The 72,089-nt window shown below is 27.4% G+C and overlaps 1 protein-coding gene across 1 annotated transcript; it reads right to left on the bottom strand.

Moving 5' to 3' along the window:
- Positions 1-30,128: 30,128 nt before the first annotated feature.
- Positions 30,129-32,034, bottom strand: LOC111296800 (basic helix-loop-helix (bHLH) DNA-binding superfamily protein). The gene is made up of 2 exons (XM_022891270.2): positions 31,622-32,034; positions 30,129-30,774 (listed from the first exon to the last, which is right to left on the bottom strand). Exons 1-2 carry the CDS (start codon positions 31,895-31,897, stop codon positions 30,349-30,351), a joined length of 702 nt encoding a protein of 233 aa, XP_022747005.2. The 5' UTR covers positions 31,898-32,034; the 3' UTR covers positions 30,129-30,348.
- Positions 32,035-72,089: the final 40,055 nt, after the last annotated feature.

The raw sequence follows: 72,089 nt of genomic DNA, 5'->3' as shown, positions 1-72,089 counted from the left end.
AATATCTTAAACTAAATTTTTTTCCTTACTGGCCAAAAATCATATGATCTCTATTATTCCTACAAGACCCATAAAGCCTCTTTACCCAAAGTGGTATGATCCTAATACAAAGTGTGAATTTCATGATGGGGTCAAGAGGCATTCCATTGGAAATTGTATTGCCTTTAAGGATACAATTCAGGCTTTCATTGATGTAAATCCTACAAAATTTAAAAAATTGGTTAGTGGTTTGATGATTGATAGTGATAAAATCAAGGGTCAATAATGCTAAGGGAAGCATCAAGTGGGGAACTTTTGTTTCTATAAGTTTAAGTGTCATCTAAAAAGTACTATTGGGAATGTAAATTTTAGGTCAAGTCTGAATGTTTGCATTGCATGAATGGACATTGTGCATTATAATATTTCATGGATGTTTTTTTATATTTTTAATTTTTTTTAAATTTTGGACTTATAGGTTTTCTTTGAAAAAATGATAAAAAAGGAGAAAATGTTAGATTTGAATAAAACCCTACATAGTTAAGTCTTAAGGTTATAAAAAAAAATACCTTAAAAAAAAGAAGAAAAAAGAACAAGGGAAAGTTTTGAGTCTCAAAAGAGTTGGTGATCATTATTAGAAATTTCTCAAATATCTAAACCTATTTTTTAAATCATTCGATTGATTCCATCCATCAGTCATCACCCTTTAAAAGCCATAAAGTTGAATTTGTGAACCTTACCCTCACTTGATAATGTTATGATATCTAGTGGTGATATTCTTTTCCAAGATAATGAACAATGAAACAACTATTTTTTTTTAAAAAAAAATGGGATTCCTAAAAAATCAGGCATGTATGACATTTATTTAAAGAATTCAAATATGGTAATTTGATATGTCAATGTTACGCTATATCTTTAAAAATTTTTAAAAATCAAAGCCAACCCAAGTTAGATAAAATGACATTAGATTTACCAACCTTGTAGTTCTTTACCTAGAATTACCCTAGTCTAGTGTCTTGGGGGCATGTTAATTAGAGAAGAAAGATCTCATTGTCTTTAAGACAACTTGAGTTATGAATAGCCCATTTGTTATATTTTGTGGAGTAACATGAACCATTTGACACCCTAAATGGGTCTATTCCACATGACATTTTTCTCTTTCATTTCATATGACCCTTTTTTCGTAATAAATTAAGGGTGATTTGTTAAAATGGGGTAGTTTTCATGAATCACATTATTGGTAAAGTGAACTTATGTATGAGTTATGGAAATGTTGGTTAAAAAAAATAAAAAGATAAGAAAAAAAGAGAGAAAAAAAGACAAAAGAAAAATGGTTGACATCATGCACTTAGAAAATTTGAATAAATCTAAATAAATTTCTAACAAATTCAAAGTTTTGGAAAAGGGATAAGGAAAAAGCACAAAAATAGAAAATACCAATAATTTAAAAGAAAAAAACAACAAACAAAAAAACTTTAATAAAAACCTTTCTTCAAAGTAAACCCTAACTAAGGATCACACTTCACATTGGAGGGCAAAAAAATAAAAAAAACACATTTAGGGTTTAAGAATGGGTTGTCCAAATGGAATCTTGTGTGTTGGGGTGAAGGCCCAATATAAAAGTTCATAAAAGTTTTGAATCCACTAAGTTAAAAATGCAAAAAGGGGGAAAAATAAAAGGAAATGAAGAATAAAAAAAGGAAAAAAAAAAAGAAATGAATGGGTGGAAAGCATAAGAAAATAAAAAGAAATATACCTCAGAGTGTATCCTTCAAATGGAAAAAAAAAACCTTAGTTTTAAATACCTTTAAATACTTGTTTTAGGCTTTTCTATCATTTACTTTAACAACCCCAAACCTTAACCTATGTTACATCCTACGAAAGTCCATGTTGGATTAAGTATGGACTTAAAATTAAATAGTTTCTTTTAGAAAAATGACCATGAATCTTTTGGTTCTCTCTTTATTATCTAATTTCTTATTTAGATCATTAACCTTTTTCGAAAAAATTCTTTTCCTCTTACAAATAAGGTCAAATTCTTAAGTGCATGGTGTAATAATAAAAAAGGTCAAAAAAGAAAAAAAAAGAAAAAAAAAGAAATAGAAATAAAAAAATAAATGTGGATTTAGGATGAAAATCCAAAAAAGGTAGTTTAGAGCAAACCTTAAAGACCATTCTTAATGCTAAATGTGGTGGATACTGAACAAAGGTAAGCCAAACTTCTTTTAAATATCCAAAATATCAAAGTCTTAGATGCCTAAAATGGGTTGATATTGAAAATCTCAACTTTTGTCCATTCTCAAATGACCTTTCAAAATCTCAAGCCTTATACCGCTAACTATGACATATATCAAAATGTATCATTTAGAGACTAAGAAAAATGTTGAATATGTTTGGTTTTCAAGGAATTTATATTTTTAGAAAAATTAATGTTTCATTTGTGAGATTGCATGGAAAATTATATCTTTTTTATTCCCTTCAAGTGTTGAAACCCTTTTGAATAAACATAAATCTTCGTATATAGAACCATTCAATCCATTTGGAAAGAAAATTTTTACTTTTTTCATTTCCTATAAGGATCACTGATTTCCAAGTTTTAAGCCTAGATTATCTAGCATAATGAAGTCTTAAGCCCGATTTAGTTGGCATCAATGAGATTTAAGCCCAGTATAATTGGCACGTAAGCCTAGTATAGCTGGCACCAATGAGATTTAAATCCAATTTATCTGGCACCAAAGAAAGGTTTAAACATGGATTATCTGGCACACCATAAGATTTTAAGCCCAACTTAGGTGCCCCCCAAATTTAAGCTAGTTTATCTTGCACTAATGAAGTTTTAAGCCCACTGTAGTTGGCACTCAATGAAAATCTAAGCTCAAATTATCTAGTATCTAAATTTAAGCGTAGTTTAGCTAGCATGAAAGCCTAGAATTAGCTAGCACACAAGCTCAGATTGGAAGTCACCTTATTCAACTTGTAGTTTACTTTCGGTCATCCTTTATTTCCTAACTTATGGCTCAGTCCCTTTTATTTTTATTCTGTGACTTGCGGCTTAGTCCTAATCATCTTTATTCTTTGACTTATGATTTAGTCTTGGTCATTTTTATTTTTTAACTTGTAGTTCAGTCCTTGTCATTTTCATTATTCGACTCATAATTCAATCTTGGTCATCTTTATTTTTTGACTTATGGTTCAGTCCTAACCATTTTCATTTTTTGACTTGCAGTTCAATCTTGGTTATTTTTATTTCTCGACTTGTAGTTCAGTCCTGGTCATTTTCATTTTTGATTTACGGTTCAGTCCCAATCATTTTTTATTCTTTAACTCATGGTTTAATCCCAGTCATTTTTCATTTTTTGACTTACAGTTCAATCCTGGTCATCTTTATTCTTTGACTCGCGATTCAGTCTTAATTATTTTTATTTTCTGATTTATGGTTCAATCTCAGTTGTTTTCATTTCTCAACTCATGGTTCAATCCTTGTCATATTTATTTTTGGACTTGCCATTTGATCCTGATTATTTTCATTTCTTGACTCGCAGTTCAATCTTAGTCATATTTATTCTTTAACTCATGATTCAAACCTGGTCATCTTTATTTTTTGACTTGTAGCTTAATCTTAGCCATATTTTCAACTCGCGTTCAATCTCAGTCATTTTTATTTCTCGACTTGTGGCTCAATCCTAGTCAAATTTTTTACTTGCAATTCAATTCCAATTAGTTTATTTCTTGACTTGCGATTTAATCTTGATTATCTTTATTTCTCGACTTATGACTCAATCCTAGTTATTTTTGACTCATAGTTCAATCCCAATCATTTTCATTTATTAACTTGTGCTCAATTCTAGTAATATTTTTGGCTTATGGTTCAAATTCGATCATTTTCATTTCTTAACTTGCAGTTCAATCCCGATCATAATTTTTGACTCATGGTTTAAACCCAGTCATTTTCATTTCGTAACTTGCGATTTAGTCCTGGTAATTATTCATTCTTTGACTCGTGGTTCAATCTCGATTATTTTCATTCTTCAACTCACAGTTCAAGCCTAGTCATTTTCATTTTTTGACTTGCGATTCAATCCCGGCCATATTTTTTTTTTTACTCATGGTTCAATCCTGATCATTTTTCATTTCTTGACATGCGATTCAATCTCAGTTATATTTATTTTTTTGACTCGTGATTTAATCTCGATCATTTTCATTTCCTGACTTGCGGTTATATCCCAATCTTATTTATTCTTTGACTCGCAATCCAAATCCAATCATTTTTATGTTTTGACTCGTAGTTCAATCATTGTCATATTTATTTATTGACTCATAGTTCAATCTAGGTCATTTTCATTTTTGGCTTGCATCTCAGTTTTGGTCATATTTATTCTTCAACTCAGGGCTCATTCCTGGCCATTTTTATTTTTTGACTAACGGTTTTATCCTAGTCATCTTTTATTTTTGGTTTGCGACTCAGTCCTGAACATTATTATTCACTAAGTTGTGTACCAATCCTAATTGTTTTTCACAATTTATGAACTTATCTCTCTCTCATTTGGAAGCATCATCTGGATAAAATTATTGTCTATATCTTGCATTATTTTTTATTTTTAGAAATATGTAAAGAAAAGCAGTTATAGATATTGAATTTTATTTAGAACATTTCTTTTTAACATGACTGACCTTGCAAATGGTTGTACCCATTAATTTAGGAACATTACATAGACCATTTAAAGACCCAATTAAAGCCTAAACAAAACCCATTTGAAGCCTATAAGAAAGCCCACTTTAAAAGCTCATAAAATGCATGATATTTAAGCCTCTAATAAACAAAGGAAAAAGATATCCATAGGGTTGCTGTCAAACTCTTTTGCAGAGGATTTATATGGAGAGTACCTTTTCACATGGATGCATGAGAAATAAAAAATAAATGAAGTGATTAAGCCCCAAAGTCAACTTGGGTCCAATCCAATCAAACTTGGTCAATAAAGTTAAAATCAGTCAAATAAAGTCAAAATTATATAAAACTTAGTCAAAATAAATAGAACCTGGGAAAATTATCAAAATTCACAACCTAATTGGAATCAATGTGATTTAAAGTTAAAATTAATGATTTTTAAAATACTAAAAGTTTTCACTGCGCTTGGGAAAGTACAAAATTACAAAAATGCCTTTTAAGGAGATTTTCGTAATTTGACTTTCCTAGGGTCTTTTTTTCATGAAACTTTCTACATCTTAATTTTATAGTATTTTATGATTTTTGGTGCATTTGAAATTACAGCAATATCCCGGGAGGTGTGAAATTATCAAAATATCCATTTATTGGTATTTTCATAATTTGGCCTTCTTGAGCTTTGATTTTCATGAAACTTTCTAGATCTTAATTTTATAATATTTCATGATTTTTGGTGCTTTAAAATCTTAAAAATGAGCATAGAACATTGATTTCTAAGAAAATGGCTTAAATACCAAAAACTTTGTACTAAAGGTAAAATGGCCTTTTCATTTGATTTAAGGGCTATAGAAATCCAACATTTGCAGTGAATAATGTGGACCAATAGATCTCATATTGAATCTTGATCGAATGACTAAAGTTTGCTCCTTGAAAAAAAAAAGGGAAGAACTTTGGCCCTTGGATGAGATTTGATTCAATGACTTATATTCAATCTTTTAAAAATATTTTAGTGGATTTCTTCTTTACAAGAAAGGAGGCTGAAAGTAAAAAAAAGGGGGGGCTGGTTTGTAGAGTTTAGGATGAGAAAAAGCCAAAGGGAGAAGCTGTTTAAAATAACAAAAAGGCTGAAAAAAAAAAAAAAGAAAAAGTTACCAGAAAGCTTAGAGATTTACCATATTCGGGTTTGTTAGATCTTTATTGGTATGAGTTTTTGTCTGCTAGCTTTGTTGTCCATAGAGCTTTGAAACTTCACTACCACAAAGCTTTCACACTTTTTCCTACATGCTAAAGAAAGCTTGAAAATGACATGAGCTTAATAATAAAAAAAAAGTTTCCATCATGAAGAAAGCTCAAAGCTTTTATTCTTTTTTCCTACATGGTAAAGAAAGCTTAAATTGACATGATTTCAAGGTTCCATTATTCATGTTTCATAGCTTAGGCTTTGAGGTTAATAAATGTTATAGTACATTTATCTTTTATATACTATATGGTGTTTTCATTCTTCATGTTGTTAAGTATAATTTAAGCTTAAATCTTATATATTATGATATTTTTATGGTTTGAATCTATATGTTAAATTTAATTCCATGCAATTTATCTTGTAAATTATTTTTGATTCAATTTATTTTCTATGCATACTAGTTTCATGCAAAAATAGTAATAATAATAATAATAATATTATTATTATTAATATTAATAATAATAATAAGAATAATAATATTATTATCATTATTAAATTTTATGCAAAAAAATAAATATATGAAAATTTTTTAATTAATTTCCAAAAGAATTATAAAAATGAGCTTGCTTTGAAAGTCTGCCTAGTGTTGGAGATTTTTAGAAACGCTCGTAAATTCTTAAATTTTAAACCCAAACCTACCCAGAACCTTAAAGTTGTTTTAAATTTTTAAGGATTTGCATGAAAACCTTTTATGAAGTAATCTATTTTTGAATGCTGCCTAGATGTTAAGGTATTTAGAAAATTTTATTTCATTAAGAATTTTCATAAATTTGTGCAACTCAAAATAAATTTGTTTTGTTAAAATAACAAATATAAAAAAAAACCAAAAAATAATAAAAATAACAGGATGGAACTTTAAATATAAAAAATCATACCTAAACTCTGCCTAAATATTGGAGAGTCCAAATAATCTCTTTATATTTAAAAACCTAATTTTAAAATTTGTATTTTATCATCATCTGAATATAACTCATTTTTAGATTAACGTGCTCATTTATAATTCATATATATATATATATGTTTGCTCTAGTTATAGATGTTCAATATTAATTTTATTATTTTTCATTTGTACTACATAAAAAGTGCTAAAAAATTAGTTTTAAACAAATAAAATTAAAATACTATGCTTAGATGTTGGAGAGTTACCAATAATTATCTTTTATGAAAAATGTTATTTTATTATTTTAAAAGGAATGTTGTGATAAATTTTTGATGAAAAGATTATATTTTAATTTTGCCTTTATGTGGGAGAATTTAAAAGTATTTCTTTAATCTAAAATTTTCATAATATTCCTAAACAAAGTTTTTTTTTTTTGTGAATTGATTTTATTTATTAAAGATAAAGGGAATTATAATTAAATTTCATATAAAAAACCATTTTTATCCAAAATTATAAATAACACATACTTAATTAGTACTAATTTTGTAGGTGCTGTAAAGGGTACTAATATTCTCTCACACAAAACCGACTTTCGAACCTAATCTATTTTTGTCAAACAAAATTATTTTTTTAATAAAACTTTAACTTGTTTTATTGTTTTATTAAAAGATAAAATTTTTGGTTGGACAATTATACCCTAAAATAGATTGGTGGCGACTCCTCGTATTTTTCATGATTTTAAATTTTTACGTCTAGCAATTGAATCTCCAGACCGATATATTACAACACAAATCTGATTCTAACTTGATCTCTAATCTTCATAATTTAGCTCATAAATTCTCCCATAATTCAACTCATTTAAGCCACTAAAAAAATAAATTTTGGCATACTAAAAATCACCCAATATCAACTTAAGTAAGTCTCGACATGGATTGGCCTAATTGAACAAAAATATGGCAGCTTTAGGATGCCAGAACTGGACACTGGTTGTGAAAACCGCAGCTTCTTTCTTACATTGTTTCCAATTTTAATTCTTCAAAACAACTAAGCAGCTCATTTATCTAGCTAATGCATCCTTGAAATTGTGCTAATGAATATCCAGCAGCTTTCTTTTTACCAAACCCAACTTGAATGTTTTAAAGACCAAAACAGCAGCTTACAAAATCTCTTGCTTGGCGTTAGTTCCAGACTAAATCTAACTAAGCAACTTAAATAAAAAAACTTCAAAGCAGGGCAGCTTGTTTTTTTTTGTTTTTTGTTTTTTTCTAATCCTCCTAATGTAGCTTGAAGTTAGCACACATTTAGTTCAATTATCAGCCTAAAAAGTTTGCAAAATTTGCCCCAATGCAACCTACAGGTGCTGCCATAATCAGCCTTTCAAATCTGCCCAGTGAATAATGCCAAACCAGTCTTAAATTTTATCGAGTTGTAACATTCAATTCCTCAACTTCTAGCCATGCATTGACCTGTAATAAATTTCTACTTATTTACCAAGTCATCCCATGAACTTTCATGCATGTGCACTTAAATAAAACATCCTGGAATTTGCATGAAAATTTTCACAATGCAAGCTGCCAGAATTTAGAAACTTTACCTTAAGTCATAGTTGAAGTTGGCATATTACTTGTGTTGACATATTCATTTTTTTTATGCTAAAACTTTCTTGAATATGTTTGGATGATAAATATGTCTTCCTTGAGCTTTCAATTTTTATATGGCCTAAATTTTGTTTTGACATATTCACTTGTGTTAAAAATTTCTTGAATATTGAATATGTCTTCTTTGTGTTTATTATTTTCATAAGTGGTCTAGAAGGATTGATTATTTTTACACATTGCTTGAAAACTTTAACTTTAGTGCTACAATTGTGTTATTTGATGTTCAATGTTGATTTACAGCCTGTAGCTTAAATAAATATTGAATGATTTGCTTCAATTGAATGTATCTCCCTTACAATTGGCAAATTGTGCTTAATGAACAAATTTTCTTTTACCTATAATGACTTAGAATATGAAAATCATTTTCTAACAATTGGTATAATCTTTATCAATTGGTATTCTTGATGCTACTAATGAATATTTCTTTAACAATAATTTTTTTGAGTCTATACAAAGAAAACTTGAAATTAGCATAAATGGGCTTATAATTTGAAATTTCAAGTATAGCAAGCAAAGCATGTCATCTTTATCAATCAAGCCCAAGAACCTTAAACTTTTGCTTAAATGAAGTGGATTAAAGAATTCAAAATCAAATGAGAACAACAACAAAACTTGAAATGTATGGAGGTAATTTTGTTGAATCTAAACTTTATAGGCCTACAATTGGTTCATTGTTTTATCTTATTACAAGTAGACTGTATATAATGTTTAATACTCGATTTGATAAATGCTTGCTTTGATATGTGCTTAAGAGACTTATTTGTTTTGGATGCTTATATCAAGATATTTTTTTTAATTATGTGCAAAAATGGGAGGTTGTGATTGAATGTGTTAACACTTTGCACAAATTAGTTACCAAGCTATTTAATAAAGACTGTCTTAATATTCTTGAAAGCTTGGATTGATTAATGCTCTTTGATTGATATTCATGCCTAGTTCTAAATTGCTTAGATGAGACTAATGATTTTCAATGCATGAATATTTGCTTAAGATAAAATCTTTGAAAATGGCTATGAGTTCACTATGTTGATTTCTTGATCTTTAAATTGCTTTGACTCATAGATTATGAACTATTAATTTTAAAATTTATATACATGTTCATTGATTGAGACTATTGAGATAGCATGTACTAAAATGTGCCTAATTGCTTCCTTATCTTCTTCAATTAGGTATATTACTATATACTATTTGAAATGATTTTGCATATCTTTTTATGATTTGGATTGAAATATATGTTTGAATACTTGCATATGTTTAGATTAAGTACATTGCTATACAATGAAATAATTCAAAAGATACTTGAACAACTATGCTTTCATTATTTCTTTACTATAGCATATGTGTTTATCAAATTAAAAAAATCATGCTTGCATAATCTTTGTTATAACAGATGGTTGAACTTCATTGCTCATTAATGCTCATGCTTCATTACATTTATATAAGCTATAGTTCTTGTTTGGATAAGATATGCTTATGAAACGTTGGTTTTATCATTCTAGAATTATTGATTGAATCATTCACATGCATGAAACATTTTTTGCTTCTTGAAAGTTAGTGAACAAAATTGCTAATGAATTCTCAAACTTTCATAAATGCTCATGCTTTTCATGTTTGCTGTAAAGTATGCCATTCTTAACTTAGTTGGTATCTTTCATGCAAAATTATGTGTGCTTTAAATTTATTACTCTTTGTTTTAAAAAAGGATAGAAATCTTATAATACAATTTTGCTTGGATAAAATGTTTATTTGATAATGTATCTTTAACATTTGGTATAAACTTGAATATATTTGCTTAAATCTATGCTCAAATGATATTGATGTTTTAAATTCTAAGTACATTTTATAAACACATGATTTTATGAGTGGCATGCATGTTACTTTTTTATCTTTTTGCTCGTAAGTTTCATGTAGTAAATTTGAAGGCTTGTGCTAAAATTATTCAAATTGGATACATTGATACATTTATGCTCTTGTAATTGAATACATGAATATGAACTTCATTGTGCATATTACACTTAAATACATGCATTCATTATTCTCTTAATATTACATGCTTTTGCATTTTGTCTCATGCCTTGAATTGATCTATTTCCTTTGCTATGACAATATGAGGAGGAGTTTATAGAAATTCTATTATATGTATACTATTAGCAAAAAGGGAAGAACTTTAACAAAAAGAGGGAGAAATGAATTTATGAATTTTTGCTATGACAAAAAGGGAAGAAATATTTTTGTGGATAAATTTACTCGTGTATGTGTGTGCGTGTGTGCTTAATTGTTATATATGCTTTAACATATGTGCATGTTGAGTTGTGTTGGATTAAATAAGACACATTTGGTGAGGCGGAAAATTTGTTAAGTTTTGGCACACATTGTTTAAGGAGGAGTTTTTCAAAATTCTTTTTGAAAATGGATTTCAAAACCTTAAAATGATTTTTATCAAGCAAATTTCTCTTTAAGTTTTGTCATATAAAAAAGGAGAAGATTGCTAGTCTTGAATTGATCCTTATTTTGAAATGACAAAATATTAGGCTAAATAAGTTTGATTATGATTTTGTAAAAAATTTATTTAGTACATGTTCTTATGTTTTTATTATTTTTGTACTAAATAAGTAATATGTTTTTGAAAATAATATTTGATTTGCTAAAATAGGAAAACGTGAAAAAATGTTTTGAGCTAAGAATGAAAATTTTGACTAGCTATTTTTCAAGTATAAAATGATTTAAGATTGAAAACTAACTTCTTTCCTTGTTTGAAAATGTTTTTATACAAGTTTGGAAAGAAGGGATCAACCCCCTAGCAAAATGAATTGATCTTTCTTTAACAAGATCAATCGATTTTTTTTATCCAAAATGGTTCCAAGTTTGAATTTTTCAAAAATCAATCGATCTCTTATGATACAAGATCAATTGGGTCTGGGGTTTGAAAAAAATGGATCAATCTTTTAAGGGAATGGATCGATTGATGATTTTTTTGTTTAGAAAGCCATGAAAATGAAAAATAGCCAAAAGAGATCGATCCCCTATAAAGAAGAAATCAATTGGGTAAAGTAAAGGATCAATTGTGTCCAAGATAGGATCGATCAATTCTTGTTGTTTTAGGTTTAAACGGCTAGTGTTTTAAAAGTTCAACAAGTTATTTTCATCACCAATCAATCCCTAATGGCTACAAACTTATTTTTTTTCTATAAATAGGGCATTCCAACACACCACAGAGCAAGATGAAATAAGAAAACAAATACCAACAAGCCATACATTCATTTTTTCAAGAAATCAAGAGTATTTAGAGCTTTAATTCTATATCTTTTAAATTTGATGTATCCAATTTATTCTTGTCTTTCATTCATCATTCTTTGTACTTAAATTATACAAGCATTAACCTTAAAGATGTATTTCATTGTTTGTAAAAGCCTTTGACATACAAAGGGGTTAGAAAGCAAAAGTGTGGTATCCTCTTAAGAACTTTATTGAGAGATTAGGTAAAATCCTACAAATGTTGAGATTGCTATCTTGACCTTGATAAGATAGGGATTGTATCTTGTAAGAAATTTCTCGATTAGTGGATTGAACTCTTTGGCAAAAGAGGCTAAGAAAAAGACATAAGTGCCTTAAGGAAAGAGTAAACCTCTATAAATTATTACATTTGATTTCTAGATCCCTACACTATTTATTTTCATTATTATTTATATTTGTTTTAAGTTCATTAATTATTATTTATTGCATCATATTTTCATAAAAAATTATATTGATTTTAACTTTCCATTCAATTTTATTGAAAAGTTATTTTTGGGAAAATAATCCAATTCACCCTCTTTTTGGATTGCTATCTACACTTAAGCTAATAAAGTCTGAGAACTTAATCTTGAGACATAAAAAAAAGAAGTTGCCACCAATCTTTTTTATTTAAGTGTGATTGGCCACCAAAATAAATTTATTCTTTTTAAGATTATCCTAAACTTGACGAAAGGATCCTAAAAAGAATGAGTTTTGGTCTACATCTTCAAAATAAAAGTTTGAGAGATGGTTACATATAAAGAAGGTTTTAGCATCCCACAATGGCCAAAATAGGTACCAAATTAATCTTATGTTATCTTGTCTAAGCCTTAATTTTAATGGTCATTATTACTTATTTTTATTAATTTCGATATTTAACTATCGAATCCTTTCAAGCCAAAAAATTTCTTCTTTTCTTTGCCTTTAGTGCCTCTCTCTTCTCTTTAAAGGCCATTAGATTTTTCAAGAACACCTAAACAAATCCAAAATCCGACACTTGACTGTTGCATCCATCATTGAACACCGTTGTTCATCGATGACCATAAAGCCAAGCGAAACCCTTTTTCCATAAATTCTCTTTTTTTCTTTTCAATATGGTGGACTTTGATTTTCAAGAACCTTTCTAAAGCCACTTAGATTTAAACCAAAATCAAATCTTCCACCACTAAAAACTCCTTTCACTATTGAATCAAAACCACTAAAAACTCTCCTAGCTTCTTTCTTACCTTTTAACCAAAGAAACCTAAAAAATCCTTAAAAATAAAACCCAAATCGAAACCTCAAGGAACAATTCTTGGCCTAAAAATTCCTTTATAATTTTCCTCAAATTTGTTGTTAAACTTCCTAGAAAATTCATCGAAGGCTTCCATTTCCTTAAATCTAGCATATGGATTGAAACCTAAAAAAATTCCAAAAATGTGATAGACCTAAAACCGAACTCTCCATTTTTGTTGTTCGTTTGTCTCCTTTATTGCTTAATGTAATGGTTGTTGGTGATTTTTGTACATGTGTGTTGCTTGCTATTTCTGTTTTAATTTTTTACTTATTAGCTTTTTTTCGATTCTAGGTTTTGTGTTTCTATTGATCTAGCATTTGTGTTTGTGTTTGATTTTTTATAGGTTTTTGTACTTGGTTTTGTCTGTTGCTATTGAATTGCTTGAATGTTTATAGCCAAATTGATTCCTCCTATATATTCCCAATTGCTCTCTGCCTCTTTCTATATGAATCTTTAATTGCTTCTTATGCTTGAGTTACTACTACTATATTTCTAATCTTTGAGATTTAGAGTTGAGTTCTTTATATAGGGATTGAATCCTATTTCAATTTGGAAAACTTTAAATGTCAATTGAATCTGTCAAGATTGAGTTTTAACACCTTTAGGGGGTGTTCGGTCACCAAATAGTAAATTTCGAGGGAAAGTGTAATCCCAAAAAAATGCAATACCCAAAGTTTTCTTTCATTTTCAGGGTATCCCATGTTTAGATTCACTCATTTGGTTGAAAAAAAATTCACATATATTAAATCTTGAATAATTACTATAATTTTCTTAGCATATATAATGGTAACTTAAATAATCTAATTTTTAATTCAAATGGATTAGTCAAGGCATTTTTGACAAAAAAATGCCTTGAATAATGCTTACAAAAAATTGAATGGGGTTATTCAAGATGTTTGTGACCAAAAACACCTTGAATAATCCCCTCTAATTTTTTAGAGGGGATTATTCATGGTATTTTTTGCTAAAAATACCTTCAATAATCCCCTGTCATTTGTTTATATTATTGAAGGCATTTTTTGCCATAAAACACATTGAATAATCCTTTACAAAAAATCAGATGGGGTTATTCAATGCATTTCTAGCTAAAAAAAGCCTTGAATAATCTCAAAAAAATTGGAGAGGATTATTCAAAGCATTTTTTGCCAAAAATGTCTACAATAATCCCCTCCAATTTATTTTAGGATTTCATTCTCATTTTTTTTTTAAATGCCTTTAATAATCCCCTTCAAATTTTCTGAGTGGATTATTCAAAACATTTTTTACCAAAACGACCTTGATAATCCCTTCTCATTTTTTGAGGGATTATTCAAGGTATTTTTTAGCCTGACAAAAAATTGAATGAGGTTATTCAAGATATTTTTGGTCAAAATCGTTTTGAATAATCTAAAAAAAAAATGGTAGGAGATTATTAAAAGTATTTTTGGCCAAAAATACCTTAAATAATCTCTTAAAAAAATTAAATAAAGGTTATTTAAGACGTTTCTAATAAAAAACGCTTTCAATAATCCTCTTATAAAAATTTTTGGAGATTATTCAAGGCATTTTTAGCCAGAAATGCCTTGAATAACCCTATTCAATTTTTTGTAAAGGATTATTGAAGATGTTTTTCATGCCAAATGTCATATATGAATCAAATTTTTTACCAGCAAAAGCCTACAATTGACTTGCATTTATTTTCAAACATACTTTTCAAAATGATAACAGCTATTTTATAATTTCTCAATCTAATCAAATTTAGAAATAACACTACTTTCTCTTATGGAATTCTAAAATATTATAGGGAAATATGAGTTTTTAATTCTGAAATTTTAAGTATTGTTGAGAATCTATCAATTTTCTCTAGAATCAAATTATCCTGAACCAAACGTTGGAATCAAATACCCAACAGTAAAATTTTTTAAAAAAAAATGTGGATTTCTTCAAACCAAACACTCTCCTTAAGATTTTTTTTTCTTTTTTCACAAATTGGATTACCAAAATTACCAAAATCAATTTACTAATCAATTTATAAATCTAACCACAATCTAAAAAAATCAATTTTAAAAAATTTTCTACATTTTTTTATTTTCTTTTTTTGACTTTTGATCAAGTAAAATAAAAATAAATAAATAACTTTTGGCCCTTTGATTTGGGCTCAAAATCTACTTTCATGATTGGAGCTCAATAAAACAATTTTGAAGTTCAATACTAAAATAATATTCGAAGCTTTTTTAATCTTAAAAAAAAATTTTTTTAATAAAATAGAATGTTTATAGTGTCACATAACATTTTTTTTTGTTTTTTTTTCATATTTTTATATTTTTTAATTAGATCAATCTTACAATAAAATAAATTGATTGATAGAGATTATAAAATAATAAATATAAAATAAGCTTTTGTCCATCTTGATTTTATATAAATGTTTTTGTAAAAAATCAATATCAAATTAATTCGAGATAAAATACCAATTTAAGCATGCATATGTATCATCATTTATTTTTTTGTATCTTTTATCATTTTTTTATAAAATTAGATAAATTTATCAAAAAAATAAATAAATATGGATAGTTAAACAAAAAAAGTTTGATGCACCGTAACATGCGAGCACACACCTTTTATATATATATATATATATATGTAGTTGAGTTATTTATATAACTATATTTAATAAATCTTACCATATTTATCTTATATAAAAACAATTTACCATAGTAGGATTTGAAAATTTGATAAACTCGTTTTTAAAGTAAAATTGAATAATGATGAGCTGTTGCAATGAAAAGGATTAGTGTGGGAGCAATGATTCCTTAGGAGAAGAAAAAAAATTACGATTGCAGAGGGTAGACGGCAGTGTAGAGAGATTTATTAAGGACGCAGAAAAAAGCACGCCCAACCCCTCAGGCCCAGACAAAGACAGCACGTCCTCCCGACATAATTCACTTTGTTGTTCTTTGTCTCTCCGCTTTTTCTTTTCTCTCGAAAAATGTAAACGGAGATAAACAAAGTCATATTTCCATTGTCTTTGTTTCCCACGCTCATCATTTGTTCCTTTTTTTTGTCAGCCCCCCTTTATTCACGCCTCCTTCTCTGTCACTTACAGGTATAAAATATATCTGAATTATTTATTTTCTTATAAATGTTCATTTTCTTTTATCTTTCACACTTTACATGTACGGAGCTCATTTGTTTGATAGTAAAGATGTCTGTGGTAAATCATTAAAATTTTTTATTAAAGATATTATTTTTAATAATTACAAATTCTGACATATTATTTCTTTTATTTTTATTAAATATTTATCTGATAAATTATTAAAACTTTTAATAATTTAATATGTTTCATAATTTATTTTTACCGGTAAGATTTTGGTTTAATGACAAGAAAAATGTTTTAAATTCAAATTTTATCGATTGCGAGTTTGATTATTTATTTATATTTTAATTTATTAATTAATTATTTAGTGAGTATAATTTAATTATGATATAATAATTGATTATTTAATTAATTATATAAATATAATATTTAATTATAATTATAATTTAAAAAATAATTTATTTTTAAAAATTATTTTAAAAAATGTTTAATAAAAATATTAAATTTCTTAAGTAACATTCAAGTATATCTCAAGTTATGAGAACTAGACAGTATAAAATATGTAAGAATAAAAGAAATACAGCACTTGTAATCATTGTAATATAATTAACTAATTATAAATAAAAATTATATAAAATTTATCAAAATTTTATTTAAAATATATTTTTATAAGTAATGAATTCCGATATAAATTTTTTGGCGTGATTATGTAATCTTTAAATTATACTGAAAAATTATAAATAAGATATTTCCAAAGATAAAAGGGTTTTGTGTATATATATATATATATAAAAGAAAGAGTAAGTAAAAAAGCACTGACATTGGCTAGAGATACTTTGCTGTCGGGCTTAAAGGGTTTTCAAACTTGCATTTTATGTTAGTCAAATAATTGAAACTACGATGCTACAAAAAATGTAAGGATCGAGGAAGTATATCATTTATAATCATTATAATATAATTAATTAACTATAAATAAAAATTATATGAAATTTATTAAAATTTTATATGAAATATATTTTTGAAAGGGATAAATCTTTATATAATTTTTTGTTAAATTATGTAATTTTTAAATTATATTTAAAAAGTTGTAGATAAAATATTTTCAAAGTTAGGAGGGTTATATATGTATATATATATATATATATATAAAAGAAAGAAATAAGTTAAAAAAAACACTGATGCTATCGGGTTTAAAGGGTTTTCAAACTTGCATTTTATGTTAGTCAAATAATTATCTACTATGCTTGTGCAATATTTATAGTAATGATCCACTTATATTAATATAATTTTTATATATTTTTAGATTTTGGATTAAAATTAAATTTATAATTTATTTGAATTAAAATAATATTTTTAAATTAAATAATTTTGATTCAATAATAAAAAAATATAAAAATTACACTAATATAAATAAATCCATTTATAATAATATAATTCTCACATTTTTTTAACACTTATGTCAAAATTATTAATTTTAAAAATATTATTTAATTTAAATAAAATTATGAATTTAATTTTAATATAAAAATTACATTTGTGCAGCTGAATCGACACTTAAAATATCTATTAGATTCTTAAGAATTTCTCTCAAAAGGCGTGGTCTAAGTCCATGCAATCTCTTGACTAATTTTTATTAAAAATTTCTTTTAATCTAATTCTTATTTTAATTTCTTAAATTAATAAGAAAGCTTATTTGCCAACTAACTGTAATAGTAGTATTTATCAACACATTGCAACTGACCTCTCTGAAGAGAAAGAGAATTATAAATGAATTTGTTTCTTATAATTGTTACTAAAAACCAATCCTTTCACCATATAAATATTTCTCAAGAGATTTATGAATAAATAATTTCATTGTCACACCAACCTATGTTATATCAATTGTCAAATCATTATTCTTTTTTCAAATAAAGATGGGTAAGCTATAAAAAGAATATGGTGAGGTTAGAGGTCAAATTTAGCTCAAAGGTTTAGAAACAGATCCTTTAGTTATAACGTTGTGATTTTTACTCAATATTTTTACTCAAACAATCTTATGAAAATCGTTTAGATGTCTTTTGTTATGAAAAATGATGAATCCTTTATTTGTTGTATCCACCACACAATCAATAACCATTTAAGTAAAGAAAATATAATCATACAATTAATTATACACAAAATAATAAGAATTTAGCGTAAATTAACATATAAATTTGCTTACATTAATAGATGAAAAAAAAAAATACAATCCCAGCAACACGCAAACAATTAAACACCAAAATATTCTGACTACCAAATACAAAATAATTCCAACCGCAAACATACATTCACATTAATAAGCACTCTTTTTAAACCTCACAAGGTGTCTATTACATACTTTGTACCATAATAAGCACGGTATTGAACCGCCTAGATAGTTGGGGAGGAAAGTTCACTAGACCAAATAGCAATGCAGAATTCCAATTCCTACCACGTACTAGAAGTATTACATTTTTCGTGGTAAGAAGTAGCAGGTAGGCAAGTGGCTCACCAACCCGAACGCGAATGCACGGTTGGAAAGTCTGCCCCATAACATCAAATAAACAAAGCCTAAAGATTAAGAAAAAGTACAACAGTTTTGCCCGACAATTTCTTAGGCATATCCAAAAATTTCGAAGCAAGAGATTCTCTTTGGCAACCAAAGTACAATACACACGTCGCTTTATAATTCTATCCCATCTTAATTTCGTGCTTGCCTTTTTGACTTTTCACATCTTTGTGTTTTCTTTTCATTGCTGTTTTTTTCTCCCTTCATTACATTTTAAATCCTCTTTTTTGTTTCCGTTGCGCTTCAAATCCTGTTTGTTATCTTCGTTTATAATTTTCAAGAAAAGAAAGAAAAAACACGCACGAAAGAATCGTAATTATTATCAATATATATGGGCAAATTTAAGAGCAGGCATGGGTCATGTACTCTCAAATTTCCTTTTTGTAATGTTATAGTATAGTAGTCAATCTCTCTTAATATGAAGCTCGGCCTTCTCTTTCTAATTTGGTTTATTATTTGAGTTTCATTTCATGATTTTGTTAGCTTCACTCTTTTAAAACTTATTTATATGAATTGCATAAATAGAATATTTTAAAATAATAGTTTTTAACGTTAATTTTTCTCCAAAAATCAATTAAAATAAAATAACAATGACAAAATCCATCACATTTGAAGTGGATTACTAAATATCGAGCTATAGTATTAGTGACAAATTCGGTTTTTTCTTTTGTTTTGATGATAGCCAAATTTGGCATTGATAAGTGGTGGTAAATGAATGTGTTCAGTTCAGGTTATCTTGGGAATCCGATAATTTTTGGCCGCATATTTTTATTTTGGATAATTTTGAATTTAAGTTTATTTTTAAATTCAATAATTTTGGATTTGAATTGGTTTTAGTTTAAATTAAAATTATAAATGATATATTAATACTTACAAATTATTTGAGTTTAATTTTAATAAAATTTGAATTCGATTTGATCATTGTCTAATAAAATTTAAGTTGGAGTAGCTTGATTTATATGAGTGAACCTAGTTTAAGTATCCTAACATTTAGGTCAAGCACTTCATAAATTTAATCGAGTTTTTATATTTTATTATATATTTTAATTATTTTAATTCAAAATTATTATTTCACCTTTATGTGTATATCAACTCAAGTTTGAATTTAAATTCGAATACAAATAATTGAATTTAAAATCGAGTGAGAGAATCGAGTTCATTTTTTATTTAATAAATAAATCTAATTAAGTAAATTCGAATAATTTGATTTTTATATCGAATCAAACTCGAATTTGAAAATTAAAACTCGATCGAGTTTGAACAATATATCAAATAATGAATTTTGAGTCAAAATTGAATTAAAATTTTTATTATACCAATTTGATTTAACTCGATTATATTACTATTTTAAACCGTCATAGATTTAGGTTATTTTGGATTTTAAAGGTTCCTTATTTAGGCAAATTTTGACTGGTTTTAGATAATTTTGGGATTTTATTAGTTATATTAGGCACTTTTATAAATTCAAATGGAATAATTAATTTCTTATTTTATATAATCGTTGATAAATTTAAGATAAAAATATAACAAAAATTTAAAGTTAAGATTTTAAATTTTAATAATTTCTATAAACATAAATTAAATAATAATTTTATTTATATATTGAGTATCAATATTTTTTATTTATTTAAATATTGTTCATTAATTTTTTGTCTATCCTTTAAGTTCAAATAAAAACTAAATATACAAGTTTGATATAATTACTTATAGCATGAACAAATGAGAATTTGCATATTTTGGTATTTCCTATTATTTGATAATGGTTATGTACTTGTATTTTTTTAAATTTTTTTTATAATATTTGTTGTTGAATATTGTTAATTCTTGTAAATATGATGAGAATAACATTAAAAATTATTTAATATCCATATTTATTGCGTTTTCATTTTAATTTTATTTCACAATCTAATTTAAGAATTAAATCTCTTTTAATTATAATAAATTGAAAAAATATATAATTGCTAGCCAAAAAAAACTTCACAATGATTCATTCTAGTTTATTATTTTTAAATGAAAATTTTTAAACTTTCCCCTCATTTTCTTCTCTCACTTGTCTTTCTACCAGCTCACTCTCTCCATTTCACTGCCTCTCCCCCTAGTTCTTCAAATCCAGCCTAAAACGATTGTGAAAACACAAATCAAATTCTGTGTCTGACAGTCGCCTACCACTCACCGATCTTACTTTTAGTTATTTATGATTGCTAGTGATATATATTTCCTTTGTACCATTACGTGTGCCCCTTGCTACTTGATATTTTTTATCAAACAAATCCAATTATGACTATTTTTTTAAAAATATCTTTAGAACTAAAATTTTAAAATCAAATATTTGGAAAAGTTTTAAATTCAATATTTTAAAATTTTATTTTTAAAAATTACATTACCTTATTAAAAAATAATAATTGAGTTGGATTAAAAAATTCAATATAGTGTTAACGTATGTCCTATGACTAATCGAATTGGTAGAATGTATATCATATTAAGAATTATATTTATACATTAAGATATTCTTTCTCTTCAGGTTTACATTCATTATTTAGTTACTTCATAAGATAAAGTTTACAAAATAGATATTACAAACAAGTTTATAATGAGATTATTATTACATAAAAGTATTATTCCTAAACAGTTTCTTGTCAATACTTTATGGAGAAATAGCTACTAATACAAGTCTTTGAGATTGATACATGTTTATGCTTTCATTTATGAAGTAATGAATTGATCTCGTAAGTTGAAATATGGATATACTTGAGTTACATATATAGGTGTTTTTTACAAAAATAAATTCTTGAACATGACCTGAATTGAGATGTGATTTGGTTATGTCAATTAAGGTTTTTTTTTTTTTTTAAGCCAAAATCATTTTATTAAGAGGATAATAGTCAAAAGATTCAAGCAAAACATTCAAGATGCCATAAAGGTGTCTAATAAAAAAGCAACAAAACACAAAAAAAAAAAAAATCTGAAAATAAGACTCAAACCCCTATTCAACACTGCACACAAAACACTTCAGTCCCTGAAGCTCGAAATTCTAGCCCAAATAAGCCTCTTCATTTGCTTTTAGCAAGTAAAGGGAATAAAAATAAGTCGGATCCATCATCCAAAGCAAGAAATTAAAAAACCATATCCACAACTCAGTTGAGAAACAAACGTCAAAAGATACCAAGCTAATTAGAACACAACTACAATATAATAAAGTAGCCAACAAGCATTAGATAACACCACCCTTCCATGAAAATTCCACACTAGCCATAGTCAAAGCATCACCAAACCAAGAAATTCTATCTAGTCCACACCAGCCTAAACAAATCCTCTAATAGGTTCCTTGAATGGAAAAATGAGTCATAAATCCCTTCACCTATAGCGCGCCAACAAACTTGTGAGTTCTGACATTTCTCTAGTCACTATATCTCTCAATCTATCAACAACAATACCATCCTCCCAATTCGCAGAGAAGGCCGACAATTTTTCCAATTGCCAAGTGGCTTACTCTTCCTTTGTTATGATCTGAAGTCAATTCTAAAAATCACCATCGGATAGTGATTCAATTGCCAAGTGGCTTACTCATGAACTATATCTTTTTTGCTTTTAATTCTGCATCTCTTCTTTTATCTATTGGATTACTTGGTGTTAAGAGCCTCTTCAATCTCCTTCATAGACTTATTTTACGACTTTTTTATTTTTTAGACAAAGAAATCGCTTCTGAGTTACACCATTTCCAGACATGGCCATAACATTTTCAAGACCAGCTTGAACATTTAACTCCGTTTTAACTCCTCCAATCTCCAAACTGTTAACAATTACAATAAATTTAGTTTTTATACCTGTCTCCCTTCCATCAAGACCATTCCCATCAACTCTATTATCAAAATCCATTCGTACATCAAATGTTTGACTTATTAGTGGGGACATTTATCACATGTATATCAATTAAGTGTCTATGACAATATTCTTATGTGATGGTTGCATAAGTGACCCTTTGACTTAAGATCATTATTGAGCTTCTATGACATATGCTAGACTTTGATACTACTCTTACACGGTCCTAGCAATGAATGCTCAATAGGATGGATATTGGGTATAACATAAATCTTATGTGTTAAAGGAATGTTCAAGATAGGATTTATCACTCTAGTGATCGGATGAATATCTCATTATTTTTGAGAATGATTAATTCACAAAACCTTTTGCCAAAGTGGAATGAAATTAAAAGAGTTCAAGATTCATTCAAAGAGTTAGTAGCTTCAAGAATCAAGAATTACAATGGTTGTAGCACATAGAGAAGACACTAAACCATGCTTTTAACTCCACTAAGATACAATGATGAAAGAACCGATGCGGTAAGATCACGGATAGATAGGTTAGTCAAACCTTCTTAACTCTTAATATTTGGGTGATCATGATATACTGCTAGATGTCAATCTTAATCTATAAATATAAAGTTGGTTAATTAGAAAATTAATTTGGTAAAGGAGATTGATTTATCTAATTTTACATCTACTGGGATTACAACATTTATATTTATTGCCAATATATTAAGGAAAAAATTGGTCACACAAATTATTAGCCTTAAATTGATCCTTATTTTGAAAAAACAAAACATTATGTTTAAATTAGTTTATTTAGTACTTTGTAGTAAATTTGATATATAATTTTGTACTAAATAAAAACAAAGTTTTATACTTAGTTATCTTTTTTGAAAGTATCTTGCAAAATTGAACTAAAATGCTTTGATCACAAAAGAACATAGTTTGCAAGTGGAACATTGTTAGAAAATGTTTTGGAATAAAAACCAACCTTTATTCTTTGATTAAATTGGATTTTACCTAAAATTAGGAATAAGGGATTGATCTCCAATGAGAAAGGATCGATCCCAAGCCTTAAACAAAAGTAAATTTTGTTTTGGAACAAAGGATGAATAAATCCCCTAGTTCATAGGATCGATTAATTTTTTAACAAAATGTTTCCTTTAGTCATTTTGTAAAAATGGATTCATTCCCTATAAAAAAAGATCGATCGATTTTCTTACAGCATTCTTTTAATCAAAATACTTTCCTTTTTTTTTAAAGCTAAGAGGATCAAACCCCTTCAAAAAAGGATCGATACCCTTTTCAATAGAATGCATTACTCTTTGTTTTAAAAGCTAAGAAGATTAATCCCCTCCAAAAAGGACCAATCCCCTCTACTATTAATGTTATAAAATTTAAACTTGCAGCTTAATAAAATTGATCTCCTTTAGAATAGGATCGATTCCCATGTATCTGACAGTCTCAAATGACTATATTTCATGAAGATCTATCGTGCACATCGTATGGATTTCAGCCCCAATAGCTCTATTTCATTCCAACACTATCAAGACTAACAAGAACTAAGAGATTACATTGCTAAAATCATTATTCATTGCCTTTAAGCATTCAAAGAACAATTAAAGAGTTTAAAGCTTATTTTCCCATCCTTAGTATTTAAAATTTCTTGTTTTTATTCATATCATCCATTTGAACTTCAAATTAGCAAATACCTAACCTTATAGAGGTTATTAAGTTTGTAAAAATACTTGTATCTAGTTTGAGATTGTGAGCTTAAAAGGGAGCGTAATCCTTGAGTGATCTTGTATGGAACTTGGGAAAACCATTAAAGGTTTCTTTGGTTGACTATATTGGCAGCCTTAAAAAGGTTATTGTAACATTCAAGAAATAGTGGATTAGGTTCCTAGGCAACTGAGATTAAAGGAAAGGATGTAAGTGCCTATTGGAAAGATCGAATCTCTATAATTCCTAGTGTTTGATCTTTTATCTTTGCTTTTTTTACCTTTTCAAGTTATTTACTTATGCATATACATTAGCTTTATTAGCTTAGAACTTTATATTTTTTACTATTATTATATTTAGTGATTAAATTAATAAAATTTCTAATTAACCAGTTCACCCTTTCTTAGTTTATTCAATACTTGGAGCTAACAGATATTAAGAATAAGTAAACTGAGAAATTAAAATGGAAGAATAAAGTTGGACTTGATTGAAACAAAGTTTGAAATCTTTAGGACTTAATTGAATTAACTAATAAGTCCAAGAGGTAAAATTATAAAGTAGTAAAATACAATCATATTTGGAATGAGATTGGGATTACAAGCTACCAAAATTGATCATTTATATAAAAAGCCTTACCATCCTTTTTTATGCTTATCAATTCACAAAAGGTTAATATCATGAATGATCTCAAAACTATAGTAAAATGTTCAATGTGGTATATTATATTTAAAAACTTCTAATATAATACCGAACTATATAAGAGTTTATGTAAAAAAATTTAGAAATTTTAATTCCAAAAGATAGGATCACACATTGAGACTGTTATTTACATTCAAACCAGCGTCAATAAAATCAAGAATCATACCTAAAATCCTAAATAGTGTTTGAATAGGATTTTTATCCAAGAATCTTTAGTATTTTTTATTTAGATAGATTATACCAAACTTTCAACTATCCAATTATCTAGCCTCCAATGATATCCACACAAATAACTAAAGAGATTAAGAAGAGTTCGGAATAACCAAAACCAAGACCTACTAGAAATCTTTTTAAAACATGAAAATAATATGATTAAGGAAAGTACTTAATAAAAAAGAAATTATATTAAGTTATAACTAATGTAAGGTATGGTTCTAAGACTCAAAATATCTAACTAGAAGATTGTAAATATAGGTAATCGACTACTTTAAACGTAGGAGTTGATTGCAGTAATCTTCTAGGACTAGTAATTGATTGCCTTTGGCAAGGAATTGACCACTTTAATTAAAAAAAGATAAGCTAAATATAATTTCTATACAAATTAACAGTCAACTGCTAGCTTAAGGTAATCAACTACTATGGCTAAAAATTAGACTAGTCGATTCCTAACTCTAGAAGAATAAATTTTTATTGATTAAATTCTTCTGGAATTTGAGTTAGGCTATAGTAGTAGACTGCTATCAAAGAGATGTCGACTACTTTAATGGATGAACCATTCTAAAAATGAAATAAGCCAACTGTTATATAAAGTAGTTGATTGCTCACTTGAAGAATGTATTTTGTAAGTTGAAAGGAATTGACTACTTTAAGGCAGAGTTGGCTACCCTACTTCAAATAGCATTCTAGAAAATGAAAATACAAAGGGATAGTCAATTGCCATCTAGATGGAATCAACTGCCCTATATAAAAAGTTACATTTAAAAAAAAAAAAAAAGTGGTTTCTCTTGGTATGAAAAGTTTGATCAAATTAATAACTCAATTCATCCTTAATTATTCAAAAAAAATATTTCTAATAAAAAGAAGTGATATTTGAATAAAACAATACAATCAAAGAGTTATAATGTTAGGATTCAACCTTATAAATAGAAATTATTATAGGTTAATTTGATATATTCAAAAATTCATATTTTTCCTTTTTATCTTTCATTTTTTCTCAAATAAAGGCTTGTTTCTTATGTATTGTTTCTACAAAAAAACCTTCTTAAAGACGAAGAGTTTTTATCTCTTATCAAGGGGTTTTTAGTGGTTTGGTTTTGCTAGTACAAGGTAAATCAAACATAGGGTCTGTTGTATCTTGAAGGCATTTTGGTTTAACTTTTTTTCCATACCATCATTGGCAGGGGCGAAATAAGCCTTAAGGACAGTAGCATTAGTAGCACACCTTGAAGCCATTTTCATTCTACATTGAAAGTTCCATTTTGTTCTACTCAAGGTGCAAAAAGGAAAGGTTACAAAAAGATCACAAGTTTTACAAAAATAAAAAAATTCATGTTGTTTTGTTTACTTTAAACCTTATATTATCTAACATTTTTATGGCTAACATGTTGCAAAAAGGACAAGTTCATTTTTATAAAAAGAAATGGCAACCAACTTCCAAAAGTTGAAACGATTTGATGAAGGCAATTTTCTAAAATGGCAACAAAGTATGTATTTCCTCCTTACCACATTAAAGATAGCATATGTTCTCACAACCCCAAGACTGAAAGAAAAAGATGACGAAACTCATAGTGAAATTTGTAAAGGATAAAAGTGAGAGAATGATGATGACACATGCACGGATTGAATTTTAAATGGTATGTTTGGATTCCCTATTTGATACATATATTACATGTATATAAGCAAAAAAAAAGTTAGGGATAAGTTGGATGCAATGTACATGAATGAAAATGCTACAAGTAAAAAGTTCCTAATATCTAGGGAACATGTTTAAGATGATTGATTTAAAACCTTTCATGGATCAAAGTGTTGAATTTGAAACCATTTTGAATAAATTCAAACAACACAAGATGAAAATGGATGAATCTTTCATTATATCCTTCACAATTGATAAATTCTCATACACATGGAAAGATTTTAAAGAAAATGAGTGTAGTTCCAAGGTCTATGTGGTGAAAAGTGTCAAGCCATCCAAGTCAACAAAGAAGAAGGAATGCCCCTTAATGCAAGGAAATTCAAAAAGAAAAAATGTGCATGTTTCCAATGTGAAAGGTAAGGTCACTTTAGGAAAGAATGTTTTACAATCAAGAAAAAGAAGGATGTAACAAAAGTAATTAAGGATAACTTTGTTACTATAATTTTTGAAATTAATGTCATAGAAGACAAGGAGACATGGTGGATTGATTTTGGATCCAAAAAGCATGTATCCACTAACAAGCCTATGTCTAAGACTTTTGAAGAGAAAAAAATAATGCAATGTACTATATATAGGGAATTTTTTAACAACTAAAATCAAAAGCAAAAGAAAATTGATTTTGAATTTACTTTCAGTAAAACATTAACAATTAACAATATTTTGTACGTCCCAAAAGTTAGAAAAAGATCTTGTATCTATTAGCTTGCTTAATAAGTATGGTTACAGGTCAATCTTTGAAGGAGACAAGTTTAAGTTGTCTAAATATGGCATATTTGTGGGAATGGGTTATACCTATAGTAATAATAATAATTCTTTTTGCTTATATGCTTTTCTCATTTGATTTATGGTATTATAAATTAGGACATGTTTATTATAATAAAATGGATGCAATGTTTAAATCTTATTTAATTCGAATTGTTAAAAAGAATGATGAAAAATGTAGAACATGCATGCTAACTAAAATTACTAGGAAACCATGTCATAAGGTTCAAAGAAATTCTAAAATTCTAGAATTAGTATATAATGGTGTATGTTATTTGCATGGTACTCCTTCTATAAGTGGTGAAAAATACTTTGTGACATTTATAGATGATTGTTCAAGATATTTTTATGTTTACTTAATAAAAAATGAAGCATTACAATAGTTTAAGACTTATAAAAATGAAGTTGAATTGCATTATAATTCTGGAATAAAAATTTTAAAAATTGATAGAGAAGATGAATATTTTGATCCTAATTATTTTGAATCTAATAGAATCATCCATGAGGTGACTACACAGTATAATCCACAATCAAATGGTGCACTTAAAAGAAAAATGATATCATTAACCAAAATAGTTAGTGCCTTGTTGTGTCTTACTCTGATTTAGGGCAAAATTTTTGGGAAGAGGCATTATTACCTTCACGCTACACACAAAATAGAGTTCTTGACAAAATGGGGCATATATTTGAGTAAAAGGGGGGTATATATAAGAATCATCTTGAAGGGAATAGTCTAATGGTTAAAATAAGAGTTGAATTCTTGATGGAAAAGTTGGATTTATTGATAGAAAGGGAGTTATCTCCTATTGTGCAACCCAGTAGATCATACAATACAAAAACATCCCACAACTATATAATGGATAATAAGTTCACCACAATAATGAGAAGACTTGTTACTAGTAATTTACCTTTTATATTTCATATTATTATATTTTTGTAATTTTTTTTTTTACTTTTGGACATTACTACCATTACCCATCAATATCATAGAAAACTTCTTAAATCTTTATAAAAAATACATTGACATTAAAATATTTCTTAATCTTCATGACCAATTTCTTTGTATATAAATAGCAATTGAGATTTGAGTTAAATAAAGGGATAACTCTATCATTTCATTAATCTCACTATTTCCTTCCTAAATTTTTCAACACTAATCTCCAAATTAAAAAGTTTCAAAAAATATAAATGTGGTATTTTAGCTCATTAGGGTATCAAAAGTTATGCCATTTTGTGAATGATTGAGAATTAGTACCATTATCTTACTTAGAATCTCTTTGTTGGACTTGTCATCTTTGTTTTGATGTGTAGCTGCATCTTTTCTCTCTCGATAAAAATAATAATATATATATATATATTTTAAAGAAATTGCAATTTGAGAATAAAAGAATGAATTGCAAGAAATAAGATTAGAATTTTAGATTTATTAAAATTATATCTAAATAATAATTATATAAACCGATTGATTTAAATTATAATTTATCTAATTGAAGCCTTTGATTCCTCTTTCACGATAAGGGAGAAAGGAAGGAATAGATGTATAGAAAAAGAGCAAAAATAACAAAAAGGGCAAAGCTAACATGTCTAACCTCGAAGATATGGTAGCAATAAACCCCGAATCATATAAATATATAAATATATAATATACAAAGGCTTTGAAAATGCAGAGATCCTCCTTGATTCCCGTGAGAATGTTCCCAACCTCAGATGTTATTGTGTTCTCTAATATTGCAGCTGGAACTGAAAACTTAAACATCACAACCCCCCCCCCCCCCCCCCAAAAAAAAAAAAAAAAAAGAAACCATCAGTTCCCATGCAGATAACCAGTGTCCCTTATGAGGCTATCAGTGTCTCAACAGACCATGAATTAAGCATCAAATCTGAGTTTGGATGTAAACAGAATCCTTTAAGAACCTTCAAAATCTTTCCACTCTTAACGCTTTTTGCCCGAACATAGTGTACAAAACAAAATTCTCAGTGATGGAAGTGCCAGAACCCTCAACATGAAAAACAGATGGATTTTATATATACAAATTACGAGAGCTTCGAAACTCACACAAAATAACTGCTTTTTGCAGCTAAAAGACACCGAGTGTACACACACACACACATGTGTGTGTGTTCATTCATCTTTATGATTTATTCAGATTTCAGAACTTGGGATAAGATTATTGGATTTGATTCTTCCTTCCTCTTTTTCCAATCTTAGCTGCAGATTCCCAAATCTAAACCCTATAGTCATAGCAGGAAGCAGCAGGTATTGGAAACCCCACGATTCTGCGATCTTTCTTGCCGGAAGGGGAATTACAAAATGGGTGATCCACGAAAAATATTTATTCTTAGATATGATGATAAAAATAATTAATAAAAATTAAGTATTTATTATCTATATAAAATAAAAAAAAAAACCTTTATAACCCAAATGTACATATCTTATAAGTTAATCTTACATAATGTTTTTACTAAAAGTATTTATATATTTTATTTATATGCACATATGATAATCAGTTAGTCACTTGTAGTTTTAAATTAACACCAATTAAATGTTAAGCTATAAAAGTAATTAATTCACATTTTTTCTTTATTAATTCTTTTAGATTATTAATTTTTTATTAATTATTTCTGACTATTATATCAATAAATAAAAATTTCAACTAAATCATCCGTATCTTAAATTCCCCCTTCCAAAAGCAAGCTAAACAAACCCAACATAGAAATTAAAAAGCATGTCACACTAGAAAACAAAATCAAGCTCACTCCCCCACCCCTACACCCACTCAATAAAATAAAAATAAAAAATAAAAAAGTTGAAGATGATATTTTTAAACAATGATTGTAGAAATCACTGGACTATTATTTTGTGATCTAAAACCCGTCTTCTTTTCGATCGATCGCTTGAATTTGAACGTTCGAGCAAAGATTTCAATGCATTTTGCAAGAAATGAACCGACTCAATGCTGTGATCTTTGTCTGCTGCAACGATCAGAACGTTGCGGATTCTTCCTCCAAGCGTCGCCATTTCTGCTTTTAGAGTCTTCAAATGGAGAGACTTTAGAATCTCGATTAATTCCGGTAAAAGATCGGATCGGTCCTCACAGCACAACGAAGCCTTAAATATCAATCTTCCATCACATGAATAATCGCATGAAAGCACTGTGATTTCATCTGTTTCAGATGGTAAAGTCTCGAGTTCAGTTATTTCAAGGGCTTGTTGTTTCAGTTCTTTTACTCGTTGGACCACCTTTGCTAGAAGAGAAGCTTTGTCCGTCTGAGAAAATTCAAATCAAATTTTCAAAATAAAGGAAAATATCATAAAAGAAAACCCTAATTCTAAAAAGTTTATTCACTTTCCCAAACGCACAAGCCCTATCTAGAAAAAGTGACGAAATGCTTTCCTTAAAGCTGTAGCAGGCAGCAGCTGCTGTTTGAACATTTCTAAAGCTTCAAAAGCGTGATATAGATCCCAAGATTTTAGATTCTAAACACTTTAATTCATCTAGTGATTAAGTATACTAACAAACAAGATATTTATTTGGTTTTCCAGGAAACTCGACGGGTAAAGCAAAAGAAACTAGAATTTTTGGATCTTTCTATATATGATTTGCAATGTTTAATTGCTAAAACTGCTCCAAAAATTGTGTTAGGAAAACGTCAAGTCATTCGGTAAATTTTTTGTTTTTTCGTGGGCCGGGGTCAGAGGAAATCGATCTATATTTCTCCTAGTCGCAAATTTCTATCTTTCACTATTTTTTTTCCAGGTAAACAAACGGTCAATAAAGCACAAAGTACAGCAAACGCTCAAAAATTCAAAGTTCAGCCGTCCAAAGAAAACGAATCCAAAGTTTTGATAGCTCAAAAGTTCAAAATTTTTATAAGATAAAGGGTTTTTATTTTCTTCTTTCAAGAAAGAATTAACACAAATTATCCAAAAAAGAGAAGAACATTTTCCTGACAAAAATAACATAAACCGTTTCTCTAAAATATTCAAATTTCTAAAAAAACACTACTATATGTATACTCAAAGATTTTAGAATTCCAAGAAACCCACGTGAGCAAATAAACATGGTGTGTATGGCTCCATTGATGTAGAAGAGACCCCAAAAAACAAAATATACCTTAGAATTACAAGGGAGAAGGCTCCTAAGCTTGTTGAGATGGGAGTTAATCCTCTCTCTCCTTCTTTTCTCAGCTTCTTTGTGATTCTTCAGGGCAGCAAGAGCTCTATCCTGTGGAGTCGTTTCAGTAGTAACCCCAGACATCTCCAAAGGGTAGTACGTGGAGGAACTAGAAAAGCTTTGCACAACTGGAAACTCAGAATTGGCAGGAAAGCCGTAGGATCCAATGCCATTTTGCGCCAGAAAACGGTAGAGCTCGGAATTCTCCGGTTGCATGCTTCTTTTTTTTTTTTTTTTTCAATTTGTTTTTTTTTTTTGTTGGTTTGGTATGATACGAGACTGAGATGAATGGTGTTCTTTTGACCAAGTCCGAAGTTGGAAATGAAATCAAAGTGTTTCAGTGCTTTCGGTGGGTTTTGTCTTTAGGGTTTTTAATGTAATCACTAAAAAAGTAATAGTAATAGTGGTATATATATATATTTTTATAATATATAGAGGAAAAATGTAAAGTTGGGTATAACTTCTCACGAGTTATCAGATTTCGAGACATTTATAATCTTTTTTTCGTTAGTGTAGAAGTAGAACTGAAATGTCAATGTGTGGTCTAAAATGACTTGCAACGGGCACCACATTTTTAATATTTCGTTTAATATTTTATTTTCATTGATACATTAAAAAGTTAAGATTATTTTATTCTTGATTTTTTAATTTTTTTAAATTTTATTCTATCTATCAATATATATTACTCTTTCCTCATTTTTTTTTATTTTTTTAAATATCTCAAAATTATATATATATCTATATATGTTTCCACATCTAAAATTTTATTTTTTACATTTTAAAATTTTTAATTTTTTAATATTAAAAATCATGAAATTTTAATTTTATAAAAAATAATATTTAATATTTAATATTTTCAATTAAATTTTTTAAAATTCTATAAAAATCAATAATATAAAAATAATTTAAGATGAAGGGAGTATTAAAATAGAATACATTACAATATTGATATTTTGATGATATATAGGTGATAATTTTTTTTATTTTAATGGAACATTAATGGATAAATAAATTTGAAATAAATCTAGATGAAAAAAAATCGAAAAGTCTAAATTGCAAACGAAAAATGAAAATAAAACATTGTTAAAATTAAATGGCACAAATTAATAGTGCAATCTACTCGTATTATAATAAGTAGCTCAATCAATTAGTATAACTTCCCTTGATAATATGATAATAAGAGAAAATGAATATTTCAAAAAAAAAATTGCACACTTGCATTCTGATTAGTGGATCGAGATGAGAATAATCTAGCCGCTTTTAGATATTATTAAAAAAATAAATGTAAAAGATAAATAAAACTTGAAGAGTAAGTCGTCCAAATTTTACATTTTGTTTTCTTATACTCTTACTTCAGGGCTCATGAGACATCTTGGAGCCCAGTTCACATTCAAAGTTCATATAGATATTTCTGAAGAAAATAATTAGTTTCAAACTTTTCTTTTGACTAACTAAATGCGAATCAAAGAGAGAAACAAGTAACGTATTTTTTCCAAGTTCCCTTCATCATGACCAGCCGAAAGTAAGGATTGTTGTTAGTGCTATGAATGGCATGATACAGATTTAAACTGAAGTATGTATATACGTAAAATAATACGTATTAGAGCTAGGCTCCGTTTCGATTCAGATAGTTGCCAATAAAATATTGCTACACACTTAAAAAATACTTAAATTATGTAAGAGGTTTTTCTTTTTTGTTAAAATTTGAAATTTAGTTTTTTTTTAAACATAATTCATATAAATTTAGTCCATTTATATTATTTTGATTTAACGATTTTAATTTAATTACTAATTCTATTAATTTTTTATCGTTAAAAATGTTGACGTGATAGTGACTTGATAATATTAATGTTGGCTTTATTAATATAATATTAATTTTATTGACATGACAATTTTAATGGATAAAATCAAATTTTAAATTTACAAATGATTTGTATACTTACATGAAATTTTAAATTTAATCTCTTTATTATAATTTCATATAAATATTTTACTCGTACAAGTTAAATTTAAAAATATTAGTTCAATTATTAATAAAAATCACATTTTTTAACTTTTAAAAAAATTGGATTTCAAATTTTAAAAAAAAAAATCAACATCTCAATTTTTTAAATAATATTTCCATATTTTTGAAATATTAAAATTAACGTTATTAAATATATTAATTTTTTAAAAATAATATTTTTATTTCTTAAAATTAGATTTTATTTTTTTAAAAAAATTTAATATTTCATTTTTTAGAAATGTTTAGATTTTTTAAAATTATTAAAATTACTTTTTTAATAGTTTAATTTTTAACTAAAATTCATTTTTTGAACTTTTTATTTTTGAAAATTTAACATTTTATTTAATAAAAAGTATTTAATTTTTTTAATTTTTGGAATTTTTATGATGAATTTTTTATTTTCTATAAAATTTCTATATTTTTATGAAATTTTAATATTTTATTTAATCCAAAATTTTAACATTTTATTTAATAAAAATATTTTAATTTTTTTAAATTTTTATGAAATTTTCTATATTTTTTCAATTTGTCATTGATTCAACTGTTTTTGAACTTTGAAAGATCTGATAATCGAATTTGCTAATTAGATTTTAGATAGGCCTATACAAAATTGATATTTTGGGCTATATTGATTTTCGCTATTAATTATTATCGGGCCGGTTGGGTTTTAACTTAGACCAAGGCCCAAATTTTCTTTTCATTAGCTCTTTTATTTTCATCATTTCTTTCAAAAATAAAAGATGAATAAGAATTAAAAAAAATTAAAAAACAAAAATAAAAAATTTTAAAAAAATAAAAATGATAATCAATCAGATGAGGATTTTCAAAACAAGATTTAAATGAATAGGATCAGTAGTTCGAACACATTCAAAATTTCAATTCTTGTTTTAATCTAAAATCCTATCTTTGTCGAAACCTAATTTCTATATAAATATCAGTAGAACAATCAACAGGGGATGGCGGTCGGCAGCTGAGAAGGCAGAAATTACTGAACTACCTGTTTCAGCATTGATTTCCGTTTGGACCAGCTTTGACTTGAGCTAAAAATCAATTTTGGGTTTCATTTTAGGCTTTTGGTCCAAAATTTCAGTAATTTCTCATATTTTTAGTTTTATTTATTTGTTTTTATAGATATTCAAATTTTATTTCTATATTAGATATATGTTTTAATTATTTTTAATCTGTAAAATAATTTTTTTACTTATTTTTTTTATTCATTTGATTTATTGAAATCAATTATTAAAAAAATATGTAAAATTAAAAAATTTTATATTGTGTTATATATATATATATGTTTCTAGAAGTGCGGACTATCTTAGGGTAAGGAAATGGATTCTTTAATTGGTTCTTCAAAACAACAATGAATGTGGCTTATGTCATTTTAAGTGAATTCTTTTTTAAAGGAGAAATAAATTGGAGATGTAATATTTAGATTTTTTAGAATGTCAGTAATCCTTAACATAGCAATTTAAATTTTAGTTCAATAAGAACAATTGTTATTAAAGTATGATGATTAGAAATGCATAAGAAGCAAAATGATTAGAACTTTTAATCTAAGCAATGTTAGATATGGATTGAATGTATGGTTTTTGATCCATAACTCTGGCATAGAATAGGTATATGTATAATCAAGAAAATTGAAACTTATCTCTGCTAATAAATAAAAAGAAAAAAATCTCAGAGGATTATCTTTTTACAAAACATTGCATTGCCTTAGCAACTCATTGCTTGAAAATCTTCTTATAAAAAATGAACCTTATGAACACCAACCCATTTTCATCATCCTTAGATCCCTAACCTATTATTATCGTTGGATCGAACTATTTCATGTTTATGAACGCTTGCATCTTGTGCTTGAAAGCCTCACAATTCTCAGTGAAATGCCCTATATTTCCACCATGATATTCATATCTTGCATTCGGATTATATCAATTAGGATATGGAGGCTTTAAAGGCTTTAGAGTCATAGGGGCAATAAGGTGTTTCTAAACCAAATGGGGAAGAAGTTCTCTATATGAGATGTGAATGGGATCTAACTATGTATGTTTTTTTTTTCTTGAGTGGTTTTTGGGCAACAAATTGATTGGGACTCCAAATATTTGGTGGTGGTGCAAAGGTTCGAACTTGAAAAATTTGTTGAATAGGTGGTTAGGGAATGGTAAGCTGAGGATATGATTTGAGGTATGAAATTCTTAAAGGCTGCATGAAATATTGGGGCTTTGTCCTAGGTACTTGAAAAGGTGGTCGACAGTAAACATGATGAGGGTTTAAGTGTAGGTTTGGGTTTGAAATGGTTTGTAAGGGTTGCATGAAACCTGGTGACTCCGTCTTATAAATCAAAACTTTGAGTTCAATCATTTGTATCATCAAATCCTTCATTCCTTTCATGACCTTGTCCAAACTTTGATCATTATTTGAACCATCGAATGTCTTAGTATGCTAAAAAAGAATGCTAGATCCAACAAGGATCAGTTAATCATAACTCCATGAGTTTTTGGCACTTGATTAGGTTGAAATTCTTAAAGACCCTTTAGATGGAGCCAAAATAAATTCCTTGAATGTCTTAACCATTTTTGTCAACTTGATGAGCTATTGGGTCATCTTTTGAATGTCATGTAAAAATTTCTCTTGATTGCATTCTAAAGCATTAATTCATGCCTTTAATTATTTTCCATATTTTCAACTTTTGATGTGAACGAAAGCAAATAACCCCTTATGAAAATTTAAAAATAAAAATAAAAACAAAATCATACTAAACTTGCATGATAGTAAATATGCATGATATGTACATGGATGCATGATGCAATAATAATTGATGCAAGAAAATGTCATGAAATACAAAGATGTCTAAGATAATGGATTTTTCATATGCACAAGGCCCAAATAATAAAAAATACATCACCTGTGAAATGTGAATGCAATGAATGCAATATCTTGTTGCATGGATGGTGAGACATGAAATGCAATTTGTACAATGCATGTTTCATAAAATCACATTATGAATCCACATGCCTAAAATGCAATGATATAATACATGAGTAATGAGATGTATACCTATGACTGATGCAACATACTTATATGAAATGCACTGACATATTATATGCATGAGATATGCTTACATGAAATTGAAACTATCATTAAGATGTGTAAAAAATGAAGTGTCTGTACTATCTATCTTATTATGATGTGCATGAGATCACGTGCATATACTATCCTATCATGATGTGCATGAGATGGAGTGTATGTGTTATCTTATTACGATGTGGATGAAATGGAATACATGTACTATATATTAAGATGTACATGAAATAGAGTGCATGTGTTATCTTATTATAATGTGGATGAAATAGAATGCATATACTATCTACTAGGATATGCATGAGATGTAATGTATGTACTATCCTATTATTTCCAACATGATAAAAATATATTAAAAAAATGAAGTGCAAAACATGAAATAACATTTAAACTCAAAACTCTTTTTTTTTTCTTTTTTTAGAAAGAGGAAAAATTCAAACACATTTTTTAAAAGAAATCACATAGAATAATTAGGACTTAAAGATTTTTTTTGTTTTAATTTTTAATTTTTATTTGGCCAATAAATAAAGAATTTACAAAAAAAACCCTATCTTTTTTTCGTTTCTTTTTTTTTTTTTGTGGGATAATACTAAAAACAATTTTATTTTATTTTATAACATTTCTTAAAAATGCAAAATTTAGACAAACTCCAAACAAATAAACTACATGTCAAAAGAAAATTTCTTGAAAAAATGTTTTTCATTTAATATTCTTTTTTTTTAAAAAACAATTTTAGCTTTATTCGCACAATTATTACCTCTAAATACAGATTGTATCAGAGTGTTTCTTACATGTCCTAATTTGGGTAATTTATATAAAAAAAAGTACAACATAGCTCTACTTAAGGCTGGCTCCTTAAAGTTCAATATATACTAGGATGAAAATTGACGTATCTAAAAGTTCTCAAATTATTGCTTACGTTATTATCCATCACGAACTAGAAAGGCACTCCGATTTTCACATATTACAAGTTTCAAATAAAAAAAGTTTAATCTAAGTGAGAGTGTTTCACTAGCTATTATGGAGGTTTACACCTTACGAGAGCATAGCTACTTTACTTCTTCCTAAATAGCATGACAGCCCGGATATAAAGCTTATGCATGTAATACATATATGTGTGTGTGAAGGAGATTATAAACCTTTCACATCTTCCTAAATACCCTTATCCTAAATGTCCCACAATTATTAAAACAAACTAAATAACCAAAATTTATAATAAATGACATAATTAAAATATGAACGAAATGCAAAACACACACACACATTTTTTTTTTTTTATTTTAGGCCCTTTGGAAACAAGAAAAATTGAAGTCAAAAATATTTTTTTATTTTTTTTATTTTTTGATTTTTTTTTCAAATTTTCATTTTTTTAGGAAAATAAAAATCAATTAAACACTAACTAGGACTATTAAACCAAAATTTAAGATAACATGCAATCAGTTTTTGGCTTGATTTTTTAAAAAATGTATCTTCAGCGGAGTCGCCAAGTTGTCCGATGTACTTGCCTGAAAAACCTGATCGTTGGACTTTAGGAATGGTAAAAACAAGTAGGGTGCTAAAAAACATTTTCAATAAAAAAAATAAAGAGTCGAACCAATTTTTTTAAGAGTGTGATTGGCCACCCAAAAATTTTTACCTTTTTTATAAAACATTTAAAACAGGTTTAAAATTTTACAAAAAAAAACACTTTGTGGTCTACAAAAACAAAGTTAGGTCTATGTGTCAATTATGTATGGGGAAGGATTAGCATCTCATAGTGTTTGTCGAAGACAATAATGTATGTTATCCTTAAATTTTGATAAAAAATGATCAAATTTTGATAAAAAAGTGATCGTATTTTTAATGTTTAGAAGTTAATTCCTTTATTTATTCTAAAAACTTGAAAATTTTTTTCTTTTCTAAATCATTTTTTTTCTTTTGGAAACAAAGCATTTAATTTTTGGATCAAGATGAAAATGTCTTAGGTATTGAGACGTTTCTTTCGTTCTTCTATATTTAGATAGAGTTTCAAAAATATCTTTAACTTAAGAATTTTTAAATTGTCTCACAAAACCAAGATAATACCTTGCATAAATAATAATCATTAAGAGTCTTCCGTTATCTAGGCCAAATCTTAAAGACTATATTTATTTAAGATGTTATTTTATTTTCTAAAACATTTTTCTTATGAAAACTCATTTTTGAAAACCATATACATGATATGCATGAACATAACAATAATATGGATGCATGACAATTGAATATGAATGACAAAGTATGAATGCATGACAATTTAAGAATGCATGTAATAACAAAGTAAAATGAAGTGCAAATGCATAAATGAAATCAAGGATTGATTTTAGGGTTTGAGGGTTGGCTCAAGTTTTTAGGGTATGGAGTTTGGTTTAGGATTTGGGTTGGTTTAAAGTTTAGGTTTAAAGTTAGTTTAAGGTTTTGGTTAGGGTTTGAGATTTAAGTTTAGGTTTATGGTTAAGGTTTAGGTTTAGGATTTGGGGTTCAATGTTGGGGTTTAAGGTTTAGGTTAGGATTTGGTTTAGGATTTAGGATTTAGGATTTAAGGCTTAGGTTTAGGTTTAGGGTTAGGTTTTAGGTTTGAGGTTTAGGGTTTGAGGTTTTATGGAAAATGCATGTGACAAACATAAATAATAAGAATGCCATTGGTAAAAATGTAAATATTGAAGCATGGGTCAATGTGATAAAAATTATTAAAATGTCATTAATGAAAATGCAAGCTTTAACGTATGGACCATGTAAAAAACAAACATATTATAAACTAAGGCATACTTACAAATATATTACAAACTTAACATGCCTGAAACAAAGAGGGAAAAATTGATCAAAATTCAGAGTTAAAAAAAAATTTTCTTTGAATACTTGTTCCATCAATTTTTTTTTTTAAATTCATGCAAATAATCATAAAAAAGTCTACTAATCTAGCATATTTATTCATTGAAAATTTGAAGACAAAACAAGAACACAAACAATTAAGGATGAACCAACCAACATCTAGCCATGAATCAAGCTAGGAGGTTTCAGTCAAGCATGGGAATGGCTTGGCCAAATGCCTTCATGGCAAATCCATAATCACATCTCATTTTATTTGGTTAAATCATGCATCCAAACTTCATAATACCATAATGTAAAGACATTTTCATCATGAAAGGAAATTTAAAAAACATGTAATAAAATAATAAATAGAGAAACTATGAAAACACAAACATAACCCAAACACTACCTACAACTTACCAAAACAAACATTAAACATCCATTAAACAAGTAAACCAATAATCCAAACATCCATACACATAATCTAAAGTAAGAAAAACATTTAAATCTAGCTAAGGGTGGTTCGACAATAGGAGGAGTGGAGGTTGGCCTAATCTTCCAAGACCAATAATGGTGGATTTTTTTTTTGTTGCTTAATTCTTTTTGATTTCAAATACAACTATGGATTAGTTAGATGAAAATTTGATTCAAGCTTGGATCAAAAGAGATGAAAAACTATAGATTTTCTCACATAAAGTAGAAAAACTAAAGACTAAATGATATAAAAAATATAATAAATGTTATGGAATGCTATGAACATGCAAAGAAAAACTAGTAGTAAAAATTATACCTCCTCTAAGCTTTTCCAAAATTTTCTTTTTTTTTTTTTTTGGTTTTTGTCACTATTTTTCATGCTTTAATTGTTGTTTTCTTTTTTTCTCAACCTTTTAATGAAGAATAAATATCTCATGTACATGCCATGCAAGCTTTTGGATTAAAGCTTCATCTAATGGCCATCATTATTCCCTTGTTTTGTTTTGTAAGGACCACTTTTCACCATTGGATCCAACCCCTCAAGATTATCCCATAATTCATAATCATTGTTATGATTTTAAAATATCAAAAATCCTCAAACAATATGAAATCATGATATAAAAGTTTTCGTGAAAAACAACTTTAAAAAGTCAAATTACAAAATTACCCTTTAAGGTTATTTTAATAATTTCTCACTTTCCCAGTGCGATCAATGTTTTTAATACACCAAAAATCTTAAAATAATATGAAAATATGATCTGAAGCATTTCACAAAAAATGACCTAGGAAAGGTCAAATTATGAAAATACCCTAAGGGTATTTTAATAATTTCACACTTTTCAAGGTATGATCAAGGTTTTTAAGGGTATTTTCATAATTTCACACTTTTCAAGGTATGATCAAGGTTTTTAATGTATCAAAAATTATGAAATACTATAAATACATGATTTGGAGTGTTTTGTGAAAAATCAACCTAGGGAAAGTCAAATTACAAAAAATGTTTCTAAGGTATTTTTGGTAATTTTACCTTTCTCGAAGTGCAATCTAAGTTTTCAGTGCGTTAAAATCACAAATATCATTTTCAAGCCCTATTGGTCCCATTTCGTTTTGAATTCTGAAAAATTGACCCATGTTCAATCCAATTTGATTGATTTTGACCAAGTTTGATTTTGTTTAACTAAGTTTAACTAAGTTTGACTTTGGGGCATTTGAGTCAAATTGATCTTAAATTTAATTTTAAAAACTTATCAAAATTCAAGAAATATTATATTTGAACCGAGTTTGATTTCAAGAACCTTACAATTGGTTGGATTTTGTATGAACAAAATAGGTGTCTATAACCTTCTCAGGTTGACTAAGACAAGAATCACCTGTGTGACTTATCCCAGAAACTTCACAACAAGAAACAAAACTATGGGTGGAATTGTGCCGACTAGGACTAGGCTTAGAAGATATAACCTTAAGATTCAAATACTCTAAAGATTTGGCTAAGGAATCCACCTTAGCATTCAAAACTATTAACTTACTAAGTTCATACACTCTTAAAGCTCTCCTAGGATGCTGTCTCTCATAGGACCACTAATAGTTATTTATGGTCATTTCCTCAATCAAATCATATTTAATATCAAAAGTCTTACTCAAGATGGCTCCTTTTGTGGTTGCATCTAGAATGGTCCTAGTGGCAAGTATCAAACCATTATAAAAGATTTGAATCTCTAACCATTTAGGTAGTCCATGGTGTGGACACCTCCTCAAGAGCTCTTTGTATCTTTCCTACAAGGTCTTCGAGTCATGCTAGGCAAAAGTAGTAATTTCATTCCTAAGCTTAGCTATCTTGGTTGGAGGAAAAAAACATAGCCATGAACTTCTAAACTAAATCACCATAAGTGGTAATGGAATCTGGTGGCGTATAGGCTAACCAACTCTTGGCTCTATCTCTAAGGGAAAAAGAAAATAACCTAAGCTTAATGACATCTCTAGTAACACCATTATATTTGAAAGTATCACATATCTCTAAGAAATCCCATAGATGATTATTAGGGTCCTTGCTTATATAATTGATAAATTACACAAATTGTTGAATCATCTAGATGATTGCAGGTTTAATCTCAAAATTATTGGCTTGAATGGCTAGCCTCCTAATGCTAGGTTGGAATCTATTAAGATCACGCATAGCATAATCTTTGAGGGCTTTAATGCATGTCTTGCTCGGCCATGGTGTTAGCATCAAATTGTCTCTCTTTTCTAAGTATTTAAGTATGCACAACTATGAGAAATGAACAACAGTGGAAAATAGACTATGTACACCCTAAGCAACCAAAATTGAAGCAACCTACAAACTAGCCTAGCATATGTAGACTAAAGGTGAATCAATATATAGATGAACATGGTGAAGCGTGATATTAGCCTAAAATCTAGACTTTTAATCCTTGACAACAGTGCCAAAAACTTGATTAGTTAATTTTTTGCAAGTGCACAAATCATTAAAGTAATAATAATGATTAAAGGTCAAGGTATCATTCCACATGGATTAGCTAAAGAAGCTTAGTCTAACTACCTATTATCCTTATACCCAATTTAAAATTGATTCACATGAAAGAAGTATACAAGACTAAGCTAAAAGGAACAATTGAATAAAACCATAAGCAATACATGTCACCAGCAAAAAGTAAATCTACAACATGTGAGGTAAGTAATTTAGAAAAATTAACCAAAATAGTTGCTAAAGTAACTTGAATGGAAACTAACATGCTTTGATAACAAATCTAACCTAAGAAACCAAAAATAGTAAGTTCAATTAACAAACAAATAGTTGCTAACCAAAAATAACCAACAATAACTGTAATTAACTACCTTAACTACCTGCTAACTTCTAACAAGATAAAGATCTAGAAACTTACTAGAAATTGATCCAAATAACTTTTAAATTACAAGAAAAGTAAGTAAAATAAGATCTAAATATAATTAAAAGGCAATTGAAGAATCAAAATCACAAGATCTAACAAAATCAATTAAAACCAAAACAAAAAACTAAATCTAGAAACTACTGATCTTGAAGAGAAAAAATTAGATCTAGACTTCAATAGATCAAATGAACTGAAACTAAGCTAAAATAAACTAGATCTATAGTTTACTATCTAAATTAACAAAAAATCACAAGAAACAGTAAAAAACTCAACTTAATGAACTAGATCTACAATCACAAGTAATGAAGTGCAAAAGCAGAAAAGCAACAAGAAATTCATCCAAACAACATCAAAACTCATGGAATTAAAAACAAAAAAGTGAATCTAAGCAAGTAAACACATGAATTAAGAAGTAAAAAGTGAGAAAAGAGTTAACCAATTACTCAACTAGTAGAGAAGAGTCTTGCAATGTTATCACTCAAGCTTTTACTCTACTTTTGGATCTAACCAAAAGTTTCTAGAATTTTTTGGAAATTTGTATAATGAAATTGAATGTAATCTTTTCCAAATTTATAAAGGTATGAATCAAGAAGTTATAGAAAAAAATTTTGGATTAAAACTCATAAGATTTGAATGAGATTCAATGAAAAACCACAAGTTGCTCAATCACAAAATTAGCTAAACAAATTTGAGATTTAATGAAATTAATGTAATATTGACAAAAAATCTTAAAGAACTTGAACTTTTATTGAAAATGACTTAAAGTGCATGTAAAATAAAGTCAAGAAAAGTAAATTTTGCTAGAAAATTAAAGCAATTTTCTCTCAAACAGCTCTCTAAAAGAACAAGAATAAAACTACTTAGAGAGAAAAAAAAAAGTAAAATGTAAGAAGTAAAAAACGAAAAGCTATGGAAAAGTCTCTCTAAATGGCCAGCCAACCCTCCTAGTTATAGGCCAAGGTTGAGGTGATTCAGCCAATAAAATTATAGAAAAATGCCAGCTAATATGCCACATCTTCTAGAGTCTTCCAAGTCATCCATCTAGCTCCCTTAGCTTATTTGTTTACTTCTTTTTACTTCATTTTACTTCAAGCTTCCATCTTTTGATCTTGTAAGCATTATTTGTTAATAGCTTGATTAGGTTTTTAGTGTTAATCATATTACTCTAGTTAAAAAGGTATATGACAAATGTTTTATGCCTTAGGTTTTTAGGGAGGTTAAAGTCTTATTGTCACAAAAAAACGCTATTCAGAAGGTTCTATTACTGAAAGATATTTCATAAAAGAGTGTGACATTTTATTCTCGTTATTTAAAAGATGTTGCAAAGAGATTTAATAAACCATCAAGAAATATTAGTATGCAGCATACTGACTTTACCTATAATTATCTTTTTAAAAGTTTTGGACAACCAATAGGCAAAGCTGAAATCATGGAGTTAGATGATAAATCTTGGGCACAACCACATCGATATGTTCTTTTTCATCATGACTCAATTGAATTGTTTCTCACGTAAGTTTTCTTGCAAGAAAATAATTCATTCCATTAAGCATAATTTATTGTATTTTTCTTATTGTTAATACTTTATCATGATGCTTTGTAGTGAGTATATAAATAATTTGAGAGTTCGTGTACATTATCGATGATTAAAACCTTGAGAGCTTAACAAGTTATTCATAAAAAACTTTCATGAATAGTTAGGAGCAACTGTAAGTAATGCCATACTTCCCATTATGAGAAATCTACATAGAATGCTTAGGGTATAAATAAAAATAATAACATATATATATTTATTCCACATTTATAGGTTTGGAGTGGAAGACTTGTTAGTGAATAGGTGAAGTGTCTTTTACAAGGTCTTAGTAGGATTGTGAAATGATACAAAGGTTTCATTATCAATGGATTTAGATTTCACACTAAATTCCGTGAGAGATTTTAAAGTACATAAACTCCAAAGTTGTTGTTACTTCATCAACTACTAGCTATGCTAGTACTAGGGACACAAACCCTTTAGAGGGAAATGTTGATTGTTGTTGTATGATTAATGACATCATTAAGTTAGATTATTATGACCAGTGAAAAGTTATCTTATTTCAGTATGATTGGGCTGATGGGAATACTGCAAGGGATATTAAGAAATATTAGTTTAGATTTACAATTGTGATTTTTCTCGATTAATCCACACCGGACAACAACTCATTAATGAACCTTATGTTTTTTTCCCTCAAGTCAAACAAGTTTTTTATTCTAAAAACCTTAAAGAATTGGGTTGGTTTGTTGTTCTTCGAAACGCACCTAGAGACTTATTTAATATGGGGTTAGATACTAGAGATGATGTTGAACATGGAACAGAATGTTTTCCTTTTGCTGAACAAAACTTGGATGAAAATATCTCTACTATCTTTACTCAGTAAGTCTAAAAAGATATTAAAGAAAAAATTTATGAACGATGATGGATCATCCATATTTTGTAATTCGAGTGTTTAAAACATAATGTAATAAATGCATGTATATAATTTATGTCGTATTTGCTTTTTCATATTTATTGTATTGTAAATCATACATTATCTTTTAATTTAATTAAATTGATATGTTCTTTATATATTGTTGGTTATGATTTCTTAACTTCTCAATGTCTTACATATATTTTTTATATATTCACTTTTATGATGCAACTAAGCTATAATGCAGAGGAGTAGATTGAAAAGAATATATATTAAAGATATTTGTTCAAAACTGTCTATGACACCTATTGATTTTGGCTATGGACTGAATCCTTTAGAGGGGATGTACATACTGTTGGTTCTAACTCAATCACTTTTAACCCTTTAACTGATATTAGATCTGGCAATACAGGAGGTCTAGCTTTAGATAGTATCTTGTTAATTGATTTTGCTTTTAATTTGAATGCAGGTATCATAAACCCCATATTTAGATTTCAATTATAATGATTAAAGTATTGGTAATTTACAAATTGATTTTTTATTTTTTGCAATTGATAACAATGGTTAACGGAAGACTAGAGTCTGGACAACTTTGAAGGAATTGTTTGTACTACCTCTGAATGAACATATTGTAGTATCTGCAAACTCTGATAGGTAACCAATTAGTGAAGAGTCTCAACTGTTGATTAGATTTCTAGGCATAATTACCCGTAATGGAATGAAATTTCGTATTCACTATGAAACATGGCATAAAGTTCTAGTAGAAGTTAAAGCTGATGCTTTAAGGTTTATTGATTAAAACTTTTCTTTTTGTATTATTTCAGTTAAGATTTGTACTTAAAATACTAACTTTATTTGTGCTTAAGTCATTGAGAAAGAAATGGAAAGACTATAAGCATAATTTGAAGAAAAAGTATTTCGATCAAAATACTACTGTAGAAGCCCCAATGGAAAATGTACTCGTAATGTGATTAGGTAGCAATATGAACAATTAGTTTAGATTTTGGTTCTCAAGAAAAGAAGAGGTACTAATTTATAACTTTTAATATTAGTTTTAATAATAAATGTGTTTTATGATTTAAGTTGGTAATATATGTATTTCTACCATATACGTAATTATTTTTAATGACAAGAACGAGAACAGATTAGGATTGGTAGCAGAAAACAACAGAAATATAGCCACACAAGTGGATCAAAAAGTTTTGCAAGAAAGCAAAAAGAAATAATAAGTTTATGATATTAAACTTATACAAATGAATGAGCTTGGTTTCCATTGTTGATATATGTGTCATAATTTGCAATTTATATCTGTTTACAACTTTTTGTGCTGTTAAAAGGTAAAAATACAAATTTACAGTTATTGTTCTGTTTTAATAGTTTTGATAGTTTCAATACATGATATTAAACTTATCCAAATTATTGAACTTATTTTTCACAGTTGATATGTATGAAAAAGTTAATGTTTACGTTTAGTAAGGACTTTTTGTGCCGTTAATAGGTAAAAATACAAATTTGCTTTTATTGTTCTATTTTAACAGTTTGGATACCTCAATACATGATGTTAAACTTGTTTGAATGATTGAACTTGGTTTCCACAGTTGATATGTGTGAAAAAGTTATCGTTTACATCTGTTTAAGATTTTTTGTGCTATTAAAAGGCAAAAATGCAAATTTGTTGTTATTGTTCTATTGTAACAGTTTGCATAGCTTCAATACATGATGATAAACTTGTCAAAATAATTGAACTTGGTTTCCACAATTAATATATGTGAAATAGCTAACGTTTACATCTGTTTAGGACTTTTATGTCATTAAAAGGTAAAATGCAAAATTGATATTATTGTTCTGTTTTAATAGTTTGGGTAGCTTCAATACATGATATTAAAATTTTTGAATGATTGAACTTAGTTTTCACCACTGATATATGTGAAAAAGTTATTGTTTACCTATGTTTAGGACTTTTTTTGCCGTTAAATGGCAAAAATACAACGTTGCTGTTATTGTTATGTTTTAACAATTTGGATAGCTTTAATACATGATATTAAACTTGTCCAAAAAATTGAATTTGGTTTCCATGATTGATATGTGTGAAAGGCCATGCTTTTATTGTTTACGTTTGTTTAAGAATTTTGTGTTGTTAAAGGGCAAAAATATAATTTTATAATTATATTTCTATTTTAACAATTTAGATAGATTAAAACATGACGTTAAACTTATTTTAATTTTGAACTCGATTGACATGCTTGATATGCATGAATAAGTTTTGTTAATTTGTATTTCACAATAACATATATTTTTATATAAGAGATTGAGATAGGTGAAAAAAATTAGAAATGTGAAACTTTTTTAATTAACCCATACAAAAAAAAAAAATGGATCTTACCTGAATGTCAAAACACAAAAAATTGTGATAATTTGTTACATTGTTTTATACAGAAAGTAAATATTTACTATTGTAAACATATTATGAATTAATCATTAAACATGATAGTTTTATCTAATTAATTTGCAGGAGAAAGCAAAAGAGAAAATGACTGCTGAGATTGAAGTAGCATCTGATGGTTGTGTCAACATGCAAGAATTGAAAAATCAAATTTTCACAGAAGTTGCTGGAAAAGAAAGACATGGATGGGTCCAAGGCCTTGGATTGGGTCCAACACTATCTAGCTACTATGGACGTAGCTCTCAGCAATTTACATTTTTAGTAAGTCAGTCTTCGCAAGACATTTCCATATTGAAAGAGCAATTACAAGCTATGCAACAATGTTTCCAACAAATAGAAGCAGAAAGAAAACATAAACGTGCTAAAATTGAAAAAGAACATGCTAGAATGGACCAAGAGTGTGCAAAATTTCAGTAGTTGCATGATCGATTCGATACTTTTATGAATTTTGTGCAACAACAATTTTCAGGAACTAATCTAGGTGGTCCACTAACTCAGGTATTATATTTAGTAAGTATTTATATTTTTTAATATAAAAATTAGCTTATTATTAAGTGTTAAACTTTTATGATATTATTCAGTAGGTTCTTGAGCACACTAGTGACTAAGATGAAAAAAATACTTCATCAAATGGCAGTATTCTAAATCTACGCAATCATCAACTTCATACATTTTAAATTTTTTGGTTAATGTACTAAAATAATTTGAATGTTATTGTATGTATTATTAAACTTTGTGTTGCATGCATATTTGAACAAATTATGTATTTATAAAATTCAATTTATGAATTTAAGTTTGTTTTTATTTGTTTTAACATTTTTATTTAATGATAATAATAAATTTTAAAAACTTTTTAAAAGAAAGTAAATTTCTTAATTTCGTAACTTTTGTGCTAAAAAATGCCACTAAATTCAAATTTAATGGCGTTTGTACCATAAAATACCACTAAATTTAGCAATGTTTTACTATACAAATATCACTAAATTAGCAGCTTTTGTACCATAAAATGCTACTAATTTAGTAGCATTTTTTTAGATACAAATGCTGTTAATTTAGCTGTAATTGTCCTTACAAATGTCGCTTTATGATACAAACGTCACTAAATTATCAACGATTGTGCTTACAAAGTCACTAAATTAGTGGCATTTCTTATAAAACGTCACTATTTTTCTCGACGCAGATATAGCCAACACTTTTAGTGGCACTTTTTACAAATGCTGTAAATCTTTTAATGGTGTTTATAAACACCACTAAATGTTAAAAAAAATGCCACTAAAGACCTAAACCCCTTTGGTGTAAGGGAATTAAAATTTCTATAGAAAGGATGAGATTCATAAATGAGACACTTAAAGTTTGTTGATTTTATTCTTGTAGAGGAATATATGAATTTGAGAAATTATAATTGTTATATGTGCTTTAAGAGAAATGTATTGTAATTTATGATAAAATATATTCTTTTATGTTAATATTAATTTTATTTATTTTTTGACTAATTATTGTATTTAAATAAAATGCTAGGATTAGTATTTATTACAATAAACAATACAATATTAGTTTATATATTTGAAACATATTTTTATTATATTTATGAATAAAAAATAAATGAAATGAATTTATAATTGGCAACAATACATTTGTAGCAAAAAGTATAAAGAAATTTTATAAAATATTTTTGTAACAACAATAGTTGTTCTTACAATTAATAAATTTGGTTGTGTTCAAAGTTCTACAATGATAAAAATTGCTAATAAAACTAAACAAAATCATTACAAAAATAATTTTACGAACAACAATAGTGGATATGTAAAACATTTTTCAACAATTATAGTTGTTGAAATTATTTATCATAACAACAAAAATCATGATACAAGAGGTAATTGGTACCTAAATAAGATTATGTTACAAAATATTACAAGACAACCAAAATAGTATTGTTATGTAAAAGGTTTTGTAACCAAAATATAAGCTTGCTAAAATAAAATCAAAACAACGATATTTAATCGTTACAAAATATGATATGTAACAAATACAATATTGTTATGTAATAGTTATTGTAATCAAATTTTATGATTGCTAAAATGTAGTTTATACAACGGCATTTTATTGTTGCTAAATCTTTATTTTGCAACTACAACATTGTTATGTAAAAATTTTGGAAACCCAAATAATATTGCAACACAAAAATTTTTGCAACCCACATAATAATGTTACAAAAAATAATTTGTAATCAAAATTTATTATTGCTAAAATAAGGTTTAGACAATGATATTTAATCATTGTGAAAACATGTTTTATATGGCAACAACTAAAAGTCGATGCAATATGTATTTTTTTCGACTATAATATAAATTGTTGCATTAACTTTTTATCAACGGAGTTAATAGCAATGATCCTACAATGACAAAAAATTGTTTCAAAAAAATTTTAATAATGATAAATTGCTACTTTGCAATGACTTTGATCATTGCAAAATATCAATTTTCTTGTAGTGTAAAAACAGTACTTAGCCCTAGGTCTAGCACCTAATCCCTATGGAAATGATGCTCGATACTTCTTATCTATATTATTTGTGCAGCTCGTATATTTGTGGTTGTCATTGAATAAATTTTTGGCGCTGTTGTTGGAGATTAGCAATTTAGGTTTGGGTTAATATTGGTAGTATACATGGTAGAGTATAATCAAGTCTTTTTATTTTTTGTAAATATTTTTCTATTTATTTCTTTAATTTTTATTTTTTTTATTTATTGCTTTATTGCTTTATTTGCTTTCATCTTTATCTATTTCTTTTATGTTCTATTATTCTATGCTTGGTACATGTATAGGACTAGGAGCCTTGATCTGATTCCTTTAGACCCCAAAATAAAGAAAACCCTTTGGAACCTTAGGAAGGAAAAAGTAGGAAACCTATTCCAATTCAAACCATGGCCAACCCCATAGATAATAGAACCTTGCAAAAGTATGCTATGCCCAATCCCAACAGTCTACAAAGAAGCATTAGACATCTAGTAATTCATACAAACAATTTTGAGATAAATACCACCATCATCCAAATAATTCAAATGTTTGGCCAATTTGGTGGTCTTGCCAATGAAGATCCTAATGCTCACTTAGGGATTTTCTAGAAATTTATGATACATTCAAGCAAAATGACATTACTGATGACGCCATTTATCTTAGGCTTTTCCTATTTTTCCTTTGAAATAGAGCCAAGAATTGGTTAACCTTAAAGCTACTTGGCTCGATCATCACTAGGGATAATTTGACTCATAAATTTCTTTTCAAATTCTTCCTTTCTGTAAAGATTGTTAATCTTTAAAACAATATCACTTCCTTCATCCAACATGACCATGAATCTCGATATAAGGCTTGGGAGCAGTACAAAGAATTGCTTAGGACATGTTTGCACTATGAACTTTTTCGTTGGCTTAAGACTCAAATTTTTTATAATAGACTAGTGGAAAACACTTGATCTATCATTGATACTTGTGATGGTGATATGCTCATAAGCAAATCCATCGGTGAAACCTATAACTTTATCGATGATATAGTTACCAATCATAACTTGTGGGCTAGTGAAAGGTAGAATCCTAAAAACTCTTATTGAGTTTGAGACCTCTATATATAACAAGTTTGAATTTAATATGTCAAATAAAGAAGGTGGTAATTTAGGGATAGTGGATGTTAGCATATAAGCTCCTACTTATTCCAAATTTTTCCATGAGATCATTTATACTTTATCATCGACACCATTCCATCAAGAAAAAGTCATGAAGACGCCACTAACCCTTGGGCTTAAGTTGAAACCCACACATCTCATCCTTCAAGTAAGAGACATAAGATTTCTAACGGCTTGATACTTCTTACCACCACTATTGCACCACCACTAACTTGCTCCAATCCACTACGAAGACTTTCATGAATGAGGTTATGAAGAGGGAAATGATTAAATGGTTGGATAAAGGAATTAAGTGTGGTGTAATTACAATGGGCATTTCTAATCTTGTTTAAGTTTAATGAAATGGTCAAGCTATAGACATTAATTCAACGCTTCTTTAGAGGCAACCTAAGTTTTCCTTTTTATTTGTTTATGTTGTTTTCTTTATGATATATGTTTCTTTTTCTCATGTCAGTTTATTTTTTTTTTTGTAGGAGAAATCAAGCCACTATTGGAGCTTCAAGTAATGCTTTAGCCATGTCAAGGGAAAATTTTGTACCCTTGTGTGCTTAATTGTTTGTTGCCTACACATTAAGGACAATGTGATTCTCAAGTTTAGAAAGACAAAAAATTGTGCCTAAATATTTCAAAATTTTTGGAAATTTTTTAGCTCAATTCATTTTGGCTTTAAGTTATTAGTCTATTTAATTGATAGTGACCCGATAGTTGACTTTGGTTATAGCTTTAGGAAAATAATAAATATTGTATGAAGCATGAGATGATTCTTAGTAATTATTGATATTTGATTGTAAGTATGCATTTGTGGGTATTTATTTTAATTATTGATTCACATGTCATTTAGGAAATGTTTACATGATTATAGGATTGTATTCATTCTTAAAGTAATGCTTGTAGTTTAGAATTCATCCGATCACCTCTCAAGGTAAAATATTAGATATCATTGAATTAAGGAAAAGATTTAGACCATCTTTAGACCGATAGAGCTTTTCAAGCCAACCTTAATCTATATATCCCTAGTCACCCTATTTGATCCTTCTTTTGTTTATATATCCACATGTTAACCATAGACTTTGTTTCATTTTCCTTTTCCTTGTCCCTACCTTATATGCATATGTATCATTCATATCAAATTAGAGAGCTACGTTATATATGTAGGGATGGGTTTCTTTCAAAAAAAAAGAAGAATTTTATTTTTTACCAAAAAATTAAAAAAGAAAAAAAAGAATAAAGTATGGAAAAATAAAGAAGGAAATAAAATTCAAGTATGGAGGAGGGTTGTATAGGTTTCAAAATGCTATCATTCATTTCAAAATCAAAATGAATGCATGATTAGGGTATATAAACCTAAAATGTTCATTTATCTCACCTTTAACCTAGCCTAATATTACAAGCTTATAAAGACCTAAAGATTCTTAATTTAGTAATGATCTACATTAATGGAAAAGGTATGAAAAATAAACATAGGAAATATAGGTAATCTTTGCTAATGCTTTGTTAAATCCTTGATTGTATGTTCATAACTAGATGATATGTGTTTATAAGTAAAGAAAAATGCACACACATGCTACTTCAATTGAATTGATGCGTGATCTAGGTTGACTTTTGTGATTAGCAAATGTTTATATTCACCTTAAGTTATAGCCATTGTGCAATTCTTAAGTTATGCATTATCAATTGATCATAAGAAGTAGAATTAATTTGCAAGTTTAATTTTGATTTTGCTTAAGGAAACAAAAAAGATTAAGCTTGTTGGTGTGATAATTTTATATTTTATTGAATTATTCTAAGCTTTATTGTATAAATTTTACCACCCTAGACATAATTTTAGTTTATTCTTTAGTAAATTCTTGCAAATTCCCCTAAGCTAGTTTATTTTGTCTATTATGTAGGGTACTAAGCCAAAAATGCAAATCAAAGTCAAAGAAGGGAGGAACAAACATTGCCATGATACCAACAACCTCTAGGTTGAACCATAAAAATTTTGGATGCACCTCTAATTGATGCTACAAGTTTGTTGAATTATGTTAATTCAACTGTTGAGTTGGTTGCAAGATAAAGCCCCATTTTTCCACACTTCAAGCCATCTGATAAGCCATGAAGAAAAGCCTTAGAGATCTAAGCTAATGCATAAAAGGAAAGAAAAAATTTATTTGCTTGTTGCACAAAAAGATACAAAAATTTTCCATTACTTTCCTTGCTCCATATGCCATGGTTTTATGTTTAAATTTTGAAAAAAGAGAAGCTAGCTAAGATGGAGGATGAGATGGCATTGCAAGAAAGAGGTATTGGTCCACCTAAAACCTTCACATGGGCTACATGAATGAAGAAAGAAAACACCTACCTCAATTGAACCAAATGCTACTTAGCCTTGTTCTGAAGTGTTTCCAGCTATTGGTTGGTCCATAGATAGCACAAGATACAACCTTTGATGACCTTTGAATGATGACAACTCACCTCACATGTGAAGCTTTCAAAACATATCATTAAGCCAACTAAGCAAGGCTACACATGAGAAAAAGCCAAGTGGAAATTCCAGCTCATGTAGTTCACATCTGACAGCCTCTAAAACACTTCAAAATTTTTCATGGCTATGTTGGCTGATTGAAGAGCTAGGATGGTTCATTTTGGACCAATGATATGATGTAAAATATCCTAGTTCTTAGCTATAAAAAAGGGATAGAGGGCTAGCCTTAGGAGTTTTTTTATCTTTATTTTTTTTTTTGTTGAAGTTCATGCATATTTTGAGGTCTAGTGATAGCAACATTGATGGTTAATTAGCCCTTAATTTAGAGCTTTAAGTTTAATTTTTTCACTCACTTTCCAATCCTTTTTATTGTTCTTAGTTCTTCCATGGCTTGTTTAAACTTTCCTTTAAATTGTAAACACACTCCTAACATTATTTTATTTTCATAATGCATGTTTAAAATTTTATTTTCTACCAATTTTTATTTTCATATTTTAGTTTTTGCTCTTTTTGCTTTCCCAACTATTTTGCATGTAATTGGAGCTCTTAGAGGCTTGAAGAGGATGGCTTTGGATGCTAATTGGATGGAACATCATAGGATTTCAAGAGCTTAACTCATTGTGTGTTTATTTACTTACACTTTATATTTCATAGTTAATAACTCTATAAAGTAGAGTTATTTAGACGGTGCATAAATAAATGAATTTTTCTTAGTTCTTGGTGAAATAATAATCAATTTACTTATAAAGTGCTTAATTTGCTATTTTGTAGGAAATCTTAAAAGAAAGATTGAATTTTGATGAATCATAAAGAATCTTGCTAGTTCTTGATGATTTTTAATGCATTGGTATGAATCTTGGACTATTCTTGGTATGTTCTTGATGATTCTTGAAGCTCTTAAAATTCTTAAAAATTGTGAAGTGTAAAGTGTGCAAGATTTCTTTTGCCAAACTTAGAAGAGTTAAAATTGTTCAATCATGGTAAAAAATTTAGAAAATTCATGCAAAAATCAAGTAAGGCATGTTAGGCCATAATGAGAGTAGACTGGTACTTTCAAGTTGAATGCAAGTCCATAATGGCTTATGTGGCTGCACATGCATGGGAATATTAATGGATGACATGGTAGCAAGTCTTTTCTCTTTAGCCAAAAAAGATGACTTAGAGGCTTATGTGGCATGATGACTTGGCAATTCAGTTCACATTGGAAAAGACAAACAACCCTTGGTTTTTCTACTTCGAATTGGAATTCTTATCTTTATTAGGATTACACTTATTCTTAATTAGAGTAGGATTTACATGATATAAGGATGAATGAAAATGGGATGGCATAATAGATTCTTATTAAGGATTTCAAGAGTCCTAATTGAAGTAAAATTTTCCAAGAATTCTTCAATAAAGAAGGTTAAATTGTACTATGCAAGCAAAAGTTCAAGATCATGAAATTTGAAGAGTTTCTATAAGGTATGCAAGTCTTTAAAACTAATCTAGCTTTCTTGTTTTAAAGATTTCAAACTTTCTTTTTCTTTTACTCTTAAAGAAGTTGCTACACATCAAGAAAAGAAAAAGACAGTAGTTGCATACCATCTAGAAGCCAAGATTCAGTCCAAAGAGATCTTTTAAAGAATGCCACTTCCATTCAACCAAGATTCACTTTAAGAAGGACTTTTTCATTCAAAAAGTTCATTCTTTTCAAACTAAAAGGTCTACTACTTCAGAAGTTCAAGTTGGTCAAACCTACTTTGGAATTCTTTGTCTCTAAATAGCTAGCTTTAAGCTTTAGAAAAAGTATGATTGTGGTGATAAACTAATCTTTATAGTTTCCATCTTCTTTTTGCTTTCTTTTAAGCCTTTATGTTCTTTAAAATTTTTCTTTTTTAAAACTTAGATTGTGTAAGTTTCTTGTCAAGTTTAATTAAATTTTGTTTTGTTCTAAGTTCTTTTCTATACGGTTTGCCTTATTATTCTATTCAATTTTATGGTCTTTGGTTCTTATAAGTCTATTTTGTGGTTTTTTTAGGTTTAATTACATTCTTGTTTACTTTGGCTCAATTTGTGGGATTTAGCTACTGGTTTTCAATTTAAGCATTCAATGGCATCATATGTTGTTAAGTATTGCAAGTTTAGCATAGTTACTTGTTTAAATCATTCTCGCACAATTAGATTCAATTACATTTTGTTTCTTGCAGATTATTTAGTTACATTTTGCATTAATTTATTTCAGTTTAGTTCATTAAAATTAGTTTCATTTTCGTTCAAGTTTAATTTATTGATTAATTTTAGTTTAAGCTAATTCTTAGTTATTTAAATCTTGTTTCTTTTATTAACTTTCTTTTTGCATTGATTTAGGGTTAAATTCATATAAAATTATTGTTATTGCATATCTTAAGTTTAATTGTATAATTTCACTTCTATATTTGCATCCTTATTCTGAATTTTCCAAGTATAAGCAAGGATGAGACAATTTCATCCTTGAATCACTTTATTTACAATCTTTATGGGAATGATACTCTATTGATCACTTTTTTTTTTGTTTTAATTCTGTGAATTTGTAGATTCTTTAATCAATATTCATTTAAGTTTCTACCCAATTTCTACATGTTGCCTTTTAATATTTTTTTCTGTTTACATATTGGTTTTATGCTTTTATTATGTTATTAAATCATGCTTAGGTTTTTATTGCATGTTTGATTAAATGTCTCGGACATAGGATTTTCATTTCATGCATTTTTTCAAGTAGTTTTTGTTCACTTTGTGTTCAGTTTTTGGTCTAAATTTATTTTGATGATATGCTTTTGGTTTTTACATTACATATAGGAATTTTTAGTTTTGCTAGCATTCACCTTGTTAGATCATTAGTTTAAATTAGATTTCTTTACCAAACTTGTCTACTATTTTGAGCAAATTCTTATTGTTTTTAGAAAACACATTTTTTATTTGTTTTCAAGTATATTTTAAAGTAGTGAACCCAGTTTTTACAGTTCCTTTAGGTTAGTTTATATTTTCTCATCATTTTAGGTCATAGGTAACATTCATTTGCATTTTTTTTAATTCAATTTTCGCATATAAATTGTTCTATTCAGTTTTGTGGTCTAGTTCTTATAGGTTAATTGTTCTATTTAAACTCTATTTTAAGTTAGTAAAAGTTGTTTTTATGTTCACTCTCATCTCATGCATGTTTGTTCAATACTTAGGTCAATAAGCCATGTAGTTATTTAGGTTTTGTTTCATGTATGCTTATTTCAAGTTTAATTTAAATTCTAGCCCTTAATTTCACTGTTTTAATGTTTAATCTTCAATTCGAATCATGTTTAAGTTCTACTTCATGTTTTAGTAATTTTTTCCTTATTGTTTGCTTACTTGTTTAGCTTGTAAGTTTAGTTTTAATTCATGTTTTTATAATTTCATTAATTTTTATTCATGCAATTTAGCTTAGGTTAGTTTAATTTTTTGTATTTAGTTATAAATTAGGGTTAATTTTTTATTTAGATTTGCTATTTTTAGAAACTTACTATTTTTAGCAATTTTTCTTGTTTGGTACTTTTTATTTTAAGTAAGCTTACTTGTTTAGTTAAAGTGAACGTTTCATAATTTGTAGTAATTAGGTTTTTAAATATCTAGCAATTTTAATTTTTAATTCCATGTAGGTTAATTAGAAAAAAAAAATTTTAGGTTGACTAGATCTACCATAGATGTAAGAACAATACTTCACCTTAGGTCTACCATTCATTCTCTATAGAGACAACACTCGATACTTCTTATCTATATTACTTGTGTGGCCCGTACATTTGCAGTTGTCATTAAACATTAGGTTTAGGTTCAAGTTTAGGGTTTAGGCTAGGTTTAAGGTTTAGGGTTTAGGTTAGGTTCAAGGTTTAAGGCTTAGGGTTAGGCTTAGGTTAGGGTTTGGATAATTTAGGGTTTAAGGTAATCTAGGGTTTAAGGTATTTTAGGGTTTCATCCTACAACTAAGATTCAGTTTAGGGTTTAAGTTAGGTTCAAGGTTTAGGTTAAAGTTTAGGGTTCGATGTAGGTTAAGGTTTAGGGTTTAAGCCAGGTGTAGGGTTTAGATTAGGTTTAGGTTACAACTGAAAGTTTATGATTAGATTTTGGATATTTTAAGGCTTAAGGTAATTTAAGCTTTAAGGTATTTTAAGATTTCATCTTAGAGTTAGGGTTTAGGGTATTTTAGGGTTAAAATTTGGGGTTAAGGTTTAGGATTTTCTAGATTTAGGGTATTTTTAAGGTTTTGAATTAAGGTTTACATGATTTTTGTGAACTTCTCCAAAAATCTCCAAATCTAGGTCAACTCAAAGCAAGCTCATTTTTCATCACTTTTCTAAAGAAATTGAAATTTTGTTTTTTTTTTTTTTGGGAAACATTTCAAAATGCAATGACAAGTAACTTGTTTACTACTAAAATGCAAGTGAATATGAATATAGCATAAATGTGCATGAGCACTATTAATCATGAATGAGAATAAAAATGGAATGTATGAAAATTATAGAACGTGAAACTTAAAGTGTTTGAAATTTAAATAACATAAAACAAAATTATGCAACAAAACTAAGGAAGAAAAAAAAAATGGCTGCAAATGATGATTTTTCAACCCTAAACAAACCAAGAAAAGTGCAAATTAAAGACAATATAAACAAACCAAATTCTACCTAAACTAAAATAAAAAAAAATAAAAACTAAAACCATAAAATTTTAGCAGCAAAAATTGGGAACATGAAGCAACAAAATGGGCTAGTAGCATTGCAAAGATTAAATTCAAGTAGGATCCAAAAAATGATAGCATAGATAGCATCAATATAAAGTAAGAAAAAAAATATACAAATGGCAACCACTATAAAACCCAAATTGCAAAGAGAATATGGTTTTAAGCTTCATTACATTTTAGTAACTTGAGCATAAAAAAAGATATGAAGAAAAGTATAAGAGCAAGGTTAAAGATACTACCTTTTTAAGCATTTTTCTTTTCTACTTCCTCTCAATTTCTTTTTTTTTCCCTCTTTTCTTATGTTTTGCCATTAACCTCCTTTCAACCCTTATATGGTACATTTAAAGACCAAGATTTTTTTTTCCTAACCTTTTGATCCTTTTTGTCTAATGGTTGTAGTGATTTTGTCTTTTTTCCCTAAGCTTGGTGACCAAGTAATGCAAGCTTGGCCTTTAGTGTAAATGCCTAATGTGAAAAGATTATTTTACCCTTATTAGTGTTTTAAGCCTTTTTTTCATGATTTTCTCTAAAATCTTATTATCTAATGCTTATTTTTGTGACTTTAATGGAACAAAATTCATAAAATAATATTTAATTATGATCTAAAGCATTTTGTAAAAAACTAACCCTGAAAATGCCACATTACCAGAATGCCCCTAAAGGGTGTTTTGATAATTTCACTCCTTTTGAGGTGCAATAAAGATTTTTAACACATTAGAATTAATGAAATAATATTTTAACAAGATCTAGAATGTTACACAAAAAAAAAAAAACCCCAAAAAGGTCAAATTAGAAAAGTATCCTTAAAGATCATTTAAGTAATTTCACCATTTTAAAGTGCAATCAAGATTTTTAATACATCAACATTCATGCAATAATATTTAAACATGGTTTCAGGTTTTTCACAAAATATCGACCCCAAAAGGCCAAATGGTAAAAATACCTCTAAAGGGCATTTTGTAATTTCGCTCTTCTTGAAGTCCAACAAGATTTTAGAAAGTTCAAATTATAATATTATTAATCCTAAACCTTAATAATCCTATTCAATCATGAATTCCAAGTGTTGATCCGAATTTGACTAAGTTCGATCACATTTAACCATAAGGCATTTTGGTCGCTTTAGCTCAAAATTTAATTTTTTCAAGGATTTCTTTTCTGAATATAAGGATTTGAAAAAATTTGACTCATTCCAATTAATTTTGACCGATCTTAACCAACCTTGACTTAGGGCCTCATTAGGGATATTTTGATCATTTTGTCCTTTTTTTGTTCAAAATTCAAATTTTACTTTAGAGTCTTTAATAATTCAAAGTCTTGGTTTGATTCTTACAAAATGCCTTTAATTTAACCCATTTTCGACCAAAGTCAATCAATTTCCAAACAAGTTTAACAATTCGACTTTAGGTTGATTTTTGACTTTTTTCCTTGATTTTTACTATTTCCTTGCATTTCCTAAAAAAAATCAACTTATTTAAAATTTTTTAAATATTTGTAAATCCTATAAAAATCTTGGGCATGAATTGGGTCCCAACTTTAAAAGTATCATAACCGACTAGAACATACCTAGACAAAATTAAGAGTCTACATCCATTAGGCTTTAAAAAAACTTTATTAAAGAAAATCTCAAAAGAATTCATGAATTGGAAATTATTCTTAAACTATTCTAATATTTTGATAAAATTCTAAAAATGTTTCCTTACCATAAGAGTATTAAAAAAAATAATTATTTCTTTTAAAGAAGTTTCATCATCGAATTCATTAATTTTTACAAAATTTCAATTCTAATTGGAACCTTTAATCCTAGAAAGTCCCATGAAATTACGCGAATATTTTGGTAGTAATTTGAGAATAATTTCGCACCTAAAAATTTATATAAAAGTTGCTATTACAACTTTTTAGTAATTCTGTCATTAGAAGATTCAAAGCTTAATTTCCTCTTTTTTCAAAATTTTAGAAAAAAAATTGATATTTCAACCTTTTTCTTAATTCTCTAAAACTTATTATAAGGAAAAATTAATATTTCAACTTTTTAACATTTTCAAAACAAGTTTAATTTAAGAAAAAATTGGTATTTCAACTTTTTCCTTAATATTTTCAAAAGAATTTTATTTTAAGGAAAACTTATATTTCCACTTTTTCCTTAAATTTTTAAAATTTTATTTTAAGAAAAATTAATATTTTAACTTATTCTTTTTTATTTTTAAAACATTTTTTTAAAATTACTTAATCCAAAACAAATTAGATAATAATCAAACAAATGAATAAATGGAAAAAAAATTTTAAAAACTAAAAAAATAGGTTGATCAATGGCTTAAACAAAGGTCAAAGGCTTGAGTCAATAACTCAATGGCTCAGGTAAACGGCTAGCCTCACAACTTGGTTTGGTGGCTTCTTATTTGGCTAAAAAATGACTTAGAACAACTAAAGAAGTCAGGTCGATTACGCGAATCGTCAGATCAGGTCGGGTTAAACATGTAGATCTTCTCCTTCTACCTTAGTCTGAAATGTGTCATTTTACCTTAATATAAAAGCCAAATATTTTTGTTTTCTCCTAATTTTTCTTCTAACTCTCTCTCTAGCCTAGAACCTTCTTTGACTTCTTTCTAGATTTAAGGATGAACCCAAAAACCAGCAACCACAATTTTTATAACCCAATTAATGAACACCACACCAGCCATCATTTATCTTTGTTGGCCATTGTGCTTTGCCATTCATCGGTGACCATTCATCTCCAAATTTCACTAAAAAGTTTCCTTCTACCTTCTATTTCCCTTTTCTTGTGTAAAATTTTTTAGATCTCTCCAAATTTACTAGATCTAAGTTTAAAGTTCAAAACTTCCACTACCTACTTCTACCATCTATCACTACAAGAAATCTAAAGTATACTGATGCTCAAAAAACCATCAATAAAATAAAAAAAAATCCATCAGTATAGCACAATAAACCCTATACTAAGGTCAAAATGTGTATTTTGATGAATCTTTAACTATCAGTATATCCTTTGTCAGTGTAGACCTATACTGATGGTTTTGAAGGTTTCAAAATAGCTCGTAGATATATACCTACAGTTTAAAACTGTTAGTAAATGTATATCTATTGATGTAGCATCTATTGTTTGTTTCATCGTTATACCTTTTACTAACGATTAATACATGTTAATATAGACTTGTATGTTTTAATTTTTCTTGCTTATACCAACAGTTATGCCCGTCAGTATAAACTTGTAATTTTTTTACCTATACTGATGCTTAAAGCCCATCACTATAGATTTGTATGTTTTAATTTTCTTACCTATACCGATGACTAGCTTATATCAGTATAGACTTGTATGTTTTAATTTTTCTTACCTATTTCGACGGTTAATGCCAATCAATATAGACTTGTAATTTTTCTTACCTATATGACACTTAGTATCTGTTAGTATAAACTTGTATTTTTTAAATTTTCTTACTTATACTGACAGTTAGAGACTGTCAGTATAAATTTGTATGCTTTAATTTTCTTACCTATATCAACTGTTAGAGATTGTCAATATAGACTTATATATTTTAATTTTTTATTATATTTTATTGACAATTGGTGACTGTTAGGATCGCCTAAATATTCCAATGATCAAGTGCGTCAGTATAAATGTTAAAACATTGGTAAATTTTTTAAAAAATTATATTTTAATTATTAATATTAATTTATTTATAATCATAATATGATATGTTTTCATATAAACAAAAAATAAAACACAATAAAGTAAAAGATATTTAAAAACATTAAAACTACAAGTAAATTATTTACAATCCACAAACTTAGTATAAGTGAAAAACTAAAGTCATTGTAGCAAGTTTAATAACACAAATATCAATAAAACAGACATAGATAAAAAGTTACACTATTTTACCCTAAAAAACACAATCTTATGTTTGCACCACCAGACACCTAAAGATCTGTTGATCATCTTAAAACTTCAATAAAACTCTAAACAAGATAATCTTAAAAAATCCATAAACGAACAAACAATTGCAAAATCACCTCAATAAGAAAAAACATACATGCACCTATTACAAGCCTTTTCCAAAACCAAAATATTTTAATTCATACAAAATATCACAAGTCTTGAAAAAGTCAACAAGTGTAGTCATATCATATAACTAACAAACTCAATGAACCCAATTCACTAACAATATTCAATATACCAATCAAGCATCACAAAACACAATAGGCTTATTTCAACAAAATGCAAAACATCCAAAACAAAACCAAATCACCTTACAAACATAATGCTTAGAGTAAACAAATAACTTCTTAAAATAAACGATCCAATCATAGATATCTATAAAGAAGCATCTGTATAGCATAAAAAATCCAATTAAAATTCTTGTAAATTATCTTATATATATAGAAGGTAAGAAGGCAATCATCTATTCATATACTAGTAAAAATAATTTTATAAACATCTTATTCATTCATATATACAGAAGGTAATCATCCATTTGTATGCCAGTAAAAATAATTTTATAAACATCATATTCATTAGTGTAATGCATGAATGAACAAGAAATAACCTAATTTACATGTGTAATCTCCTTATTCTTTTAGTTTAATTCCAAATAATAACTTAATGAAGCCAACCTAAGATTATTTTAGTCAACAGAACTATCATTAAACAAATTTTTTTACTACAACATTCAAGTCTATAACTACAAAGCATGTTTTCATCATAAGAAAGCCTTTTCAAAGGAAAAAAAAAAGCGAGAAACCCTTATCAAGGGAAAAAGAGCAAGCTTTAAATGATAGTGTAATTTAATGATTATGGCAAAGATGATGGGTAATGTTTCAATAACACAATTACATGATTCAAAACCTAGATTCAAATTTTTTTTTGAAATTCTATATAAAAATCAAGCAAAGATTTTCACATATATATCATGTGATGACGAGTTTACTATTTTCATTTTGATTAGGTTGATGACTTGAATTTGAAGAATGATAGTTTCACATGTGATTTTTGGAGCACTACTAGCTTCAGGAACCTAAAAATAATTCAATAAAATTTTAATAAAGTTCAAGATTCATGAGTAAAATGACAATTTACATATATATAAACTAAAATAGATGTTATATATACCTCTCTATTCACCATGTGAGTAACAATATTCAAGATATTTATATTCTCATTAGGAAATTATCTTTTAAGTACCAATAAGACAGTATTTAAAGTTTCTTTTAAGTCTTTAATTTTAGCCTTCAACCTTGTACCTCTTCCTTATATTGAACTAATTCAAAAGATGAATGACTATATTATTTAGATGAAGTAGATACTATACCTATGCAATGAACATGCCCTTTTCTCTCTGATCCTTTAACTTTGAATAAACATCATCTTTCTATGAACTCCCTTTAGAATTTTGAGCACTAGTTTTGCTCAAACCTTTTTTTATGAGCTCTTAAAATTGTAAACAAACATTTTAATATAAAGAAACTAAACATAAGTAAAAGTAAGTAATAACTAAATTAATTACCACAATTTCAACTGCCTTATCGTTCATAACACTTCCATCTTTACGTGTATGAGAAAGTATATACACCTCAGCATGTGATGGTGGAATTCCATTAGCTTCTTGTTTCTACAAAGGTACAACATTAATTATTGTAATAAAAAATCGCATTTATAAAAAGTAAACTTAATATTCATTTAACTAAGTATGACAAGAAAAATTGATACATATACTAAGGTTTGAATTATCTTCGAGAATGATTTTGTTCCTGTGCAATGAGGCTCATCTAATTTTGAGCAATTTGTTTTGTTTGTTTCACTTTATTCTTTTAAACAAATGAACAAGAAATGATATATTATAATAACTTTGTAATTATTATCATAATGTTAAAACAAAGTAAATAGTATATTTTGTAAACATTTATCTCCACTTTATTAGTCAACCAATGTGCAGCAAAAAATAGGAATTAACTTTTGTCTACTCAAGAATCATCAACCTTTGCAGCCATTTCCTTCAATGTCTTATGTTCATCATAAAATTTAGACTTCATTCAATTTGTTCTTCCATTGCCTCCACTTAGCACCAATGCTACCTAATTTTTTGAAATATTTCTTCATCAATGAGCTCATCAAAATTAGATTTGTGAAATTCAAACTTCGACTACAATTTGAAAAAGGTAATTGGAAAGAAAATGTCAATATATATTATATGAATTGCTACTATTAACTAGAAACTAAAATACTATTGTCATGACATTAGCTAGCAACTAAAACATTATCATATTAATACCTCTAATGTTTTTCACATTTCATCCTTCTTATCATCCGACATTTCATACCAATTTGTATAACTAAAAAGCTAGGCATTCTCACCATGCTACCAATGAATCGAGTTAAAGAGTAAGATTCATCAGTTATAGGTATAGCATCATCATTGACCTTAATAACAACATGCTCGCCTTTTTCCAAATCCCAAATGTCAACCATAGGTGTAGGACCTTGAGCTTTTTTATGCTGAATATTTCCTACATAGAAAAATTACATGTAAAAAAAGTAATTAAATTCATTAAAAAATGTAATTGTGCAACATTATAACACATAAAGAATTGTACTAATAGAATATAGTGTTTTTATACTTGAATTATGTTCAACTTGTTTATCTTGATCTTTATTATTTATAGATTGAAAAACTGGTTCTTGAGATTCTTGTAGAGGCTTATGTTGTGAAGCTTCTGGATCTATAGTCACATGTTGTTCTTCAGATTGTGCTTGCAATTGAAAACTAGAGACACGATTTACCCTAATGATATTCAGTCATTTACGCTTTGCCATTCAAGTCTAATAATACATAAAACATATTAAGTACAATATAAAAGAGAACTTGAAAGTGGCAAACCATATAAAAGACCAAGTACAATTTAATAGATTATAGGATCACACAAAATTAAGTAATTCAAGCTAGTAATACAAAAACAAAATAATAGTGAACTATGTCTTACATAGCAAAACCTTAACAACAAGTTAAACTATTACATACAATTGAAAAACATCCTCCCCATTATGTTCATCTATGGGATTTCTTCTACATGCTCATTTTTTATCTCTAGTGTGACTTCAATTCCTTCATCATCAACTTTGCTTCTAACCTAATTTGAGGTACAATGTGTGTCATCAAATTCAACATGGATTTCTCTATTCTCTTGCTCTCTATATAAGGATGATTCATCACCCATATCAAATACATTTCTAAGTTTTGCATGCTTGACAAGAACCCAACCATTATATCTTTCATCCTTAACATAAAAAATTTTCTTAGCTTGTGATGCCAAGATAAAAGTATCACGAACCCAATTAGTTCCATATGAGCTAGATGTGAAAATTTCACAAGAGTGAAACCAAATTTATCATTCTTACAACCTCTATTTATATCAATCTAATCACATTTAAATAACACAACTTCCAATCTACCAGTATAATTCAATTAAATGATGTCTTTTATAATCCCATAATAATCTACCAATATAATTCAATTAAATGGTGTCTTTTAAAATCCCATAATAGTTAACATCCCCCTCAATAGGTTGTACATTTCTTGTACTTGCATAACTTATCATCTTGGCTGTTACAACAACCCCATGTTTTGAGTTTTCAAGTATTTCTAACATGCCTTGGTATGAAATCTAAAACCATTAACGATATAACTAGTGTTTTTCCTAACAATATTAGTTGGACCACGAGCAAGCCATCTATGTTGATCTGTGATGTTTGCATCTCCTTGTTGATCTATATTGGCAACCTATCCAATTTCATATTTGGTTAAAGTAATAATCTAACTATAAAAACTTTAATTACATATTCCAATCCATGTTGTGCAGCTTAAGTGATCACAAAACCAATCATGAAAAGTTTTACTTTGTAACTTTTGTATGTCATATGGCATAAGCCAAAAAGACCGATTATGCCTCTTAATAAATTGCTCATCTTTTTTACATGAAAAAAATTCTTAGAAGACTATATAATATACTATAAAAGAAAATTATCAAGTATAATATGCATGTAGATAAATGTTCTTACTTTATAAAAAGAGCAACCTCATCAGAATTAAATAGCACATATCGATGTGCTTAAACCAAAGTTATAGCATCAAGTACAATTTATGAGACCTTTTTATGCTTATTAATATTAAAACCTTTATGTTTTAATGTTCCCAATGGTCTTCCTATAATAGAAATAATGGATATTTATCCCTCTATAAAGGGATTCTTGTCTTCATTTCGGATAAGTCGATTCAAAATAGTTTCTATCCCATCAAAGTATCTTGAACAAAAAGTTATGCATTCATTTGCTAAATACCCTTCTACAATTGAATTTTTAGGACAAGAACTATTGTGCACATATTTAATTGAAAATGCCAAACAATAAACAATTATATATAATATAAACAATATATAAACAATAAACAATTATACATAATGTAAACAATATATAAACAATTATATATAATCTAAACAATTATATAAACTTATTATGCTACCAAATGCTAGCACCATATATTTAATTAAAAAAGGCACCATAGATATAGTATTTGATTACAAATGCCACCACCATATAAATAATTATATATTTTTATTAGATATATTTAATTGAAAAAGCCAAACAATAAACAATTATATATAATTTAAACAGTATGTAAACAATTATATATAATCTAAACAATTATATAAACCTTATTATGCTACCAAATGCTTTATTATATATATTTAATTGAAAAAGCCACCATATATATAGTATTTGAGTACAAATGCTGCCACCTTAAATCATATTTTTATTATAAACAATTAATTAACTTACTTACAAATGTTGATATATATTTGTTAGTAGATAATAGATTCTATATTCAATCAAAATTGTAGATTTTTCTTCCTTACTTGACTCTTTAGGAAACCATCAACAAAAACAGAAAAGCATTATCCTTGGTGATAGAATGAGAATCAAAGATGCTATCATAGAATTACATGCAACTAAGCCAATGTTGTTTTGGATAGGGGTTTGTGAATGGGAAAGAAAAAAAAAAAAGACAAACCTGGTACCATCACAAGATCAGTTTCGATTGAATAAGCAAGAAAAAGATAGAGGATAGAAAGAAAGTAGCTTAAAACAAAAACAAGAAAGCTACAAATGTGACATAAGGTTACTAATGTAGGCTTATTTGGGTTTGGGTTTTAGGGAAATAGGAAATATTTGAAATAACTCACAATTGCAAAAGGATAAAATTTAAGCAGATTATAAAAACTGAGTAGAAATGAAGGATTTTTGCAAGGAAAACAAAGTTTTAAAGCTTGAAAATTTAAACAAGGATTTAGCTACAAAGTTAAAAAGATTAAAGCGATAGAGAGTGAGATGAGATAAGTTTTAAGCGAGGTAAGGACTAAAAGGCAAAGTAAAGATAGTGGAAACAAAATTTTCACTACTTTTGTTTTAATAAGTTTAGATTTTTTTAAAGGTTTTCATGCCCAAGACGTGAGAGCATAAGAACCAATCTTTTTCAATTTTTTCTTTGAGCATTAATTGGATTTGTTTTACATGAAACTCTTACATATGTATCATTCTTTTGGAGAGAATATTTTATATAAAAATATTATTTTATAAAAGAAATTTACAAATAAGATAGAAAAATATTTATGCCCAATACCTGAGGGCATTTGGTTCGCGAAATCATAGATTCTGAAAGAAAGTGTGATCCTTGGAGAAATGTGATACCTTAGGTTTTCTTCCATTTTCAGGGCATTCTATATTCAGATTCACTCATTTGGATTGAAGGAATCCACATATATTAAATCTTAAATAATTAGTATAGTCTCCTTAGCATATATGATGGTAACTTAAATAATTCAATTTTTAAGTAATGGAGATTATTTAAGGCTATTTTTGCTAGAAAAACGCCTTGAATAATCTTTAGAAAATCTTGGCATAAGGTTATTCAAGGCATTTATGATAAAAAACGCCTTGAATAATTCCTTTCAATTTTAATAAGGGCATTATTGAAGCTGTTTTTGCCAAAAATACCTTGAATAATCCTTAAAAATTTTTTATAGAGGATTATGGAAGGCATTTTCTGTCAAAAACACATTCAATAATCCTCTATTTTTTATGAGAGAATTATTCAAGGTGTTTTAGCCCATAAAATGCCTTTAATAATCTTTTACAAAAAATTGAATGGGATTATTAAAAGCGTGTCAAGCGAAAAACGCCTTGAATAATCCTCTTTTAAATTTTTATAAGGGGATTATTTAAGGCGTTTTTTGCTAGAAACGTCTTCAATAATCCCCTCTCATTTTTTTGGGATTATTCAAGATGTTTTGGTGAGAAAACACCTTGAATAATCTCTTAGAAAAAATAAATAGGGTTAGTCAAGGCATTTATGACCAAAAATGTCTTGAATAATCTCCTTCATTTTTTATGAAGTGATTATTAAAGGTGTTTTTGGTCAGAAAACACCTTGAATAATCTCTTACAAAATATGAAATGGGGTTATTGAAGGCGTTTTTGGCTAAAAATACCTTGAATAATTGTGGATTATTCAATGTGTTTTTGACCAAAAACTCCTTCAATAATCCACGAATTTTTCATTTAAAGGGGATTATTCAAGGCGTTTTCTGTCAAAAACACCTTCAATAATCCCAACATTTTTTTTAGATTATTCAAAGTATTTTTGCTCAAAAAATGCCTTAAATATTCCCTTACAAAAAATTGAAGGTTTTTTTTTTTGTAAAATGCCTTGTGAGCATTTTTAAAATTCATTCCCTTTTCTCAAACTTTAGAATCCTAAACTGCTAATATAGTGAACAATAAATATTATTTTATAAAAAATAACTTTTACAAATAACATAGAAAAATATTTATATGAATATAAATACAACTATGTTGATTATTTATAATTTGACTTTCGATCTAGAATGATTTTAAAATTTTATGAAACCATATTAAAACTGAAATATTAATTGAAACCAAATTAATATAATATTTAAATTTAAAAAAATTTTAGTCTAGTATTTAATTATAAATTTATTAATTAATATAATACTTACAAATTTTATTTAAAACTTATTATCACTTAAAATTAATTAAGTTACAAATTTTATTTATTAATATTTATAGTTTTTGTCAAATTATAGTTTTTGAAAATTTTTATTAGAGGGAAATATTATGAATTAATATTTTTTAAAAAAAAATTAAGAATAAATATTTTTTTGAGCTTATATTGACGGTTATTATAACCGTTAGTATGTAACATATTTATACTAATAGATATTTATATATCGTCAGAAAAAGTTTACCTATACCAACGGTTATACAAAGTGTTGGCATAAGCACTATCTATACTAATAGCAACAAAAATCTATTAGTATAGATACTTTCTACTTAAATAATTTGACTGTTAGTATAGATAAGTGTTAGTATATAGCATACTTATATTGACGAATAATTATATATCATCAGAAAAAATTTATCTATACGACAGTTGTATAAAATGTTGGTAAAGGTATGGTATATTCTAATAATATTAAAAAATCATCAGTATAAATCTCTTTTACTGACGTAATTTAACCGTCAATATAACCAAGTGTCAGTATATGATAAATTTCTTATAATGTATCACCCTTTACTAACCCAAAAAAAAAAAAAAACAAAAACAAAAACAAAAAGAAGCTTAAAAACACCAAGAATAAACCTATAAAACTATTGCCATAAACTCTTTGGTTTTCATTTATGTGTTTTCTTTTCTTTTCTTTTCTTTTTTTGTTCATGTTCATTATGGTTTATTGTGCTTGTTTAAATTGGGCATTAGTCTCGATTGCCATAAAAGTTAAACCTAACAATTTAAAATGCAATATAGTGATCACGAAAAAAAACTAAGCAAGTGATATTGTTTAAAATTTTAATAATAACTACATATGAGTTTAATAAAACAAAAAAAATTGTATTTTATGTTTTTACGTCGATATGAATTGTGATACATGATTTTCATATAAAACATGACATAATACATGAATTTTTATATTTTACATAATATGAATACACAAAGTGCCAAATCAAATAGAAGTTCCATAAGGATTAGGCTTCCACTGATTTGCACGTTTTGAGTTTTTATCTTTTAAAGGATTCAATTAAACGTGTTTCAATTCAAACACTTTAATTTCCTTACCAGATTCATCTCAAAGATCCTTGTGTTTGTACTCCATTTTTTTGCAATCATCTTCTATTTTTTGTTTTTTTAAAATTAAAAAAATTGACAAATAAAAACATAAAATGAATAAAAAAAAAGAAAATGGATTGGACCTTAAATCCAAATCAAACCAAGCCAAAATCTAGTTACAACCTATGAATAAGAAAACCAATTATAAATGTTCTAAGCACCAATTAAAAAATTTTTAAAAAAGTTCAAAAGACTTAAACAAAATAAGGTATTTATACCTACCTATTTTTGCTCATTTTTTGTGGAACTAGAATTATACAAAAATATAAACATCCATTATGTCTAGGTTTAACATTCCCAACAAAATCGAAGAAAACTATAATAAATGTTGAAACTTCAAAGATTTCCAATTTGAAGCTTCAAGGAAAAGCTAACCATAAATTCTTCTAATTGTTAATCCACAAATACCCTCATTCCTAATTTGTTCACAAATCATTTTAGGTTCAATAAATCCATGACAAACTCCAACTGTGCTCCTCGCCAACTAGTGTAGCTTTTCCACATCCACCTCAACCAAACAATATTTTTAATATTTTGGCAAGATTTTATTAATTAAATTTATTGAAATTAATTATAGAAAATTTGATCTTTCAACTTTTTTCAAAAAAAAAAAATTTAATCTATTTTCAGTTTTTCAAATAATTCAAATAAAATCTTTCAATATTTTAACTTTATTAGTTAAGAATATTTTATTTTTCAATTTTTCCTAAAAAATTTATAATTTTTTATTCTACTCTCAATTTTTTCAAAAAAATTAATAAAATCATCTAATATTTTAGCAAGATTTTATTAATTAAATTTAATAGAAAAATTATGGAAGAATTGATCTTTCAACTTCCTTTAAAAAAGATTGTTTTAACATTTAAAAAAAAACTTAAATAAAATACAAGGATAAAATAATTTTACAAAATTTAAAAAATGAAAAATAAACATGTATATATAAGAGAGCTAAAAAGAAAACAATATAAATAAAATAAATAAAACATACACTACCAGAAAATAAAGTATCAATGATGGAATTTCATCAAAGGAATTTTTTTATTAGTAATTATTGATGGATTATTAACAGAATATCGATGGAACATAATTTTAAAAAGTTTCAACCATCACCAATAGAATATCGACGGATT

The sequence above is a fragment of the Durio zibethinus genome, chromosome 12 (genome assembly GCF_047325235.1).
Source record: "Durio zibethinus cultivar Kanyao isolate XHJ-2024 chromosome 12, ASM4732523v1, whole genome shotgun sequence".
NCBI classification, from domain to species: domain Eukaryota; kingdom Viridiplantae; phylum Streptophyta; class Magnoliopsida; order Malvales; family Malvaceae; genus Durio; species Durio zibethinus.
Note: the sequence above shows the minus strand (reverse complement) of the source record. Positions and strands in the feature narration are given on the sequence as shown.

Excerpts from the sequence above, each read along its gene's own strand:
- LOC111296800 (XM_022891270.2), bottom strand. The coding sequence starts at position 31,897 with ATGCAACCGGAGAATTCCGAGCTCTACCGTTTTCTGGCGCAAAATGGC. Across the intron at positions 30,775-31,621 it reads TTCTCCCTTGTAATTCTAAG|ACGGACAAAGCTTCTCTTCT; the intron begins GTATATTTTGTT and ends GAATTTTCTCAG.